Source organism: Calypte anna, chromosome W (genome assembly GCF_003957555.1).
Source record: "Calypte anna isolate BGI_N300 chromosome W, bCalAnn1_v1.p, whole genome shotgun sequence".
NCBI classification, from domain to species: Eukaryota; Metazoa; Chordata; class Aves; order Apodiformes; family Trochilidae; genus Calypte; species Calypte anna.
The window spans coordinates 17064741-17136829 of NC_044276.1; the positions used below are offsets into that span (position 1 = coordinate 17064741).

A 72089-nucleotide genomic window follows, 5' to 3' on the forward strand; every position below is an offset into this window, starting at 1 on the left:
CGGAGCAGGAAGAAGAAAAAAAAATTGATTCAAGAGAAATATTTTGTGTTTTTAAAGTGTTTACATTATTTCACCCCGTGGCTCATGAGTCAGTATTTTTTTTTATGTGTATATATATCCACACATCCCTATATACACACATTGCATTTGGTGTGGTTGTGTCGTATGGCTCTTTTTTGTAATCTGTGCTGTTTTAGCAGGCCAATTCCATCTCCGAGGTTTCCATTAAGGAGCAACCAGGAATCGTGCCCTGCCTGGCACACTTCTTCCCACTAGACGTCTTACCTGGCTGAAAAGCCAGTACATTTTTGACGTGTGTTTGTGGGGGGGGGTGTGGTAAACTGTCTCTTGTACCACACATTTGCCACATCATATATACCTCACCATATCACGTCACCTAACCCCGTGGATTTTGAGGCTAGGGGAGTGTGTTTTCAGGATAAATAAACATATATATATTTATATATATATAATTTTTTTATAAAATTATTTTATATAAATTCTACCTATGTTAGGTAAATTCACACAAACAGCTTGGCCTGGCTGCAAGGTTTCTCTGAAGTTCCTGGGAGGCTGCTTCTCAGTGTTGTTATCTTGATTAGGCGACAGGGGAAAGAATGCTGTCATTCTGGGACACCCGTTCACGCCCCACCTGGCAATAGCGTAATTGAGTCTCTCATCCCATTTACTCTCCTGAGGCCTAATGAGTTTTTTAAGTAACCCATTAGTTCTTTCAACAATGCCATTCGCCTGGGAAAGATAGGGAATATGAAATGCCCAGTTAATATTTTCACTTTTTGCCCATTGCTGGACCAGGTGGGAAGTGAAATGAGTACCATTATCACATTGAATACTGCTAGGTTTAGGCAAAATTCAGAAAACTTTTCTCAAGAAAGAGACCGTATTTTCTCCATTTGCTTTTGCATAAGCTTCCACACAAGTTAATCCAGAGATAACTTCTACAATTACAATAGCATACTGTTTATTTCCTGACCTTCGGAAGGGTCCTATATAATCTATTTGCCAAGTAGACCACAATGTTTTACCATCTCTGAGATGTAAATTGCCAGCTGTGGGAAAAAAGTCTGCGGAGGCATAAGGATTCCATGTACACATCAATATGATCATATGAAATCGTTTATTAATAATTTGCACTCACTTATATAGAGAAGCCTTGTTTACACAATCATATCATGCAGGTGGCTTTGTATTCCAATTACACATTCCATTCTCACTGAACCACTCTTCTCACATCATTATTTTTCTCTTCTGCTGCCAATTAGTTATCTCTTTCCCATTAGCTCATTTTTATAAACCTGTAACTAGGCCTCAATAACCATTAACCCACTGTAGCCTAAGCTGAAGTAAGTCAGGATTACTCACAATCTGTATATTTCTGAACTGTTTCCCCAACATATTCCCCTTTTTGTTTTTTGAGCAATTCTGACTTATTTCATTACGTAAGATAACATGCTAATGATACACTGTCAAAAAGAGCATACTAATACAAAAGCAATTACATACCAATAATGCAAAAAACAATAATAACATATATACTAATACAAAGGCAATAATAACATACTAGTAATATAAAAGCAATAATAACATATATAACTGATAAGCTTTGCCTAATTAAATCTGTAAGCTAACAAGCTAATTGGTGTATTTTATGATTTTATCAATTCTTACCAAAGGCTTTTCCTCTTGCTATGTGTGATACAAATGAAGCAGCAAGAAACCCAAATTTCAAATTTTCCCTTATATTCTAGGCCCAATTGTTGCATTGACCAGTTTGATCGAAAATGTTATTAATAACTCATTAGTGCTCTCACGAGGTCACGCTCTTTTTTCTTCTCATGAGGGTATACGCTCTTCCCTTTTTTTTCTTTTTTTTTTTAATGAATTAAATGAAAAAAGTTTTATTATCGAATCATGTATTCTAACGGTTTCAAACTAAATTTGAAGAAATTTCTTTCTATCACACCACCCCCCTGCACAGTATCCAGTATTTTGCAGTGCAGCTTTGAGCATCTTTTAAACTCTTCTCTTAAATAATAGATCAAATTATAATCAATGTGCCCATCAAAGTAGGTTGTTTTAAAAACTGGAGTTTGCATAAAGGCAGAGTAGTGACACTACCTAATTGAAGTTAAATTATTTTTTTATATGTAAATGTCTTCATCTTTTTATATGGCTTAACACATTAAAAAGATTCTATTTCATGGATAGCTAAAATCTCCTGTCAAAGAAAAGAAAATATCACTAGCTTTCATGAGTAGCAGGTAACCCTCAAGTTATTGCCTACCAAGATCCAGGCCTGGACATTTGGTGCCCAGAACTATGTAAAAATATTTCCCACTTCTGCTTCATACCTTTCAGAAAGCATTAGAGAAACTTTTTTTTTTTCTTTTTTTTTTTTTGAGGCTATGTGGTGTCCTTTCCTCCCCCTCCCAGCAGGGCTCACAGCTACAGTATCTGCGGGGGCAGAGGCAGAAACTGCAGCTGTAGCAGACTTGCTGGCAGCGATCACCGCCCATGCGACGGGGTGTTGAAAAGCAGCCGTGGGGGAAAGAGTTGGGGTGGGAAGCTTCTTTCTCTCCGCAGCAATTCTCGGACTCTGAAAAAACATTCTCATGACTTTATCGTACTCCTTACCAATATATGAGAAAAATTTAACAAAACCTACCAAAAACATTGAAAACCAAAACACTATTACTACTAAAATCTGGTGGAATCACCCTGAAATAAAATAGATCAGTACAATCTCCCAAACCAAATACTTGTATCAGAAATATTATCACTGTGAATCCGCATTTAAAAGCATTTGTTTCCGTGGTCAAACCCATCTGCTCGGTACCCAATGCACTCCAGTACCTGTAAGTAAGCACATATAACCTCGACCAGTCAGTTTCACCTCTGCCAGCCCTTCCCATTCTCCAGTGATGGAATTCTTGAATTCCACCAAAATTTTGTAGGAATGTTCCGAAGCAAAGTCTGCTAAAGCTTTTTGGTGAATCAGTATCGGAAGTTCTGTACGATCTCCTGTAAGGCTTAAACAGTTCATGACATATACAGCCTTACTTAACCGGTCCTGAGAAGGACTCCCTTCCTCCCCCCTTTTTTGTCTTTCAAGGAGTGTCTTTACTACCGAATGGGCAATGTTCCACTATTGCTTGACCCGTAGGGTTATGAGGAATACCAGTAACATGTCGAATACCCCATTGTCCACAAAACTGCCGAAAACAAGCAGAAGAATAAGCGGGGCCATTATCTGTCTTAATGGACTGAGATACTCCTAGAACAGCAAAGGATACATATAGATGTCTGATAATGTTTCGTTGCCTCACCAGTCTGAGCAGAGGCCCAAACGGCCATAGAAAAAGTATCTATAACATATTTCTATGCACATATTTCAAGTGTCCAAACTGTTGTACATGAGTGACATCCATTTGCCACAGTTCCAAAGGTTTCAAAACTTTAGGATTGACTCCAATACCAAGATCAACCTTTTGGCAATCAGGACAAGATTTCACAATTCCCTGGGCATTCCGCAGAGGTAAATGAAATTGCTTCACTAGCACTTTAGCAGATTGATGAAAAAATGCATGAGATTGTCTAGCTTGTGAAAAAACATCAACAGAAGGACCAGTCCACGCTGGTGCAACTAAATGGTCAGCTCGGTTATTACCGATAGCCAAACCTCCGTCACTAAGATGACTCCAGATATGAGTGATAAAATAAGGATGTTCTCTTTCTGCTAAGAGTCTTAATAACTTCTGCAATAAGAAATACAAATGCTTATTCGAAATTTCCTTCAAAATGGCATGATACATTCTTAAAACAATACCTACTACATAAAGTGAATCAGAGACTATATTTACAGCAGTATTATTCCACGTTTCAAAAACCGAAATAACCACAGTAAGTTCAAGGGTTTGCAAAGAGTCAAATGACTTCCCTTGAATTAAATGTTCTTGCCATTGCCCAGGCGTCTCCTCCCAGGTAACAACAGCTTTATGAGATCTTTTTTTCAGCATCCGTAAAGACCATTATGCCGTCCACTGGACTGTCAGACAAAAAACTATGACTCCCACTGCATGTTAGATAAAAGTGGTAACAAGCGATATGAGGGGTAAGAATTCGTTATTTCCCCGCCAAACTGTGCCAAGGCTATTTGCAGGTCCGTTGAAGTTCGCAGTAGCCAAACCAAATAGTCCTGCATAAGGGGCAAAATGATCTGTCCCGGGTCCACTAATCTCTAAGCTATACCCATATCCTTAAATGACTTAGCCATTCATTTAACCCAGTATATGCAACAGTTAATTTTTTCATGTTATCTTAATCAATCATGTTTGGTTGTGAATTGACTCTGAATGATCAGATAAATTTATGCAAATACACTCCATCCAAGTCTTCACAAACATAACCTAAAAGCTAACAATAAAAAGTCAGTGGCAGCACGATATTGTAAAACTGCATGTCTGACACTATCAACATCTTTTAGCATCGTTTTTAAAATACCGGAAGTTCATCTGCTTACCAGTGCAACAGAATAGCACAATCAACAATCAACATATAGACGAGTGATCCCATAATCAACATATAAACGATCACATGAATTACAACATTAACAAAAGCCTGTTATCAATACAACACAATACGAAAAGCACATTTCACACTGCAGTGGAAGGACTTAAACACCTTTGTAGTATGAGGAAGGTCAGGTGTCCACTGGCACATAGAGCCAAGAGGGTAGAGGAGGCTTATCTGACAAAAATTGGTCAGGGGTCCCCAAAAGCATCCCCAGACCCCTCCTGGGTCACAGCACAGTGGAGTCCTGGTTTCTTCCATGGTTGCCAAATTGAAGCCCAAAAAGGCCTAATAATATTGCTTAGAGACAAAATTTTAAGCCTATAAACAGCAAAAGCACACACACACACACACACACTTTTTTTTTCTCTGCTGTGGTGTCTGCAGCAGGGCTCATTTTCTGAGCAGCAGCAGTGTGTGCGGGGGGGCGAGAAGCGGCTGCGGAGGCAGGAGTGGGGGTGCTGTCTGTACCAGGAGCATCTCTCACTCTCCACAGCAACTCTTATTCTCTGAAAAGGCATACTCATTCTCATAACTGTGTTTTTTGTTTTGTTTTGTTTCTGTCTTACTCCTCACCAATATACAAGAAAAACTAACAACAACCACTAGAAGATTCAAAAATGAAATGATATTGCTACTAAAATCTGTTGAAGTCACCCTGAAACAAAATGAAGTGATACGATTTCCCAAACCAAAACTGCAAGTATAATTACCAACCAAGGTTTTTATCTCTGTATGAAACACCAGTGTACCATGCACCACAATTTACATCAATATCGAAAACTGTATTGCAATGATGATCCTTAAGCAGCTTTATCTTAAGCAGCTTCTAAGAATTGGGCTGCTGTAGCACCTTTTTGGGAGTAGTCCTAATGCACATTTAGTTTTTTCATTAGCATTGTCATATGCCAACATACAAAAAATTTTTTTTCTTTTTTTTTTTCTTTTTTTTTTCTTTTTTTTTTTTTTTTTTTTTTTTTTTTTTTGGGCCCAAAAAGGCCTAATAAAATTGTTTAGAGACAGAATTCCAACCCTTAAAACAGCAAAGTCACAACTCCCCTCCCCCCCTTTTTTTTTTCTTTTTTTTTTCATCTCTTCTGACAAATCCAGATGTGATGTTATCACTGAGTATAAGCGATCCAGAAATTTTGAACATGGCTCTGCTCCCCCCTGTTTAATATTTGTAAAAGAGGGGGTTGCTTGTGCAGGATCATGCACAGTTTGCAAAGCTTTATATGCCAATTCTTGTGAAAGCTGTAACACTTCAGTTTGAAACCATGCCTGCAAATCTACATGTACAAAAGGACCAGCACTGAGTAACATTTGTGCTTGCACTCTGTATAATGCATCGGTGTTCTGTCTGGGAATCACAGCTGCATTTTCACACAGCATTTACCATTCATGATGAAATTGCAGTTGTTGAGAAGGAGTTAACAGAGTATCAATGAGCATTTTTGTGTCATATGGGGTCAACAATTGAGCAGTAAAAAGATGTTGCAAAGGAGATTGAGTAAATGACTCAAACCGATTTCAAACCATACTGCGCAATGACAACATTCCATTCTCACTGAACCACTCTTCTCACATAATTATTTTTCTCTTCTGCTGCCAGTTAGTTATCTCTTTCCCATTAGCTCATTTTTATAAACCTGTAACTAGGCTTCAATAACCATTAACCCACTGTAGCCTAAGCTGAAGTAAGTCAGGATTGCTCACAATCTGTATATTTCTGAACTCTTTCCCCAACAGTCAGCAGTCAGAGGATGTTCTCCCAACCGAATTTTACACAAATCACATGCAGAAAATATTGTTTTACATTGTTCTCGTGATACAGACCAACCACGAGATTGTGCTTCTTTATACAAATCAAAAATACCCGAATGGCCTCTCTTGCAATGAAGCCATTCTAATTTTCCCCATTCTTAGACTTCACCTTGATTGATAGCATTTCTGATTTCAGTGAGATTAGTTCTTGCCAATTCATCAACTTGGTTATTATATTTACTTGCTTCATCTTTTATATTAGGTTGGTGAGCAGGTATCTGTTGGGGAAACAGTTCAGAAATATACAGGTTGTGAGCAATCCTGACTTACTTCAATTTAGGCCACATTGGGTTAATGGCTATTGAGGCCTAGTTAGAGGCTTTCTGAGAATGAGCTAATGGGAAAGAGATAACTTAATTGGCAACAGAAGAGGAAAATAATTATGTGAGAAGAATCTTTCTGTGAGAATGGTATGTGTAATTGGAATACAAAGCCACCTGCATGATAAGATGGTGTAAACAAGGCTTCTCTATATAAAGTGAGTGCAAGTTGTTAATAAACGATTTCATACAATCATATTGATGTGCATGTGGAATCCTTAAGCCTCCGCAGACTGTTTTCCCACAGGTATCCAGCCTACATGAAAATTGGGATTTTGTTTTGTAGTATTTCCTTCTACTTCTCTGTATGCCATACAGGCACTCTATTAATTTCCCAGTTATTATTTTCCCAAAATGTCACCCATTCTACACAGCCTTTAAAGACAGCAAAAGAATCTGTATAAATATATACAGGTTCCTTAGTGGCTTTTTCTTTTACAAATACATTCAAAACAGCATCCAGTTCGCCTGCTTGTGCACTTCCTTCATCTTGATTTATTATTTGTCACCTGTGGAAGGTTTAATTGCAGCAGATTTAAAATAACATACTTTTCCTTCCCTTTGGGAAGAAGCATCTGTGAACCAGGCTGTAGTCATATCACTTTTGTATTCTGGGGCTTCTTTAATAGGGCTAGGAGCTCTCATTATTAAGTCTTTTTCATTTGTGGATTCAATCGGTTCCTGAATTTTCAACTGTTTATCTGGGCCTTCTTCAATTTGGAAAAGTTCAGCAAAATATTCAGTCTGGGTATACCATTTCCTAATTGTTCCTTTCTGAGAAATTCCTTCGGGAGGTGGCTTTCCAGACAATACCTGGTTAATTACCTTAAAAGGCCCTTGCAGGATTACCTTTTGTTTTTTAATTGTCTTGCTTATCTCATTAAGCGCTGTGCTGACTGTGAGCAGACCCTTTTCCAGGACTGAATACCGCTTCTCTGAGTCCTTTAATGACTGAGAATAAAAAGATATGGGTCTTGTGGCTCCAGCAGGACCCTGTTGCCAAAAGTGATAAGGTAATGCACTGGAAGAAAAACCCCATTAGATTGTTATCGAGTCGTCTGGGTGGAGAGGTCCCAGGGTCTGAAACATCTGCCTCTAGGAGTAGGAGTTTTAACGCCTCATCATGAGTTTGAATCCACTCCCAGTGGCGGTGTTTCTTTTATGTCATACAATGGCTTAGCAAAGATTGACAGGTTAGGCATGTGCTTTCGCCAATATTGCAAAGTTCCCATAATTTCTTGTAATTCCTTTTTATTTGTGGGTGCCTTTATTTCTCTGTCTTGGTAAGGTGGGAGTGAACCTCATCTGGGGAGGTGAGATCAGGGGCTGTGAGTCCCTCACCATCACCCTCCTCTGTGCTAGGAACCTCAGCCAGTGCTTTCAGCCTCCTTTACCCTACAGATACATCCAGCATCACCTTCCCAGGTCCATCAGGGTCTGTGTGACAGCACAGCCTGTAATAAATGCTTGTAATATATATTAATGAATTTGTATTCCTAACCAGTGAAATTCAGAATTAAACTGAAAAAGAAGTGAATATGGGGCTAGACAAAGCAGTTGAGACATGTAATTTTCCACTGTTTCAGTGTGAACAAAACAAGGCCCTAACGAGACTAACTTCTGTCTTGAAGATAATTTGGAGTGTAAGTCTTGTTGTTAAAACAAGGCACTGCCAAGGCCAACTAGTCACCAAAAGAATGTGAATATCTGCAAAAGGAGAACATAAAGATGTCACAGTCAACAGATAAGGGGAAAGTTATGGCTAGGGTCTGTAACAATATAATGAAGTCAGCAAAATCAAGAAAGGTAAAAATTTCAAGCTTGAGGATGACTTCTTACTTCATCCAAAGACCCCCTGACGACCCCTGGATATCTCCCCAAAAGAGGACTCTGCCCAGACTCCGCCCAGATTCCGCCTATCGTGAATATTATAATGACATGATATAATCCCTATGAATATGTATGTAAACCCACCTCCTTTAGAATATTCACAGAATTGTAATCAATAAAAGGTAATTCTAGAGTTTTAGAGGTGCACGTGTGAGTGGAACGGAGACTCCCCATGCACCCAGCGCTGTTTTGCTCTTTGCGATTTCAATTTTATTAATCAATTACAATTTTATTAATAAATTAAACCATTAACAGAATATTGAGTCTCGGTCATTTTTAACATGTCATCCCCTTTTACTTGGCACTATGAATACAGATGCTGATGATATAACAAATTTCAACACTTAGTTTTCCCTGAGAGATCCAACCATAGAGCTGAAGCAAGATGTAATAGAAAAGTCTGTGTGTCTGTACCAGGAAATAAAAACTATGGAAACTGTCTTTGATGTTCCAGACATGTTTCCCCTAACTGTGTACATTTTCCTCCTTGATCAGTGCTCCATGGTGGCAAGAAACAGGTGTACAACAGCAGCTCCATCAGCCAGTTCCTCCTCCTGGCATTTGCAGACAGGCGGGAGCTGTAGCTCTTGCACTTCTGACTCTTCCTGGGCATCTACCTGGCTGCACTCCTGGGAAACGGCCTCATCATCACCACCATCGCCTGTGACGACCACCTCCACACCCCCATGTACTTCTTCCTCCTCAACCTCTCCCTCCTTGACCTGGGATCCATCTCCACCACTCTGCCCAAAGCCATGGCCAATTCCCTCTGGGACAACATGGACATCTACAAGGGATGTGCTGCACAGCTCTTGTTCATTTTATTCTTCATTTCAGCAGAGTTTTATCTCCTGACTATCATGTCCTACGACGGCTACGTGGCCATCTGCAAACCCCTACACTACAGGACCCTCCTGGGCAGCAGAGCTTGTGTCCACATGGCAGCAGCTGCCTGGGGCACTGGGTTTCTCAGTGCTCTGTTGCACACAGCCAATACATTTTCCCTGCCCCTCTGCCAGGGCAATGCCCTGGACCAGTTCTTCTGTGAAATCCCCCAGATCCTCAAGCTCTCCTGCTCACACTCCTACCTCAGGGAACTTGGGCTTCTTGTAGTCAGTGCCTCTTTATTATTTGTCTGTTTTGTTTTCATAGTGGTGTCCTATGTGGAGATCTTCAGGGCTGTGCTGAGTATCCCCTCTGAACAGGGATGGCACAAAACCTTTTCCACCTGCCTTCCTCACCTGGCCGTGGTCTCCCTTTTCATCAGCATAGCCATCTTTGCCTACCTGAAGCCCTCCTCCATTTCCTCCCCATCCCTGGACCTTGTGGTGGCAGTTCTGCACTCGGTGGTTCCTCCAGCAGTGAACCCCCTCATCTACAGCATGAGGAACAAGGAGCTCAAGAATGCCCTGAAGAAACTGATGTCTGGTAATTTTTCAAAAGGATTAAAATGATTGATTTAATCTGCAATTCTCTCTTCACACAACTCATTACAAACCCAACTAGTCTTCAGGGTTTTTTTATTTGGTATAGTTGTCGATGTGGGATATTTGGTTTAGATTTTTCCTTTCCCTTTCAAATTATTGCCCAAAAAGCAATGTGCCCTTTCTCAGTATGTGTCTGTATTTTTATTTTTTTTTTTACCTTGAGAGGTGTGTCAGTGAAGAACTGTGTCCTCTCTGTGTGTATTTAAGCAGAATAAAGAACCTTCCAGTGATTGTTTGCCTGAGGCCCTTCCTTTGAGATCCTCTCTGGAGCTGCAGGACAGTGCCTGTGTGCAGAACTAGAGGGGAAAGTGTCCTGGCACAAGGGCACTGCCTTGGAGCACCAGCGCTTGATCTTTTCCAAGCTGTCCACTTTCCACCTCCACAGTCTCCTTCTGCACCCTTGGCTAAGGCCTGAGTGCTCTGGCAGCTTGGTCACAGCCCTGCGGTGTGACAGTCCTGTACCTGCAGGCAGGGACAGGGCACGGGCACTGCTGTGACAGAGCTGGCCTCCAGAACAGCCCTTCCATCATCACAAGGGATCTCCTCAGCTCAGCTCTTCTTCCACACTTGCTCTCAAGAAGATGCCCAAGGAGTCGACTGCAGAGATTGTTGCTGTGCTTCTTTCTCTGTGGGCTCCCTGTGATGCCATCATGGTCTCGGGGGGGTTGGGGACTTAGGGCTGGTTCCTTTGTCACTTCTTTGGTGTCCAGAGCCCTCAGGGATGGTGAATGTTGTGCAATAAAGACAGCCCATGGCACTGGAATCAGGCAGGGCCCCTCTGAGCACCCTGCATGGGCACCCAAGAGCTTGTGTGGGAGGTGGTTAGTGGCAGTGAGCACCATCAGCTGGGTCTGCCTACCAGCTTGACCAGCACAGCCCATGAACAGAGTCAGCCCTTGGCATCCCAGCCCCGTGCTCTGCAGAGCAGCACCCCCAGCTCGTGGCACGGGGCAGCCTGGGGACAGGGTGCAGGGATGGGTGGCCAGGACAGCCCAGAGGTGCTCAGCAGGGAGAAGGCTCTGTGGGAGCACAAACACCACCAGCTCTTCCCAGGGGTGCCATCAAGGTCAGTGGCACAGATTGTGTCTTCAGGTCACTTCTCCTGGACAGTAACATCCCCTGGGAAGCCACCTGAATGTAGCACTAGGATCTGCTTCCTTCAACCAAGGCCCACCAGCCTGTCCCAGCTGCTGGACACCATCTCTGCCCACAGTGGCCTCTGCAATTTTATGAATTTTTGGCACCTTTGAGTGTTTTTTGCTGGTGGCCACATCTTGCATTCAGTGCTGGGCTTTCTGTCACCTTGCCTGTAAGATTCATGGACTGGAAGGTCTGTCCTGAGAAGGCAGCACCATGGTTAAGGACATTTCTGCTAGACATGAATGACCAGAAGCTCTGTGTTTTTGATTGGCTTAATGCACACTGGGTGATGAAACCCAGATTTGGGAGTAAAGTTTAGGTGACTTGAATGGGACTGCACTGCTCTGCCTTGCCTGGTTTATCTTGCTGCATGTGACAGTGTTGGGGAAACAGTTCAGAAATATACAGGTTGTGAGCAATCCTGACTTACTTCAATTTAGGCTACATTGGGTTAATGGTTATTGAGGCCTAGTTAGAGGCTTTCTGAGAATGAGCTACTGGGAAAGAGATAACTTAATTGGCAACAGAGGAGGAAAATAATTATGTGGGAAGAAGGTTCCGTGAGAATGGTATGTGTGGTTGGAGTACAAGGCCACCTGCTTGATAAGATGGTGTAAACAAGGCTTCTCTATATAAAGTGAGTGCAAGTTGCTAATAAAGGATTTCATACAATCATATTGATGTGCACGTGGAATCCTTAAGCCTCCGCAGACTTTTTTCCCACAAATGGCGCCCGAACAGGGACCCAGGGTGGCCCGGAAAAGGGACCCAGGGTGTCCCCGAACAGGGACCCAGCGTGGCCCGGACCAGAGACTAAGGATGGCTTGGACCTGGGACTCTCATGCTGTTGCTTCCAGGAGCGATGAAGACAGCTCAAATGAGAGAGGAGCGGAGAAGCCAGTCGAAAGAAGATTGCTGCCCCAGCAATCTATGTAGCTGGTGCCCGGCTACAGAATAAAAGAGGTACCTCGGAATTGAAGAATCTTGCCCTGATCAGGTGAGCGGCTGGGGAGGAGATGGGGTCTACACTCTCTGAAGATGAAGAGGCAGTAGTTAAGCTCCTCCAATATATTCTCTCTAAGAGAGGTTTATCATATGATGGCAAATCCTTACGAGAATTGCTGAAATGGGCATGGGATAGAGACTTGATACCCTCGATGGGTACCGTTTTTGAGTTACCTACCTGGGAAGCCATAGGTACTGCCCTGTGGAAAAAAATTAGCGAAGGAGATAAGGAGGCGGGACGCTTAGCGTTACTTTGGAAATTGATTAAAGTAACTTTAGAAGAGATGGAAAGTGAAAGAGCGGCAGCAGCCTCTGTTTTCGCTGCACCGATTCCTGAGGAGACCAGTGGAAGCATTAGGACTGGTTGCTCAGCAGCCGCGGCTCCTGCTAGCGAAATGCCGCAGGCGCTTCCACTGAATCCTTTTGCCAGTAGCCCGCCGCCGCCCTTACAGGGATTTTTCGGCACCACAACATCGCGCGGACAGCTGGAATGTGCGGGTGCAGGAGAAAGTACATCTAACAAACCCGATTTGCCGCCTCCTCCGAGTGAGGATGAGTTAAGACAATTTTTTTAAAATAATGAGTCTGGTACTTTATCTGATGCCCAGCGTGCTAACCGATCGGAAGCCTTACAGAGCACAGAGTGTCCACCATTGTCAGATAATCCTCTTATCAGCTCAGAACGAGAAGGATCTGTTGAAAAGTTGCTAAACAGCCTTATCCAAAAACTGGGAGATCTTACAGCTAAACCGGCAGGAGAGCGCTTGGGTTTAGAGTCTTCGGCCCTGGTACCGCTTAACTCTTCGCAGACTCCTCCGTGTGCAGGAGCACTTATTGCACCTAATTTGCGGAATCCGGTTCCTGAGCTTCCAGGAGAATCCAGATCTGGACAAAGGTGGAGAGGGGTCGTACGCGATCCAATAATGGAGGGACAATTTGTACCTAACTTGGTGGCGTTCCCCATGACGATACAAGCGGATGGGACACGAAGATGGGAGCCTTTTGATTGGAAAATACTAGAAAAGGCTAGAGCAGCAATAAGTCAAAATGGCATTAAGTCTTCTATGGTCCAACAAATGTTGAAATATATTTTTACGAGTGATTTGTTGACACCGCAAGATATATCTCAGTTAACTGACATTTTGCTTTCTCCCTCACAATTACTATTGTTTTCTAGGGAATGGCATAAATTATGCAGTGCTGAAGCATCTCAGCCATGACAACAAAACGACCCATTGTATGGTGTTCAGGTGCAAATGCTAATGGGTCAAGGTCCTTTCGCCGATAACAATGTGCAAATTCAATTTGCGCCACAGGTGTTGCAGTTAACTCAAAAGCTTGCTTTACAGGCGCTGACATCGATCCAGGAACCTGGCCGACCGCATGCTTTCGCTCTTATCAGACAGGGTTTAAATGAGTCTTTTTCTGATTTTGTTGATAAACTGTTCAGGGCGATCCAAAACCACCCTGATTTGGATGAGGACTCCAGACAGCGTATGTTTAGGGTTTTAGCTTTTGATAATGCGAATGATAAAACAAGGCAAATTTTAGGACCATTGCCTCGAACAGCTGAGGTTGCAGACATGATTGAGCTCGTAGAATGCACTCAGCAATCAGAAAAGGCCGCCTTTACGGCTGCGGCGCTAAAAGATGTGGTTTCAATAGCGCCGAAAGGCAGGTTGCTGAATGATAAAAAATGTTTTAATTGTGGTAAAGCAGGTCATTTTAAATCACAATGCAGAGGTGCAGGACCCAGACGGAAATGGTGGTCGAATTGCAATAGAGATAATCACAATACATCTGAGTGCCGACAATCGGGAAACCGTCCGCGGAGCGCGAATTACCCGTGCGCCAAGACACAAATTCGGGGAGCTTGGTCCGCTGGTCAGGGACCTCAGGGACTTCAGGGACCTCAGGGGCCCTGGACACCATCAGCTCCGCCACGCACGGGAGTGCCGGAGTTGACGTGGAAACCGCAGTAGATGTACCATTGTTAAACACTAACATGCATTTAGTGGACTCGAATATTCAGGGACCCTTAGGGCTTAATTTGTGTGCTTTACTCTTAGGACGGTCATCTACTTCTAGGCAAGGTATTTTTGTAGTTCCTGGTGTGATTGATGCTGATTCTACTGGGCTAGTAAAAATTATGGTTTATACTATTACTCCACCGGTATCCATTCCAAAAGGCAGTAGGATAGCACAATTAGTACCGTTTGTGTCACAGGTGCCGTGTAAAGGTGACAGGGATAGAGGAAGTGGAGGTTTTGGCTCCACTGGAGTGCCAGAGGTTTATTTTGCAATGGATATAATGAAAGGGAAACCTGAGGTAGAAGTATTGCTCAAATCTAAATGGAATGAGACTATTACATTGACAATGATGATTGATACAGGAGCAGATGTCACAATAATTTCTCGGCAGCATTGGCCCTCAACATGGCCCACAGTACCGTCCCCCGCAAGTATTATTGGAGTGGGAGGAATGCAGGAGACTAGCATTAGTAAAGATCCAGTTGCTTTGCAATTTCCTGACGGATCTCAAGTGTCAGTTAGACCGTATGTTATGCGTGCACCTATTATGTTAATAGGGAGAGATGTACTCAGTCAGCTGAATGCTAGGCTCGTAACACAGCCTTTTTAGTAGCGGTCACTGAGGAGCAGCCTATCCTAAAAATCAAGTGGTCTACGGACAATCCTGTCTGGATAGATCAGTGGCCGCTAACTAATGAACGGCTGCAGCATGTGAAGGAATTGGTACAAGAACAACTCCTGGCTGGACATATTGTACCATCTACCTCACCATGGAATACGCCTATATTTACAATTCCTAAAAAATCTGGAAAGTGGCGTTTACTGCATGACTTGCGTGCTATCAATGCAGTCATGGAGGATATGGGAGCGTTACAGCCTGGACTACCGTCCCCAGTAATGTTACCAGAAAATTGGGATCTGCTGGTAATAGATTTAAAAGATTGTTTCTTTACAATTTCTTTACATCCAGATGATGCTGAACGTTTTGCTTTTTCGGTTCCTTCTGTTAATAAGGCTGAGCCGGCACAAAGATATCACTGGGTTATATTACCGCAGGGAATGAAGAACTCCCCAACAATGTGTCAGAATTATGTTGCCTGGGCCCTACAGCCTTTACGATTGCAATTTCCTGAGTTGATTATCTATCATTATATGGATGACATTTTAATTGCAGGGAGAACACTCAACCACGATGATGTTTTAGCTCATGTAACACTGATTGTAGAACAACATGATTTAAAAATTGCCCCAGAAAAGGTACAGAAGCATGAGCCTTGGAAATATCTGGGGTGGACAATCACAGGGAGTGCAGTACGGCCACAGAAGGTTGCTTTTAAAACAGAAATTAATACTTTAAGTGATGTACAGAAACTTGTGGGTGATATCCAATGGGTAAGATCACTTTGTGGGATTACTAATGATGATTTACAGCCCTTGCTTGATCTTTTGGGTACCACGTCTAATGTGACTGATAAAAGAGAGTTACAGCCCATACATCAAAAGTCCTTGACAGTTATTCAGGAGAAAATTTTAACGTGTCATGCATCTCACTTTGTAGCCGAGTTGCCGATAACGTTAATGGTAATAAATTCAGGTCAAGATCAAGTTCATCCTTTTGGGTTATTAGCTCAATGGGATGCTAAGAAAACACAAGCTTTAAGAATTTTAGAGTGGATCTTTTTGTCAATCCGTTTACGCAAAACAATTACAACAAGAGTTGCAGTTTTATCTCAAATTGTTATAAAGGGCAGAGCGCGATGTCAAGACATTGCTGGAGTGGACCCAGAACAGATCATTTTGCCCCTTATGCAAGACTATTTGGTTTGGTTGCTGCGAACTTCTACAGACCTGCAAATAGCCTTAGCACAGTTTGGTGGGGAAATCACGAATTCTTACCCCTCATATTGCTTATTACCGCTTTTATCTAACATGCAGTGGGAGTCATGTAGTTTTTTGTCTGACAGTCCAGTGGACGGCTTAACAGTCTTTACGGATGCTGGCAGAAAATCCCATAAAGCTGTTGTTACCTGGGAGGAGACACCTGGGCAATGGAAAGAGCATTTAATTCAAGGAAGTCATTTGACTCTTTGCAAACCCTTGAATTTACCGCGGTTATTTGGGTTTTTGAAACGTGGAATAATACTGCTGTAAATATAGTCTCTGATTCACTTTATGTAGTAGGTATTGTTTTAAGAATGTATCATGCCATTTTGAAGGAAATTTCGAATAAGCATTTGTATTTCTTATTGCAGAAGTTATTAAGACTCTTAGCAGAAAGAGAACATCCTTATTTTATCACTCATATCCAGAGTCATTTTAGTGACCGAGGTTTGGCTATCGGTAATAACCGAGCTGACTATTTAGTTGCACCAGCGTGGACTGGTTCTTCTGTTGATGTTTTTTCACAAGCTCGACAATCTCATGCATTTTTTCATCAATCTGCTAAAGTGCTAGCGAAGCAATTTCATTTACCTCTGGGGGATGCCCAGGGAATTGTGAAATCTTGTCCTGATTGCCAAAAGGTTGATGTTGGTATTGGGATGGGAGTCAATCCTAAAGGTTTAAAATCCTTGGAACTGTGGCAAATGGATGTCACTCATGTACAACAGTTTGGACGCTTAAAATATGTGCATGTTGTTATAGATACTTTTTCTATGGCCGTTTGGGCCTCTGCTCAGACTGGTGAGGCAACGAAACATGTTATCAGACATCTATATGTATCCTTTGCGGTTCTTGGAGTACCTCAGTCTATTAAGACGGACAATGGCCCCTCTTATTCTTCTGCTCGTTTTCGACAGTTTTGTGGACAATGGGGTATTCGACATGTTACTGGTATTCCTCATAACCCTACAGGACAAGCAATAGTGGAACGTTGCCATTTGGTACTAAAGACACTCCTTGAAAGACAAAAACGGGGGGAGGAAGGGAGTCCTCCTCAGGACCGGTTAAGTAAGGCTGTGTATGTCATGAACTATTTACGCCTTACAGGAGATCGTACAGAACCTCCGATACTGATTCACCAAAAAGCTTTAGCAGACTTTGCTTCGGAACCTTCCCACAAAATTTTGGTGGAATTCAAGAATTCCATCACTGGACAATGGGAAGGGCCGGCAGAGGTGAAACTGACTGGTCGAGGTTATATGTGCTTACTTACAGGTACTGGAGTGCGTTGGGTACCGAGCAGATGGGTTCGACCATGGAAACAAACGCCTTTAAATGTGGATTCACAGTGATAATATTTCTGATACAAGTATTTGGTTTGGGAGATTGTACTGATTTATTTTATTTTAGGCTGATTCCACTAGATTTTAGAAGTAATAGTGTTTTGGTTTTTAGAGTTTTTGGTAGGTGTTGTTAAATTTTTCTCATATATTGGTAAAGAGTATGATAGATTAACGAGAATGTTTTTCAGAGGCCGAGAAATGCTGCGGAGAGAAAGAAATCCCCCCCCCTGTCCCCCCGTCCCCCCCCTGCCTCTTTCCCCCGCGGATGCTTTTCAACCCCCCTTCGTGTGCCTGGCGGTGCTGCCAGCAAGGCTGCTACAGCTGCAGGTGCTGCCTCTGTCCCCGCAGATACTGTAGCTGTGAGCCCTGCTGGGAGGGGGAGGAAAGGACACCACGTAACCTCGTTAAAAAAAAAAAAAAAAAAAAGAAAGAAAAGTTTTTCTAATGCCTTCTCAAAGGTATGAAGCAGAAGTGGGAAATATTTTTACATTGTTCTGGGCATCAAATGTCCAGGCCTGAATTTTGGTAAGCAGTAACTCGAGGGTTACCTGCTACTCATGAAGGATAGTGATATTTTCTTTTCTTTGAAAGGAGATTTTTGCTATCCTTGAAATAGAAATAATTTGGCTTCAATTAAGTTGCATCACTACTCTGCTTTTATGCAAACTCCAGATATTTTAAAACAACTTACTTTGGGCACATTGATTATAATTTGATCTATTATTTAAAAGACTTTAAAAGATGCTCAAAGCTGCAAAGCTGCACTGCAAAATACTGTGCAAGGGTGTGGTGTAATAGAAAGAAATTTCTTCAAGTTTAGTTTGAAACTATTAGAACACATGATTTGATAATAAAACTATTTTCATTACAAAAAAAAAAAAAAAAAAAAAGAGAGAGAGAGAGAAAAAAGGGAAGAGCATATACCCTCATGAGAAGAAAAAAGAGCGTGACCTCATGAGAGCACTAATGATTTATCAATAACATTTGTGATCAAACTGGTCAATGCAACAATTAGGCCTAGAATATAAGTGAAAATTTGAAATTTGAGTTTCTTGCTGTTTCATTTGTATCATACATAGCAAGAGGAAAAGCCTTTGGTAAGAATTGATAAAAATCATAAAATATACCAGTTAGCTTGTTGGCTTACAGATTTAATTAGGCAAGGCTTATCAGTTATATATGTTATTATTGCTTTCATATTACTAGTATGCTTTTGCATCAGTATATATGTTATTATTGCTTTTGCGTTATTGGTATGTTATTGCTTTTGCATTATTAGTATGCTGCATATGACTATATATCATTAGTGTGTTATCTTACGTAATGAAATAAGTCAGAATTGCTCAAAAAACAAAAAGGGGAATATGTTGGGGAAACAGTTCAGAAATATACAGGTTGTGAGCAATCCTGACTTACTTCAATTTAGGCTACATTGGGTTAATGGTTATTGAGGCCTAGTTAGAGGCTTTCTGAGAATGAGCTACTGGGAAAGAGATAACTTAATTGGCAACAGAGGAGGAAAATAATTATGTGGGAAGAAGGTTCCGTGAGAATGGTATGTGTGGTTGGAGTACAAGGCCACCTGCATGATAAGATGATGTAAACAAGGCTTCTCTATATAAAGTGAGTGCAAGTTGCTAATAAAGGATTTCATACAATCATATTGATGTGCACGTGGAATCCTTAAGCCTCCGCAGACTGTTTTCCCACATGACAGGGAGGAGGGAACTGGAGTGGACTCCAGAGTGCATCCACCTGTTTGATCAGGGACTCCCTCAGCTCCTCTCCCTTGACAGGCAGTAAGAGACAGCAGGTGCAATGCTTGGATTGAGATATTGTGGAAATTCAGGGAAGAGAAATGGTATAGCTCTTGTACACTTTATGATGCATCCTAAGACATTGGGAATAATTTAGGTGGGGATCCCCCACCCAGAATGAAATATAATAATTAAACATATTTTAATTCATGGTGGCCACCATTTTAGTTAGAAGATACAGAAAAATAATCTCAAAATGGGGAACTTCTGCATTTATAATTGTGCTACTATTGTGTAAGTTTTCCATTTTTATTCAGTTTTGTTATACTCTACTGTTGTGAAGTATATAACCAGTGCCTGAACTGAAGAAGCTGGAGTGAAGATGCTAAGCTTGTAGCCACCATATTCCTTATATTCAGGGGTCTCCTACAGCCTGAGATAATTTGTGACTCATGGAATCTTTCACTCCAAGAGCTCTTTGAAGACTGAAAAAGGGAGGGGAAGAAGAGAAGAGAGATAGGCAGAAGTAGAGCCCCAAAAATACCTCAGCTCCTCTGAGCAATGTTTCTGCATTTGAACAACTGCTAGGAACTTTCCTTTGGTGAGTGGTGGTACAATATTATTTATACCCAAAATGAGTGTCAGCAGCTTGCTAGAACATTCAGAAGGGATTTTTAATTTAAAAAGTATGAATAAAACAATGAAAATTCCAGGGGAAAAAATGCTGAGCATGTCTGGAAAGACAGAAAGGTAGCAAGCATCTATTCTAACTAACACTCCATAAACATACTGAAAATCCACTACAATATTAATGTCACTGAAAATAATCAAAAGGCTTCTGTCACTGCACACAATTCTATGACCTGTGCTGATCCTTCCTGTAGCATGACATGTGATGGCCATTGGTCCGAAGCAGAATCATGCCAAGCTACCACTGCTTTGTGTGAGCGAGCAGATCTATCCAGGAATAGTGTAGGAGCTCTCTCTGGTGGTACTGTCGATAAAATAGAAGAACGCTGTATTTTTAACTCTTGCAGGGACTGTAACAATTTGTGACTCAGCAAGATGAACTGTATCTCTCCAAGGTAACCTGCTAAGGCAATTTGAAAAGACAGTGACATTTGAATAGCTGTATCAAAACCCTGTTTCGTATAAGGGATATGTATTATATGTATATGTATGTATATGTATTATAGCAAGATCTAATGCAAAAATACCTCTAGCACATACTCACAGTTTTGCAATCACCTCAGACAATATTTCAAATCTAGACCATATTGTTGTGGTGGAATGATGTGAAAAAAATTACCACTCTAGCACCCAGAATTTTTTTCCCTCCTGTTGCCATAATATACCCAACGTCTGGAAAGTGTTGTTTATCACAAAACCTCTGAGAACTAATTTTGGATGATAACAATATGCATAAGACTGTTTAGTTTTAGTCATAACAGTTTCTAGAGCTCTGTGGGGATGGGTACATCAATGGGAGGAGAGCAACTGGCAGATCTGAGCTGCTTCATCCTGGCAAGGTGCTCTGTCCCATCCACATAAACTATTTGTAAAAGTCTGTCATGTACCTGAGAGGTGGGACACAGAAGAATATCCAAAGAACAAGCAGGTGGGTCATGCTGCTGGCTCAGGTGGGCCTTGAATGGCAACATAAAGGTGAATTATTTTATAGCTTGTTGCATCCACCAAATCCATCAAGGAATAGATGAAACACACAGATGGGGTCACGAGGGAGGGGTAGACTGAGCATGGATGTTATTGCACAGCTGATCCATGAATGTGAAACATCTGCTGCAATCAAGCAAGCTAATTTGATCTCTAGGTACTACACATTATAAATTGTTTAATCCTAAAAAGACCTCAACCACACCCAGGGCCATGTTGGTTCCTACTAGTGGGACTGCACATTTTGGCATTCCAAAGATAGAAGAAATTTTCAAAACTTCAACTGTTGTAATTAGCGACAGGGAGAATGAGAAAATGATGAATGATGTCCCTTCCATAAAGGAGAAAAAAGAAAAAATGTAATTTTAAATAATGTCCAAGAGAATGAACAGGAAGTATGTGGATGTCTCCTGCACTGGTTTCTCATACTAGAAATGGTGAGAACTGTAATTATTAACAGTCTGCAGGAGGTGGCACATGAAGTACGGAGGAGATGGTCATGCTGGCTGATGGTCCCAGGTGTCACAAAGCACAGCCCAGTGATGCCCTTAAGCAGGCTCCAGAGCTGAAAGACAGCACAAGTGTTGGGGAAACAGTTCAGAAATATACAGGTTGTGAGCAATCCTGACTTACTTCAATTTAGGCTACATTGGGTTAATGGTTATTGAGGCCTAGTTAGAGGCTTTCTGAGAATGAGCTAATGGGAAAGAGATAACTTAATCGGCAACAGAGGAGGAAAATAGTTATGTGGGAAGAAGGTCCCGTGAGAATGGTATGTGTGGTTGGAGTATAAGGCCACCTGCATGATAAGATGATGTAAACAAGGCTCCTCTATATAAAGTGAGTGCAAGTTGCTAATAAACGATTTTCCTGCAATCATATTGATGCGTACATGGAATCCTTAAGCCTCCGCAGATTGCTTTCCCACACACAAGGAGCAAGGAAGGGGTGATATCCCACAGCTCTAGGAAGAGCTCTGAGACCAGTGATCAGTGACTGTTAAACCCATACAGAGAATAATTAGAACTAATTTGTTTTAACACGCTCATATCAGATCTCTCATTATCTCAGCCCTTTGTGCCCCATGTTGGGCCCAAATAAAGACTGTTGTGGTTGAACCCCAGCCAGACACTGAGCACCACACAGCCACTTACTCAGCTTTCCCCCAGCAGTGGGGTGGAGGAATGTATTGAGACAAGAAAAGTTTAATGACTGATGTAAAATAGAATTACATATTGATATAAATAAAAAATACTAAATGTTAAATACCTCCCTTTTCTTATTCCCAGTCCTCTCACATATGCTGCTGCTCTCAGCCTCTGGCAGTCAAAGCTCACAAGCATTTCAGCACTCTGATTGCCTCCTTAGCCAACTCTGTCCTTGTGTTTGTGTCCATAGTTTCGGCCCTGGGAAGGCAGATCCTGAGAGACTCAATATAAAGTTTCCTCCTGCCAGCCTTGGTTGCCAAGGACTCTGATATGGTCAAGGACTCCTTGACAGAAGCCATGACTGCAGGAGGCAGAGGCCCTGTGCTGGTGGCTGTAATGCTGAGAAAACCCTTTGGTTTCTTGGATGCAGCAGAAAGGCCAAGCCTTGACCCCAGGCCCTGGGGACAAAGATTGTGTCCTTCACACAGGGCTCAGGGCTCTTCCTGTGGCAGTGGGGTGTGAGGGGGACCAAGGACAAGTGTAGGAAAGTTCTCTGAACCCTCCTGGCTTAATATTGCAGGGGCAAGGCACAAAGTCAAAATAAAATGGTTCCGGGTAGACGTTGGTGGTAAAGGCAACTCCCATGGCCAAGGTGACAAAGCCCTCAATCCTTTTGGGCCTTTAAGACCTGACAGAGCCCTTGGCCACCTCTTCTGCAGGCTGTCCTACACTGTTCATGCCTGCAGCTCCTTCTCTTCAGGCTGTTGTCACCCTTCCTTCTTTCCTACCTAGCTCTCACCCCAGCATTTCCAGACCTTCTCTGGTGTCTCTCTGCTCTCACTAGCTTTGCCTTAAAAACAAAAGCCTGGGCTGATCCAGAACACTTCTGGGTAAATCTCTAACACAAGGATACCCTTGAGGTACGACATCTTGTTCTTTCCCTCCAGTATGAACCTTCCAAGGTGACCTTTGTGAAGGTTTTGGACTACTAAGAGAAGTTCCATCATAAAGTCATGGAACCGTTTCGGAGTAAATGGATGTGACAGACCAAACTTGTACTTCTCATGATCACTCCAAAAGGACTGCCCATACCACCTTTGTGGAAACTTCCCTATGGTACAGTCTGGAGTTTTGCTAGGATGGGAAAAAACTCATAGACAGATTTTAGTGTGGGATCAGAAGCATCCATCCCAGACTCTGAGGCACCTCCCTGGAGGTGCTCCTGCAATTTCTGTGTGAGGCTATCATCAAACACCCTTGTACAGGCCTTGTGCAGGGTGTGTTATAAGGCATCCCTCCCTCCGTTCTGTTTGCAGAGAGGTGCCACTGTAAATCTCCAGTACAGTTTAATTCCCAGATCCCTGTGTTTCAACCCAGGAGTCTTCCTACATCTGTCCTGTGATGGGGGTCACCCTGGTCTTTCTGTTATTGTTCATATATTTATGAAAGCTTTTCTTGGTATCCTTAACCATGCAGATCAGATTAATTTCTAGCTTCTCTTTGGACTTCCTAATTCCCTCCCTTCATAGCCTTACAGCATTTTTGTAGTTTTCATGAGTGCCCTGCCCCTTCCTGCAGCCCTCGTACATTCTATTTTTTTCCTTGAGAGACAGCCAATGTTCCTTGTTCAGCCAGGCAGGTCTTCTGCGCGTGACTCACCTTACTGCTCTCGGGGATGGCCTGTTCCTGCACCTTCAAGACTTCCTTCTTAAAGAGCATCCATCTTTCCTGGATTCCTTTATCCTTCAGAACAGATTCCCAAGGAATTGTGGCCATCAGGCTGCTGAAGAGGATAAAGTTTTCCCTTCATAAGTCCAGCGTAGTAGTTTTACCTCCCAACTTCCTGGTAGGAATGTAGAACTCTATCAATCCATCGTCGTTCTGCCCGAGATGGCCTCCAACCTTCACATCTCCTACTGACTTGCAGAAAATGACTCTACAATTTGGAAAGTTATAGAAAGGGGTGTGTTTATTCAGCACTTGGTGCACAAGGGGATAATTCCTCCAAAATCTGTGGTCACCAATCTTGCAATGAAGCTTTTGTTATATACCCTATGTTTCACATATTCACTATATTTCTCAATACACCTATACATATGCATCACCTAAGCCTGCTTCGTATTACAATGACTCCCAAAAGGTCATTTTCATAATCTCCTCCCTCCTGCATTTTTGTAGTGTTGCCTGGCGGTGGTTGCGAGGGTCATGGGGATAAAGTAGAAATGAAGCAAAGGTCTTTCTCTGGGTAAAATTTTCACCTCGTCTTCTCTGGTCATGACAATTTCTTCAGTCATCAGCCAAGCCGACAACACTTTCTGTTTCTTATCTCAAGGTTTCTATAGTTATCACTTTAGCACATGTATTTCCCTTATAAGGTGATGACTACATAAGCAATTTCTTTGCTTCTGTTAAACAAGCATTCTGTGTTAGCTTCTCTCTGGTCAATATGACCCCTAGACAGTTACTAGGAGGCATTTTATATCAACTCTTATATCACATATAACCCATAATCAAGCAGCCAAGCTCTGCAATAAACATCCCTGCTTTAGAACCTTTCCTGGGCTGTAAAGTTTGTTTGCACACCTCACACCCTTCGATGAATTTCCAACCAATCCCCAAGCAGTGGTCAAACCCCGCAGCACACTCACTCCACTTTATGTCCTGTGTGTGACATCTTGTGGTATGGAATGACCCTGACTGGAATAACTGTCTTTAAACAGTCTTTATATAATGCTGTAATAATGTTTATATCTTCCTCCACATGGCTACCAAAAATATTTATCAGATTATCCTATTGTCAAGGTTTAACACTGGCCTGGCAATTATACGGAGTAACAGATGCTCTCTATTAATCTCTCTCTCCTCCCTGATAAAGAAAGAAGAGAGAATAAGGGAGAGAGACTGATGGGTTGGAAACTAAACTACACAACTTTAATGAAACAGTAATAATAAATAGGAAAAATTACTAAATATATACAAATATACAGGAAAATTGATATCACGTTCCTTCCCCCCTTTTCCCCCAATAACTCTCATGTCACCACCGAGGCTGCAGGGCAGCCCTGGGAAAGTCCAGGCTGGACTCCTGGAGTCAGCAGCAGTCGGGAACTGGAGGCTCTGAGTCTCAAACCCATGGCCTCAGCATTGCTCTGGGTTGTCTGTATAACTGCGTGCTAACCGGCTGCGCCACTCAAGCCTCACCCTAACTGTGATGAGCTCTAGTGGCGCAACAAAGGTAGTGCGGTGCTGAGAGAAGAAGCTAATCTCTCTGTAGGCATGCTCAGGAGTGAGCCAAGCCTGTGTATCAGGCCTTAACTTTAACTGGCCCCCTAATCCTGCTCATGCGCAGTTAGGGCCTGCCTTAATCAGGCACAGGTGGGCTTAACACAAGCTCATGCCCACTCCCTGGCAATTAGTGGCACCTGGTTGCCTCATTTCACTACAGGTTGGGAACTAAACTACACAACTTCAATGAAAAAGTAATGATAAATAGGAAACAATTATTAAAAATATACAAATATACAGGAAAACGGATACCAAGTTCCTCCCCCAAATAACTCTCACGTCACCACCTAACAACACCCACCAGAAGATTGAGAAATGAAATGCTGTTGCTAGTAAAATCTGGTGGAGTCAGCCCAAAATATGATGGAATTGTGTAATTTCCCAAATTAAAACTGGGAGTGTAATTATCAACCAAGATTTTTATCTCTGTATGAAACACTACTGCACCATGCACCGTGATATAAATCAATATTGAGGACGATATTGCAACAATGGTTCTTAAGCAGCTCTTACGTAAGAAAACCCACATAGTAACACTCATTCCAGCTGCAAAGACAGATCGCATACCCTAAGTACCAAAGGTACGGCATGATTGGTTTAATCTCCAGCCCTGTGAAATTTCCAAAGAACAAGGTCTGATTCCAGTTCAGCAAAGCCATTCTTCCACTGGAGTTGGAATTCAAACTATTCAGGCAAATTAGTCAAAATTTAAACTGCACTCAAGCCAATTATCTTAGGCCCCACGTTGGGCGACAATAAATCTGTCATGGTTTGACACTGGCCCGGCAATTTAACTGAGTGACAGATGCTCTCTATTAATCTCTCTCTCCTCCCTGATAAAGAAAGGAGAGAGAATAAGGGAGAGAGACTTATGGGTTGGAAACTAAACTACACAACTTTAATGAAACAGTAATGATACATAGGAAAAATTACCAAATATATACAATTATACAAATATGCAGGAAAATTAATACCATGTTCTTTCCCCCCTTTTCCCCCAATAACTCTCACATCACCACCGAGGCTGCAGGGCAGCCCTGGGAAAGTCCAGGCTGGACTCCTGGAGTCAGCAGCAGTTGGGAACTGGAGGCAGGAACACACAGATATGGGCTGGCATGGATAAGGACCACAGGCAGGCGAACGGACGGAATCCTTCCAGGACGTTGGGGGAAGGAAGGGAAGCAGGAAAGGCAGGAAGGGCAGGCAGCCAGAAGCTGGAAGCACGGCTTTGCCCTCGTGATGCCTCAAATTTATACCGAGTATGACGTATATGGCATGGAATACTCTGTTTGGTCAATTCTGGCATCTATCTTGTCCATTCCTCCCCAAAGGAGGGCTGCAGGTGGGACCTCTTTATTCCTTCTTGAGGATAAAATGTTCCTCAGAGCTGAGCAGTGTCCTTGGCTCTGCATACCAGTCTCTAGCAGTAACTATAAACATTGAGTGTTATCAGTCCTAGAAGCAGACACTGTCACAGAAGCTTGCTGTTAATTTCAGCAAGTGCAACTACTTAAAAGAGACTTAGCTAAAAGCAAAAGACAGAAAATCACCTTTATCCTGGCCCAAACAAGGACACACCTTTGTCCTGGCCCAAACCATGACAACAAAGTAATGCAAAAGTAATAGATAAAGCTAAAATTGGTCAGGTTGGAAAGGGAAAATATGCAGGACAACAATGGCAAATTGATTTCACGGAATTCCCAAGAAAAGGGGGTTTTTGATACTTACTGATCCTAACGGATACTTTTTCAGGATGACCAGAATCATTTCCATGCTGAACTAACAAAGCTTGAGAGGTAACCAAGGTGCTGTTACAAGGAATAATACCAAGATTTGGCGTCTCTGCAGTAATATCATCAGACAGGGGACCACATTTTACTGAAAAAATTGTTCAACAAATCAGCAAAGTCCTGGGAACTGATTTGCAACTCCATACTCCATATAATCCCCAATAAAGCAGCCAAGTGGAGAAGATCAGTCTTCTAATCAAATTGCAAATTGTAAAATTAGGCCAGGAAGCCAACCTGTCCTGGTCCCAATCGTTATCCGTGGCACTCTTGAGAATAAGAACCAAACCCAGGTCTTAGAAAGGGCTAAGTCCATTTGAAATAATGGACACACCTCACACCCTTCGATGAATTTCCAACCAATCCCCAAGCAGTGGTCAAACCCCGCAGCACACTCGCTCCACTTTATGTCCTGAGTGTGACATCTTATGTTATGGAATGACCCTGACTGGAATAACTGTCTTTCAGCAGTCCTTAGGGAATTCTTTAATAATGTTTGTGTTTTCCTGCATGCAGCTACCAAAAATATTTCTCATAAGATTTTCACATGTAGAAACATAACCACATTGGAGGCAACTTGTGCCCAGCAGATGCTTGCAGAGTGTATTTTATTGTGTAGGAAACGTTCTCTATTTGACATTTCTCTACTTGCAAAGAGTGCTGGACCTCAAAGGTTTTTCCTTGCTTTTTAGGCGTCTTGAAGAGTCACTCTGCACCAATAATAGTAGAATTTATATTTCTTAACTGAAAACCAGTAAAATAGAACTTTTCAATAATTTTTATTTGATGCTCTTTGTAGTCTTCCTTCACACTGGAACCTCTCCAATTAGCTGTACAAATATTGAACACCAAAAACACCACAGGGTAACACATAGCTGCTCAGTACTGTAATGGGCCCCCTGGTGCCAGAGGGGCTGAGTCCATGATCCTCAGGTACTGACAGGAGACTGAAAAAAAACCAAACATCTTTATAAGTTAAAGCCAAAACAAAAATCCAAATTATCTTGAAGTATTGATTGGCCCCATGGGGTCCCATTACTGACAAAGCCTCCGGAGAGACTTGTTAGAGAAGGTCACTGGAGGCCATGATTGCAGGGAGACAAAGGTTCTGTAAAGGTGGCTCTGAAGCCACTGATATATACTTATCTAATTATTTATCTATTTATTTATTTATATTATGGATCAGTCAGGCCAAACTCTGAAACCCAGGCAATGGGAAATCAGAGGCCATCCCTCACTTGTGGGTAAGGAGTCTTCCTAGGGGCAGAGGGGTGTGAAGAAGAGCAATAAAAACTTTAGGAAAAATGCACAACACCTCCCAACTACCCCAGGAAGGGGCGAGGAGCAAACCAAGTGCAGACCCTCAACATAAACTTCTGCCTGGTGGTGGTGATACAGTGACCATTTCTGAAGTCACTTTTCCAGACACAGACTGTCCAGACAAAGACCATTCCCATTCCTCTCCAATTGTCCCCTTCTCCTACTCTTTGTTCATCCAGATGCCTCTCCCCTGGGTGCTGCTTTGAGCAGCAGGTTGTTCAAAGCTCACCTGTCTTTCAGCAGCCTGGTTGTCTCTTTAGCCACCTCTGTCATGATGATCACATCTCTCTTTTCCCATCTGTCTCTCTAAACCATTTCTCCTCAGATTCTTCTTCACTTTCTCCGTTTGACTTTTCTTGGCTGGCACAAAGGAAAACTCCTGCTGTGCCCGTGTGCAGTCAGTTCTCTAAGGAGAGCAGGTGGGAGGTGGTGCAGTAGAGCTGTAACCTCCAGCTACAGAGAGGAGAGAAGTCTGATGCAAGGACCAAGGATGGAAGTCCCAGGTGGGACATGAAAGGTGGGGCTGGGAAGGTGAGTAGTAGTGACCCACATAGTGTCAGACCTCAGGGAACTTCTATCAGAAAAAAGCAGTTTTCATTAATCACAGTATGAAATGTTCCTCCTTAACTACGGTGGGAAAACCTCTCCAATTAGCTGTACAAGTCTTGAAAATGTGAACAATATCCCATGGAGAGCCATGGCCCTTTAGTGCTCTCTTATTTTCAATGAGCCTCAGGGTGTGTTTGGTGCTGAGTCCATGTTCCTCAGATGCTGAGAGATGAATGAACAAAGTGCTCCAGAAGTCAGAATGGAACCTAAAAATACCTTGAAGAATTGATTGGCCCCACTGAGGGCCATTGCTTCCAGAGCCTCCCCAGGGCCTTTTTAAAGCAGATCACTGGAGGCCATGATTGCAGGGAGGAAAAGGCTCTGTAAAGGTGACTTTAATTTACTATTTTTTTATAGTAGTGAGGCCACTCTCAACACCAGGCCATGAGAAGGCAGAGCTCATTACTGACGTGTGGGTCAGGACTCTTCCTGGGGACAGTGGGGTGTGAAGAACAATAATGTCAGAAAATGTACACCACCTCCCGGCTACCCCAAGATGGGATGAGGAGTAAACCAAGGTCAAAGCCTCAAGAAAGAGTTTTTCCTGGTGGTGGTGATACAGAGACCATTTCTAAAGTCACCTTTCCAGACACAGACTGTCCAGACAAAGGAACAAGATGGAGAGGTGGGCCCCTGCAAACTTCATGAGGTTCAACAAGGACAAGTACAAGGTCCTGCACCTTGACTGAGGCAAGCCCCAGGACAAATAGAGGTTGGGCAGAGCATGGATTGAGAGCAGCCCTGAGGAGGAGGAGGACTTGGGTGTGCTGGTTGATGAGAAGCTCAGCATCAGCTGGCAAGGTGTGCTGGCAGCCCAGGAGGCCAATCATGTCCTAAGCTACACAAAAAGCAGCGTGGCCAGTAGGTCAGGGGTGGAGATTCTGCTCCTCTGCTCCACTCTGGTGAGACCCCACTGCAGCGCTGGGTCCATTTCTGGAGCCCCAAGCACAAAAAGGACCTGGAGCTGTTAGAACAAGTCCAGAGGAGGTCACAAAGAAAATCAGAGGGCTGACAATCAGGAGGTCTTTAGGACAACCTCCTGGTCCCACCAGGGTTGGTTTGGGGTAAGGGAAGGTTTATCAGGATTTATTAATTTGGGGTTTGAAAAGCTGCAGAGAGTTGGAGATGACAATATGCTCTTTGAGTGTCTTGATGATGAGTAAGTTTTTAAGATTTTCCTCCATTGATTCAGCTGATGCTCATTGGTCCTCACCCTCCCATCATGCACACCCAGGAAGGACCTGCCTCCATTTCTTGCTGATACCCAATGAGTTATGATAGAATCAGAATATGCCGAGATGGAAGGGACTCATCAGGATGATCAAGTCATACTCTGCCCTGTGTAGGGTACCCCCGGGATCACACCATGAGCCTGAGAGCATCATTCTAACACTTCTTGGACTTAGGAAGAATTGGTGCTGTGACCACTTCCCCATCAAAGTGGTCATTGTTATGAAGAAATGAAGTTGTTCTATTGCTCAACTGCCCTCTGGGTGAAAAACCTTTCCCTTCTGTGTAACCTAAAGCTCCACTGATTAAACTTCCTATCATTTCCCCAAGTCCTCGCATTGGTCACAGGAGTGAAGAAATCAGAACCAGCCCCATCTCTTCCCCTTGTGAGCATCCATAGACTGCAATAGGGTCTCCCCTCAGCCTTCTTTTCTCCCAAATGAACAATCCAGGTGACCTCAGCTGCTCCTCATAAGTCATCCTTTCCAGACCCTTCACCATCCTTGTTGCTCTCCTTTGGACACTCTCCAACACCTTGATGCCTTTTCTTTCAAAACTGCACACGGTACTCACAGTGAGGCCGTACCAGTGCAGAGTAGAGCAGGACAGTCACCTCCCTGGACTGGCTGGTGACACTGTGCTTAACGAACCCCAGGACACAGTTGGCCCTCCTGGCTGCCAGGACACACTGCTGGCACAATTCCAGTTTGCCATCAACCAGGAGCCCAAGGTCCCTCTCTGCTCTCCAGCCACTCGTTCCCCAGTCTGTACTTGCCACCAGGGTTGCCCCATCCCAGGTGCAGAATTCAGCACTTGCCCTTGTGGTTGATGATTCAGCACTTGCTGAACTTGTGGTTCAGCACTTGTCCTTCCTGTGGCTGCTGGTTGCCCATCTCTCTAACCTGCCGAGGTTTCTCATCCACAAACTTGCTTCAGATTCCTTCCAGTCTCGCACCCAAGTCATTGATGAAGATGTTGAAGAGGACTGGGCCAAGGATGGAGCCCTGCAGGACCCCACTAGTGACCGGTCACCAGCCTGATTTGACCCCATTCACTGTCACTCTTTGTGCTCCACCTGTGAGCCAGTTGCTCACCCATCACATAGCACGGTTGTCCAGCTGTATGATGGACATTTTATCCAGGAGGTTGCTATGAGAGACAGTACCAAAAGCCTTCCTGAAGTCCAGAAATATTACATCCACTGACTTCCCTTGATCAGCTAGGTGGGTTACCCTGTCATAAAAGATTTGACTCAGTTTGATTCCCAAGTAGTTCTCTGCAGGGCTGCTCTCAATCATTCATCTCCCAATCTTTACTGACAGTGGGGATTTCCTCCTCCCAGGTGCAGGACCTTGGACTTGGCCTTGTTGAACTTCATGAGGTTTGCACAGGCCTCAAACCTCAAGCTCAAACCTGTCCAGGTCCCTCTGGTTATCATCCCTACCCTCAAGCGAATCAACTGTTCCCCTTAGCTTGGTGTCATCTGCAAACTTTGCTGAGGGATCACTTGATCCCACCGTCCCTGTCACTGATGAAGGTATTAATTAGTACTGAGGACATCCACTACTATTTAGAAGGTACCTTTAAGTCCAGATGGGACACCCTTCATTATTGGTTTCCCTTGGACACTGATCCATTGATCATAACTGTCTGCATGAGGTCATACAGCCATTTCCTTGTCCATCCAGCTGTCCATCCATCAAACACATCCCCCTCTAATTCAGCAATGAGAATGATTTAGAGGATCATATCAAGCCTTGGTAGATGATGTCTGCAGCTTATGCTTTGTTCACTGCTGCAATTACTCCAAGGTAGAAGGTCAGGAGGTTTGTGAGGCCAAGCTGGCCCTTTGTGAAGCTGTGTTCCTTTCCTCAGATCACCACTCTCTTTCCTAAATCACCAGGAAAAGGTGATTTTAATATGGAGGGTGTAACTTAATAGGATCTAATGTCAAGGATTTGTCGGCTAATATGTGAAAGGGACGTGTAGGGGTTAAAACTGGAGTAGCTGAGATGGAGATCTGAGGCAATGATTTGTAGAGGGACAGTGGAAATGGAGCCAGGATCAGGTTCGAGTGATTTGTTCAGGAATCAGGGAACACAATGAGGAGGTCCCTCCCATTGAGTCACGAAAACCAGTGTGCAACCCCTTCCTTTCTAAATTCCTCAGAGTGTGACTGGACCCAAATGTAACACCAGAGGAAGTCTCAGAAGGAGGAAATGAGGTAAAGAAATCACTTCTGAGTCCTTTATTTTTTTAAAAAAAGGACATAGATATTATTTCAAAAACCTTTCAAGAAGGTTCTGGTAAAACGTGGAAATGAAGGTACAGAATTGGAAATTTAGCAATGGGATTCCTTGTGCACAAGGAAGCATAAAGAGAACAGAATTAGTAATCAACATCAAAAACTTCCAGAAGGCTGTCTGGGACTGTAATGAGACACATTATGACTTATATAAGTGATATAAATAAGAAATTGGGAATTTTATTACTTATGAATCAATCCTGTCATCAGTTTACACAAAGCACACTTGAGCTCCTGGTTCCTCAAGCTGTAGATGAGGGGGTTCACTGATGCGAGAGGTGGCAACCTTAGGGGTTCGGCGCGGAAGTCAAAGATGAGTCCTCACAGAGGTATAGTCGATGCTTCCAGAAAAAAAAGGGCTTTTATTACGTACGAAAAACGCTTATATACTGTTACAGTGGTCACGCCCCCCTCCATCGCACTCCAAAACTTCCTGCTACAGGTCACCCAGTGCTGTTCACACAAAGCAAAAGCAAATCCTACTGGTGCAGGGGTAGAAGCCATTTGTTTTTCACTTTGTGCCTTCTCCTAATCTAACGTCCAGGACAGGGTGTCCTTGTAATTCTGAACAGTCAAAACACGGGGTTGTGCATACAGCAGCGCCGCACGCCCCCGCCTTTCAGACCATCCCCATACAGTTCACTGCTGGAGGAACCATCCAGTACAGAAATGACACCACCAGGTCTAAGGATGGGGAGGAGATGGAGGGGGTCTAAAGGTAGGCAAAGATGCCAGTGCTGAGGAACAGGGAGACCACGGTCAGGTGAGGGAGGCACGTGGAAAAGGCATTGTGCCTTCCCTGCTTAGAGAGGATCCTCAGCACAGCCCTGAAGATCTCCACAGAGGACACCACTATTAAGACAAAACACCCAGATGATAAAGAGGCGCTGACCACAAGAAGCCCAAGTTCCCTGAGGTAGGAGTGTGAGCAGAAGAGCTTGAGCATCTGGGGGATTTCACAGAAGAACTGGTCCAAGGCATTGCCATGGCAGAGGGGCAGGGAAAATGTATTGGCTGTGTGCAGAAGAGCAGTGAGAAACCCAGTGCCCCAGGCAGCTGCTGCCATGCGGACACAAGCTCTGCTGCCCAGGAGGGTCCCGTAGTGCAGGGGTTTGCAGATGGCCACGTAGCGGTCGTAGGACATGATAGTCAGGAGATAAAACTCTGCTGAAAGAAGGAAGACAAAGAAAAACAGCTATGCAGCACATCCTATGTACAAGATATCCCTGTTGTCCCAGAGGGAATTGGCCATGGCTTTGGGCAGAGTGGTGGAGATGGATCCCAGGTCAAGGAGGGAGAGGTTGAGGAGGAAGAAGTACATGGGGGCGTGGAGGTGGTGGTCACAGGCGATGGTGGTGATGATGAGGCCGTTGCCCAGGAGGGCAGCCAGGTAGATGCCCAGGAAGAGCCAGAAGTGCAAGAGCTGCAGCTCCCGCCTGTCTGCAAATGCCAGGAGGAGGAACTGGCTGATGGAGCTGCTGTTGGGCATCTGCTGCTTTTAAAAGTCATGGAGAGCTCTTTGAGGAGGAAATACAATAATTCAGGACACAATTCTCCAAAAAACGAGACCCATTTCCCATACACCGCCTGCATCCTTCACACATGCAGTTTTCTAGTAGTTCTTCCTTGAAGCCCATGGCTGCAATCCTGGTTGTTGCAGTTTGTGTCAGAAGGAGCAGGGACTCTGTTCACTGGCTGCCAAGGAGTTGTCTCAGCTGTGCAAAAGGGGCTTCATGTTTGGAAGAAAACAGACATGTGAGCAATCCTGACTATTTAGCTTTAGCCAGAGTGAGCTAAGGGCCTTGAGGCCCAGCTGCAAGGTTACTGAGAGATGAGCTATGGGAAAAAGATAGGGGAGCTGGCAGCAAAAAAGAAGAATAACAGGATAATGATTTAGCCAGCAGAAGTTCTGTGAGAACAGGATTTGTGGCCAAGATATAGCCACCTGCAAGATATCGTTATATAAACAAGGGCTCTATATAAAGCGAGTGTGAATTGTTAATAGACAACTTCACTTTAACCATATTGGTGACTATGTGTTGTCCTTAAGCCTCTGCGGATTTTCTACAGACATTTTTCATATGAGATTGTTGGTGATGGCAAAGGCACTGAAGCTTCTGTCCTCCCTGTGTAAAGGAACCCTCACAACAGAAGAAAGTTTAAGAGGTTTCTTTTTGTGTTTTGTTTTGGTTTTTTTTTTAGAGCTCCCCCCATCTCCTCTGAGGAGTGTTCTTGGGTTTCAGAAACCCTCAGCATTTCTGCAGCACTCAGGAAGAACAGAGTGAGCAAAGAGAATTGCCTGCAGATGCATGCAGAGAAGGGGCAGCTGGGCTGTGTCTCTGTCTCTCCCTGCTGAGAGCAGAGGGACCCAGCTAAGAGCACTCAGTGTCTCAAGGACACAGCACCCCATTTCCAGCCCAGGACACACGAGGGTCATTCTGCCCCCTGGAAGGCAGCTCACAGCTTGGATAGACACCCCAAGGAGACAGCCCATGGATGGAATGAAGGCATCTGATGAAGGGAGGTCAGCTCCCTGCCCAGTCGCACTCAGACTGCACTGCCCAGAGCTTCCCAGGGCAGAGCACAGCTGGACACCTCCTTGCCTGAAACCATCTGCATGGGAGGAGCCACAAGAGCTGTGCCTGCAGCTGAAACTCCCACTCCCAGCCTGACATCAAAAGCAAGAGCAGCTGAGGGGGGCATGGAGAGAGGCAGAGGGGTTCTCAGGAAAGCCTTTCCCTCACCCAGCCCTGCACAACCCCTCCCAGATGTTGATAGTGCCTGGCAGGCACCTCCAGCCCCTGGGCAGGGGGAGGTGGGCACAGCGCAGCACAGATGCACTTCACCTCTTGTGTGAGCAGATGGAGGAGGAGGTGCCCAACACCCGAGACCCCACGGGCTGGCTGAGGGCTGCGCTGTCACACAGACCTGAATAAACCTGGGAAGGTGATGCTGGATGTATCTGTAGGGTAAAGGAAACTGAAAGCACTGGACTGGGTTCCTAGCACACAGCGGGGTGATGTTGTAGGGACTCACAGCCCCTGATCTCATCTCCCCAGATGAGGTTCTGTCCCACCCTGCCAAGACAGAGAAAAGTTTGGACTGATGAAAGCAAAGCTTCCCAAAAGGAATGTATGCCCTAACTGTGATTACAAAAATCCTCTCACAAAAATTCTGGTATGACCTGTATCCAAAAGCCGTGTTGTCCAACAGAACCCTCTCAAAACCAGAATTCATCCCTCTCTCAAGAGCACCAGGACCCTGCCCTGTGCTCCCTGTCTCCTGCCAGCCACAGCTTCTGCCAGCACCAGGGAGCTCCCTGGGCAGGCTGAGAGCTGCCCCTGGCAGGCAGGCAGGCAGGCAGGCAGCAGAGTCCCTGCCCCAGCACACAGCCCCTGGGCTGCAGGACCCTGCTCTGAAGGACAGCCCTGGGCACCCATGCCTGCACACACACCCTCACTCCTCTTCACAATTCCCCTTACACCTCCAGCCCTTTCCCCCCTTACAGTTCCCATCAGCTGTGGCTCTGCAGCTTTAGGAGATGCCTCCAGGAACTGCACCAGCTTCACTGCCCTGCACCAGACACTCACCATGTCAGCAGCTGGGAAGGTTCTCCTCCACTGAGCTCATCCCCTCCATCTTCCCCCCCTTGAAGCTCTCTCTGCCTCTCTCTACCCTGGCAGTGCCCTCAGCCCTGCTGCACTCTGCAGAGGAGCTGCTCCTGCCCAGAGCTGTCTCTGCAGCACTGCCCACTTGCCAGCAGCTCCCTCCACCCCAGGAGCCCAGCTCACAGCTGTCAGGAGCCCTCTGGGGGTTGATGCTGAGCCCATGACAATTGCTCAAGAGGCAAGGAGAGGAAGCTGCAGAAGCTTCTTTCTCAACAAGAAAGTCCAAGGCAGAGTCCAAGTCCAAAGTTTCTTGCCATGTTCCTGGGTCCCCCTGAGGGACAGCCCTGAGAAAGCGTCCCCCCCAGGGCGTGGGGGGAGCAGGAACCAGGAGGCAGTGATGGCAGGTGGGGAAAAGGAAGGTGCAGGTGGCTCTGGTGCTGAGGAAGCCTGGCTGTGTGTCAGGACTGCAAAGGGCCCTGAGCCCTGAGCCCATTCCCCAAACGTGCCAGCCCTGAGCTCCAGACCCTTGCAAGGGAGATCCTGTCCCTCCCTCAGCCCTCAGGGCTCTCCTGGCACCACTGGGATGTGGAGATGGGCAATGCCAAGGGCAGGACTATGGCACAGCACCTCCCAGCCTCCTGCACATGGACTACGAGGCCCTGATCCCCTTGTCATCACTGATGTCCCCTCCCTCCTTTCCAGCACAGACAGTTCCCCTCTAGAGACACAACCTCTGCTTCTCCCACTTTCACACTGGACACCCAGGTAGTGCCAGGGGGAATCTCCTTTCCCTCCTCTTCCCATGCAAGCCACGGGTGACACTGGAGGTGCCAGGGGTAGTCCCAGACATGTGTGGGTCCCCAGCTCCAGCCCCTCAATGTCCTTCTTCTTTTGAGGGGCCCAGGACTGACCCCAGATTCGAGGTGCAGCCTCACCAGCGATGAGTACAAGGGAACAATCACCTCCCTGCTCCTGCTGCCCACACTATTTCTGATGTAGCCCAGGTGTCATCTGCAAAGTGCCTGAGGGTCGCTCACTCCCTTGTCCAGATCATTGATAAAGAGATTGAAGCAGAGCAGTCCCAGCACCCTGGGGAACACCACTGGTGAGCAGCTACCAGCTGGACTGATCTCCAGTCACCACAACTCTTTGGGCCCAGACATCAGCCAGGGTTTGACCCACTGAAGAGGCCATTGCTCTAGGCCAGATGTAGCCAGTTTCTCCAGAAGGATTTTGTGGGCAATGCTGCTGAAATCTTTACTAAAGTCAAGGTCATCAACATCCTCCGCCTTTCCCTCATTCAATCAATGGTCACCTTGTCATAGAAGGAGATCAGGTTGGTCAAGCAGTCCCTGCCTTTCATAAACCCATGCTGTCTTTCCCCCATCTCCTGGCTGTCCTGCACATGCTGTGTAATGGCACTCACACTATCTGCTCCATCCCCTTCCCTGGCACTGGTAAAGCGGACAGGACTGTGTCTCCCTGGATCCTTTTTTTGGCCCTTCTTGTAGGTGGGGATGACAGCTGTCAATCTCCAGTCTACTAACACCTCCCCAGTCAGCCAGGACTGCTGATAAATGATGACAAGAGGCTTGGTGAGCACTTCTGCCAGCTCCCTCAGTACCTTTGTGTGGGTCTCATCTGGCCCCATAGACTTGTGTGTCTCTGGGTGGTGCAGGAGGTCACTGACCATCTCCCCTAGGATCATGGGGGCTCCATTCTGCTCCCTGTCTCTGTCTGCCAGCTCAGGGGACTGGGTACCCAGGAACAACTGGTCCTACTGCTGAAGGCTACAACCAAGAAGGCATTGAGTAGCCCAGCCTTCTCCTAACCCTTGGTCACTGTCCTCCTGGCATACAAAAAAGGATGAAGATTCTCCTTCACCCTTCTTTTTGTTGCTAATGTGTTCAGAGAAACATTGATTATGTTCTTCAATGGCAGCAGACAGATTAATTTCACACTGTGTTTGGCCATTGTAATTTTTTCCCTCTGTAGCCTCCTGACATCTTTGTAGTCTTCCAGAGTGCCCTGCTCCTTTTTCCAAAGGCTAAAAACTCACCTTTTTTTTGATGAGTTTTAACCAGATCTCTATTCAGCCAGGCTGGGCATCTTTCCCCATGAGCTCATCTTACAGCACATGGGGCCATCTGATCCTTCACCTTTAAGAGTTTCTTCTTGAGCACTGTCCAGACTTCCTGAAATCCTTTGCCCTTCAGGACTGCCTCCCAAGGGATTCTCTCAACCAGAAAGAGGCCAATATTTGCCTGTCGCTCCTCCAAGGTGACAGTTCTGCTGACCCTCCTGCTTACTTCTCCAGGGATCAGTTTTTTGACCAAGGCTGGATTTACAGGAGACCAGGCTTCCTAACAGGGGATGGGAAGACCTTATCCCACGGAGGTAAAAGGGTTTTAGGACAGGAGATAGCAGGGGTAATTAGCAGAGCTTTAACCTAGGTATGTAGGGGACCAGGGGTGAATGTGGGGTCACTGGAGAGGAGCCTGAATGTGACATACCAGCACTTGTGGGAGAACAGTGTTCAAGCAAGGGCTCACAGTCCAGTGTCTTGGTGAAGGAGGAGAATGGCAGTGCATATTGCTGGGGGAACACAAGAGTTGGTGTGAGGTTGGGGGCTGTGGAAATATTGGAGTATAATCAGGAGGTGATTAGGGCTTCTTCCAGACAAAAGGAGGCCCAGCTGAGGTGCATCTACACCAATGCACACAGCATGGGCAACAAAGAGGACGAGCTGGAAGCCATTGCACAGCAGGACAGCTGTGATGTAGTTGTCATCACAGAAACGTGGAGGGATGACTGTCACAGCTGGAACACTGCAATGAATGCATATAAGCTCTTCAGAAGGAATAGGCATGGAAGGAGAGGTGGGGGTGTGGCTCTGTATGTTAGGGAATGTTTTGATTTCATAGAGCTTGATTCCAGGGATGACAAAGTTGAGTGTTTATTGGTAAGGAAGAAGGGGAAGTCAAGTAAGGGAGATCTTGTATTTGGAGTCTGTTACACACCCCCCAACCAGGACAAAGAGGCAGATGACCCCCCCATCACCTGATAGATGTAGGAGGGAACATGATACCAAAAGATGAGGAAATGACTGAAGGTCTTAATAACTTCTTTGCCTCAGTCTTTAGTAGCAGGGACAGTTATATTCAGGAAATTCAACTCCCTAGGCTAGGGGACAGGGACCAGGAACAGAGAGATCTCCCCATAATCCAGCAGGAGATGGTCAGTGTCCTGCTGCACCATGAGGATGTGCATAAATCTGTGTGACTGGACGGGATGCACCCAAGAGTGCTGAAAGAGCTGGTGGCAGTGCTTGCCAAGCCCCTTTCCATCACTGATCAGCAGTCCTGGATCACTGGAGAGACATCAGAAGACTGGAAATCTGATGATGCAATCCCCATATATAAGAAGGGACAGAAGGATGATCGGGGAAGCTACAGACCTGTCAGTTTGACCTCAGTCCCAGGGAGGTTGATGGAGCAGATCATCCTGGTTGGATGGCCATGCCAAAAGAGTTGTGGTCAATGGAGTTAAATCCAGATGGTGGGGGGTCATGAGTGGTGTCCCTCAGGGCTCAGTGCTGGGGCTGCTCCTGTTGAACATCTTTATCAAGGACCTAGATGAGGGGATAGAGTGCACCCTTAGTAAATCTGCAGGTGACGCTAAGCTGGGTGGAAGTGTTGATCTGCCTGAGAGTAGGGAGACTCTGCAGAGGGATTTGTATAGGCTTGATGGGTGGGCCAAGGCCAAATGCATAAGTTTCACTTAGGCCAAATGTCAGGTCCTGCACTTGGGCCACACCAACCCCCAGCAGCACTACAGGCTTGGGGAGGAGTGGCTGGAGAGCTGCCCAGCAGAGAGGGACCTGAGAGTGCTGATTGACAGACAGCTGAACATGAGCCAGCAGTGTGCCCAGGTAGCCAAGAAGACCACCACCATCCTGGCCTGATTCAGGAAAAGTGTCACCAGCAGGGCCAGGGAGGTGATCTTACCCTTGTCCTAAACCTTGGTGAGACTCTACCTCGAGGACTGTGTGAAGTTTTTGGCACCAAAGGATAGGAAGGACATGGAGGTGCTGGAGGGGGTGCAGAGAAGGGCAACCAAGCTGATTAGGGGTCTGGAGAACAAGACTTATGAGGAGAGGCTGAGGGAACTGGGGTTGATCAGCTTAGAGGAGAGAAGGCTGAGGGGAGACCTCATTGCTCTCTACAACTACCTCAAAGGAGGTGCTAGGTAGACAGACGCTGGGCTCTTCTCTCTTATTAGCAGTGACAGGACAGGAATAAATGGGTTAAAGCTCAACCAGGGGAGGTTCAGGTTAGATAATAGGAAAAACTTTGTCACAGAAAGAGTGGTTCAACATTGGAACAGGCTGCCCAGGGAGGTGGTGGGGGCACCATCCCTAGAGGTGTTCAAAAGACAGGTAGAGGAAGAGCTACAGTGGGTGGTTTAGTGGGTAGGGGTTGTAGGGTGGACAGCTGGACTCGATGATCTTATAGCTCTTTCCAACCTTGGTGATTCTGTGATTCTAGGGAAGGAGATCTCTATTACTTCATCATCACTCTGCCCACAATGGCCTCCAACCATCACATCAATTACAAGTCCTCTGTTTAGAAACAGCAGGTTCATTGCAGTGTCTTCTCTGGTTGGTGGTGTCAGGATGTTTCAGGAAGGTCTCTTCCACACACTCCAGGAACCTCCATGACTGTTCCCTCTCTGCTGTGCTGTATTTCCAGCAGACGTGTGGGAAGGTGAAGTGAGAACAAGGTCTCAGCTATTGCAGTTATACTTCATCTGCCTCTTCATCCTTGATGGGTCCTCTAGAGCCATGTTGGTTCCTCCTAATAGGACTGTACACGTTTTGACATCCCAAAGATAGAAGAAATTTTTGAAAAATCAACTATTGTAATTAGCAATAGGGAGAATGAAAAGATCAAGAATTATGTCCCCTCCATAAAAGAGAAACAGGGAAAAGTGTAATTATAAATAATGTCCAGGCGATGACATTCAAAGAACGGAGATGTCTCCTGCACTGGTTTTTCATAAGAGAAATGGAGAGAACTGTAAATATTAACAGTCTGCAGGAGGTGGCACATGAAGTTGGAAGGAGATGTTCATGCTGGCTGCAGGTCCCAGGTCAGTGTCACCATCAATGCCACAAAGCACAGCCCAATGATGCCCTTGAGCAGGCTCCGGAGAAAACAGCCAGGACATCAAGGAGAGATGGAAGTTGTGACATCCCACAGGTAGAAGAACATCTCTGATATCAAACCAACCAACATTGTCGAAAGAGACTCTTAAACCCATAGAGGGAATAATTATAACTAATTTGTTTTAACACGCTCTGATGAGATCTGTTGTTATCTCAGCCCTTTGTGCCCCACGTTGGGCCCAAATAAAGACTGTTGTGGTTGAACACCAGCAAGGCACTGAGAACCACGCAGCTGTTCACTCACACACCACCCAACAGTGGGATGGAGGAAAATATTATAATATATTTGAATTGAGCTAAAAGTATTTTAATTATTGAAGTAAGATACAGTTAAATATATATATTTTCAATAATTCTAATAATAGTTCTAATAATTATATGATTAAAATGGAATAATATGGAAACTTTATTGCTTTACTATTCTCTGCTTTCAAAGAGGGAAACTGCAGGGGAGAAGTCTGAGGGGAGGAAAAGATACAAAACTCCCAGAAAGGAAAGGGACATTTTGCCACCACCACCTCGTAGCACCACCTTGTCACCTCTGGCTGGCAGCTGGCACTAGTTCAGAACCTCCATGTGTGCACTGTGCTGCCACTTCCATACCCCCGTGTGGCCTGAGAGCACTGCCTAGTGGGACAGCCTGACCTTTTATTGGCCTCACCTGGAGACTCTTTTCATTTGGATTCCCTTGCCCCCACCTCCCCGTTTCCCCTCTTCACTTGCAGAGCGCCCAAGGAAAACCCAGCGCTGTGGGGTCAGAGCCGGTGGGAGGCACAGAGGGCACGGCTGGCACCTGTGAGGCAGTGGGAGTGGGTGTCCCCCCTTTTTGTGTTTTCTTCCAAAGGGAGGAAATTCTGTCCGTGCTGGGTGATGCCAAGAATGATCATTCCCTTTCTTAGGGGGAAATGTAAAGTGCAGCCTGCAGGGCGTTATTGATGGCAGTGCAGAAAGCAGCTGTCATAGGAAAGAGACGCTGCTGCGGGCTTTTGGAAAGGGACAACTGTCATGCATTGCTCCTCCTGCCCCTAAGGGAAGGTGTCCTGCAGGCAGGGCAGGAACGAGCTCGCTGCGGGTGCCCCCATCCCCTCATTGTGTGACAGGACAATCTCTGCCATCGCTCAGGGCACCCGCAGAGACCCCAATGATGCTGGTGCCATGGGGGGTGGGTGGGTGGGGATGAAGTGGCAGTGTGGGGACAGGACTGAGCTGAATGAGCAGCATCTGCTGGATGGAGGGTAGAAGTGGTGGAAGCAAGAAGGTGATGGTGACAAAGGGGTGGAGACAAGCTATCACAGAGCCTTCCCAGGGAGCCAATGAGAGCAATGTTGTGTTTGGGGAGGTGAGGAGCAATGTTCTCCATGGAGTGATGGATCTCAAAGGTTTTTCCTCACTGTCCAGGCCTCTTGCAGAGTCACTCTGCAGCAATACCAATTGAATATAAATTTCAGAACTGAAAACCAGTAAAAAAGAACTTTTCAAAGAATTTTATTTGATGGTCTTTTTAATCTTCTTGCACAATGGAACCTCTCTAATTATCTGTGTGACTCTTGAACACTAAAAACACCACAGGGTGACACATGGCTGCCCAGTAATGTAATTGGCTTCATGGTGCTAAAGGGATTGAGTCCATGATCCTCAGGTACTGTCAGGAGATTGAAAAAAAAACCTTCTTAAGAAGTTAAAGCCAAAAAAACCCCCTCAAATTATGTTGAAGTATTTATTAGTCCCATTGTATCCCATTACTGACAAAGCGTCCCCAGAGACTTGTTAGAGAAGGTCACTGGAAGCCATGATTGCAGGGAGGAAAGACTTTGTAAAGGTGGCTTTGAAGCCTCACAGTCAAGAAGTTTCTCCTCATGTTGAGGTGGAATTTTCTATGTTTTAGCTTAAACCAGTTATTCCACTGAAAAGAGTTTGGCCCCTTTCTTTTGACACCCACCCCTCTGATATTTATAGACATTCAAAAGATTCCCTCCTCAGCCTTCTTTTTACAAAGTTAAACAGCTCCAACTCTCTCAGTCATTCTTCATATGAGAGATGTTCAAGTCCTTTAATAATCTGAGCTCTCCCTGGGACTCTCTCCAATAGATCCCTGTCTCTCTTGAACAACTGCATCCAATATTCCAGCTGTGATCTCACCAGGTATGAGTAGAGGGGTAGGAAAACCTCCCTAGATTTGCTAGACACACTTTTCCTTGTACACCTGACTCTTTTCATGGTCTGTGCTGGTCAAGCTGGGAGGCAGACCCAGCTGATGGTGCTCACCGCCACTGACCACGTCCCACGTAAGCTCTTGGGTGCCCATGGAGGGTGCTCAGAGGTGCCCTGCCTGATTCCAGTGCCATGGGCTGTTGGGAAACTGTCTGGAAGAAAACAGACATGTGAGCAATCCTGACTATTTAGCTTTAGCTAGAGTAAGCTAAGGGCCTTGAGGCCCAGTTTCAAGGTTACTGAAAGATGAGCTACGGGAAAAAGATAAGGGAGCTGGCAGCAGAAAAGAAGAATAACAGGATAATGATGTAGCCAGCAGAAGTTCTGTGAGAACAGGACTTGTGGCCAAGATATAGCCACCTGCAAGATATCGTTATATAAACAAGGGCTCTATATAAAGCGAGTGTGAATTGTTAATAGATGACTTCACTTTAACCATATTGGTGACTACGTGTAGTCCTTAAGCCTCTGCAGATTTTCTACAATGGACTGTCTTTATTGCAGAACATTCACCATCCCTGAGGGCTCAGGACACCAAAGAAGTGACAAAGGAACCAGACCAAAGTCCCCAAACCTCCCCCCTGGGGCCATGATGGCATCACAGGGAGCCCACAGAGAAAGAAGCACAGCAACAATCTCTGAAGAGTCGATTCCTTGGGCAGCTTCTTGAGAGCAAGTGTGGAAGAAGAGCTGAGCTGAGGAGATCCCCTGTGATGATGGAAGGGCTGTTCTGGAGGCCAGCTCTGTCACAGCAGTGCCCGTGCCCTGTCCCTGCCTGCGGGCACAGGACTGTCACACCGCAGGGCTGTGACCAAGCTGCCAGAGCACTCAGGCCTTACCCAAGGGGTCAGAAGGAGACTGTGGAGGTGGAAAGTGGACAGCTTGGAAAAGATCAAGCGCTGGTGCTCCAAGGCAGTGCCCTTGTGCCAGGACACTTTCCCCTCTAGTTCTGCACACAGGCACTGTCCTGCAGCTCCAGAGAGGGTCTCAAAGGAAGGGCCTCAGGCAAACAATCACTGGAAGGTTCTTTATTCTGCTTAAATACACACAGAGAGGACACAGTTCTTCACTGACACACCTCTCAAGGTAAAAAAAAAATAAAAATACAGACACATACTGAGAAAGGGCACATTGCTTTTTGGGCAATAATTTGAAAGGGAAAGGAAAAATCTAAAATAAATATCCCGCATCGACAACTATACCAAATAAAAAAACCCTGAAGACTAGTTGGGTTTGTAATGAGCTATGTGAAGAGAGAATTGCAGATTAAATCAATCATTTTAATCCTTTTGAAAAATTACCAGACATCAGTTTCTTCAGGGCATTCTTGAGCTCCTGGTTCCTCATGCTGTAGATGAGGGGGTTCACTGCTGGAGGAACCACCGAGTACAGAACTGCCACCACAAGGTCCAGGGATGGGGAGGAAATGGAGGAGGGCTTCAGGTAGGCAAAGATGGCTGTGCTGATGAATAGGGAGACCACGGCAAGGTGAGGAAGGCAGGTGGAAAAGGTTTTGTGCCATCCCTGTTCAGAGGGGATCCTCAGCACAGCCCTGAAGATCTCCACATAGGACACCACTATGAAAACAAAACAGACAAATAATAAAGAGGCACTGACTACAAGAAGCCCAAGTTCCCTGAGGTAGGAGTGTGAGCAGGAGAGCTTGAGGATCTGGGGGATTTCACAGAAGAACTGGTCCAGGGCATTGCCCTGGCAGAGGGGCAGGGAAAATGTATTGGCCTAGTGCAGCAGAGCACTGAGAAACCCAGTGCACCAGGCAGCTGCTGCCATGTGGGCACAAGCTCTGCTGCCCAGGAGGGTCCCGTAGTGCAGGGGTTTGCAGATGGCCACGTAGTGTTCGTAGGACATGATAGTCAGGAGATAAAACTCTGATGAAATGAAGAATAAAATGAACAAGAGCTGTGCAGCACATCCCTTGTAGGAGATGCCCCTTTTGTCTCAGAGGGAATTGGCCATGGCTTTGGGCAGAGTGGTGATGTGTCGCAGTGGGTGTTTGATGCAAACAGATGCGAGACGGAGACTTGTTTGATGCAAACAAATGTCTAACTTTATTGAAACAGAAGGCAATATTTATACATTAATCTAAAAGCTAATGCCACGTATACCTATTGCTGATTGGTAGTACCTACATTTTGTTACACAAGTGTAAACTTGATTGGCTACAAATCTTAAACAATAGTTAATGAGCTAATGAATAGTTAATGAATAGTTAATGAATTTCTAGTACATTCGGGATTTTTCATGGATGTTGCAATCGTTGCCAAGCTCCCTAATCTAACTGTCTTGTTTACTTTTTAACCTTGAAGAAGCCCCAGCGTTTTGTCTCCTGCGGCTACAAGATATGCTTTACGCAGAGCTGTCCTTGCGCTTAGCCCAGGGCTTATGGTCGAATTGTTCCATCAACAATTGTTCGGTACTAACAGTTCGAGATTGTACTGCCTCAGAGATGGATCCCAGGTCAAGGAGGGAGAGGTTGAGGAGGAAGAAGTACATGGGGGTGTGGAGGTGGTGGTCACAGGCGATGGTGGTGATGATAAGGCCGTTGCCCAGGAGGGCAGCCAGGTAGATGCCCAGGAAGAGCCAGAAGTGCAAGAGCTGCAGCTCCCGCCTGTCTGCAAATGCCAGGAGGAGGAACTGGCTGATGGAGCTGCTCTTGGACATCTCTCTCTGTGGATGCAGCTCTCTGATAGGAAAAAAAAACAGGGAGAACCCAAGGAAGATTTTCTTAAATACATCACTTAATTCCAGGAAACTTTTCTGGAAAATCAAAGACAATATCCATAACTTCTTTTACTAGCACAGACAAAAAAAATTTTCCAGCAGATCTTCACCTCTATGGTTGGATCTCTAACTGCTGCTGGCTGACAGTGTAGTGAGGAGCAGAAACTCTGTATGATGGCTGCTACAGAGTCATATCTGCTCTGCATCTTTGAGCCCACGTGATCAGGGGATCAAGGGCAACACCAGTGTTCAACTTTGACTTATCAAAGCAAAGGGGTCATCAGCATCTGCATTCTCAGCGCTGAGGAACCAGGGTGGCAGAAGGCAGTTTCAGAAAGGTTTGGGTTTTATTTCAGTTCCCATGATCTCTCCTGGGGGATGTTCTTGGATGTCTCAAACCCTCACCATTTCTGCTGTACTCAGGGAGAACAGCAAGGCAAGAGAATTGCCTGTGGCTGCATGCAGAGAAGGGGGAGCTGGTCTGATCAAGGGAGGGTCAGCTCCTCCCCAGCATCACAGAGAGCATTGCCCAGAGCTCCAGAGGAAGGATGGAAGATGGACACCTCCTTGCCATGGACACATCTGCTGCCTGGAGCTGCCCCAGCCAGGAGCTGATTCCTTGGCCCCATCTCCCTTTCTATCCCTGCTCACAGAGCCCAGCCGAGCCCCTGGGTGCCCAGCTTTGCCCTGCAGCCACTCGAGGGGAGCAGGGGCCTAAGAACAAGGCACACAGCCCCTGCGGACAATGGAAAGGGGAGGCTGAGCTGAGCTGCTGGGGGGTGGTGGGTGGAGGTTCCCAGTCCCCCTCCAGGTGATGCTTGAGGAGTCCCAGACCCTGCTCTCCACTGCACAGCTGAGTTTCAATCCTGTTGGGGAAACAGTTCAGAAATATACAGGTTGTGAGCAATCCTGACTTACTTCAACTTAGGCTACATTGGGTTAATACTTATTGAGGCCTAGTTAGAGGCTTTCTAAGAATGAGCTACTGGGAAAGAGATAACTTAATTGGCAACAGAAGAGGAAAATAATTATGTGAGAAGAATCTTTCCGTGAGAATGGAATGTGTAATTGGAATACAAAGCCACCTGCATGATAAGATGGTGTAAACAAGGCTTCTCTATATAAAGTGAGTGCAAGTTGCTAATAAACGATTTTCATACAATCATATTGATGTGCACATGGAATCCTTAAGCCTCCGCAGACTGTTTTCCCACACAATCCCACCAGGCTAAGCCAGAGACAAGTGGAAGCAGAGCATGAGGAGAGCCCAGACTGGAGCAGAAAAGCCCTGCCCTGAAGGGACTCCTGAAAAGTCCCCTCAGAAATATTGGTGACTACGTGTTGTCCTTAAGCCTCCACGGATTTTCTACAGCTCCTGAGTGTAGTGGAACAGAGCGACCAGGTGCCTCTGATCATCAGGAAGTGGGTGTGAGCCGCTATCAACTCCACCTGTGCCCAGTCAGGGCAGGGCCCCTATGGAGCATGTGCAAGACCATGGGGCCAATAAATAGTGAGGCTCACACCCACCGAGGTAGCTCATTCTAGAGCTAGCTGAGAGAGTGGCTGGTTGCTTCCATAGCAGCAGATCATCTTTGCTAGTTCCACACTGTGGGCAATAGACTCAGATCACATCCTACGAGTCTATATCATCGTATCAACGCTTCGATCCCGGACTAGAGACTCCTTTCCGGCTACATCTGGTGGAGAATGCGGGCATAGACCCCGGTCTAGCCCAAATTTCCGTCGGATCAAGAAAGAACAGGACCTGACCCAGGGCAAACGACAACCGGCATTCGGGTAGGAAGATCCATTATCCTTCAATTATTACTAAAAGTGGGACTCTCCTCCAGCACCCCCTCTGCACAGGGACCTTCCTACTCCCCATCCGCTATCACTGCACGGGCACTTTGGAGGGAGGTCGGAGACTTGCTAAATGAGCTCCACGATTAGGAGGTCCAAAAGAGTATAGCGGGGGTAGAGGCCACCTGGAAAGTGATGGCTAACGCCCTAGAAGGGGTAAAGAATGAGGCAAGGGCTGCCGTCACCGCAATAGCTGCAATGCCACCAAACGGCAGCTTTATTAAAACACTGCCTCCTGAGGTAGATACCAGCGTGGCTCCCTCGGCACCCCCACTGCCGCCCGAGGATGAAGGAGCCCGGAAGGCATTCCCTATTCTAAGCAACAACAGCTTCGCCATCAAGGGCATGAGAGGGAAGGTATACCACACTATAGCCGAGTTCCTCTCCGACCTCGGATTAAAGGAAGAGAAGGCTCCAGACAATGTAAAGCCATCAACAAGTGACTCTAGTGGTGATGTAAAACCTTCCCTACCGTTACCTCCCAGCCCAGAAAATAAGAGTGACAAAACAGCAGTCACTCCATCAGCCATACCCGTTGGGCCAGAATCAACGATAAAAGCATTATTAGAACAATCCACCCAAGCAATGAAATCCTTGGAGAAGAGAATATTGAACCTAGAACAACGGTCATCATTCCACACCTACCGAGACCCACCCTCCCTCCCCGATGATGATGAAGAAAGCATACCAGCACCACTGTTATCAAAGCAGACCAACCAGGGCATCGGCAAATCCCGACCCGGAAGATGGTCTGGCATCATTCGTGATGCCATCATCGAAGGAGATTGGGAGCCTAACACCGTAGCCTACCCTATCCTGTATGCTAACAACAGGCCGCCCATCTACGAGCAACACAGCTGGAAGATGCTCCAACAGGCGAAAAAGACCCTGAGGGAGGGGGGACTAAGATCGGAAAGCGGCCAAGCCATCTTAGACTGGTTATTCACCACGGACACTAACTGTCCTCATGACTGCCGGAATCTAGCCAGGTACCTGCTCACTCCGTCCCAACAGATTGTATGGGTAAAGGAGTGGGAACGCCTGGCCCACGTAGAGGCGAACCGCCCGCGAGCAGCCGGTGACCCGTTAGTAGGGGTAACCGGTGAAATGCTCACGGGCGCAGGACAGTACGCGGACACACAGGTCCAGCTCCAATTCCCGGCCGTACTACATCATATTACGGCGCGCTTGGCCCGCCAGGCGTTTAACGTAGTCCCTGAGCCTACCCCGCTCCCTTCATTTACCGCCGTGAAACAAGGGATAAACGAGCCGTACCAACACTTCGTTGACAGACTCTGGCAGTCTGTCACGGCTCAATCTGAACTAGGGGCCGAGCAAAGGGACTCAATGTTCAAACTTTTGGCATTTGAAAACGCCAACCCGAAAATGAAATCACTATTTTCTACATTACCAAAAACAGCAGGGGTCTCGGACATGCTGGAGGTTGCTGCCAGAGCCACCCAGACGCAGCAGCACCAAGGGATGGCCAATGCTTTTGCTGCCGCCTTAGAGCCCACTCAAAAGCTTCTTGCGGCAGTAGCGCAGAAACTAGGTGGAAGAAAAAACCATTTTAAGAAGAGAAATCGACCGAGAAATCTCATCCCCGTCTGTTATCGCTGCGGGACATCGGGCCACTCAGCGAGGCAGTGTTCAGCCACCGTCTGGTGTGACCACTGCCAGATGGATAATCACAACGACCGGGCATGCTGGTACAAAAAAAACGGACGGCGCAGCGCGCAAGGCCCCCACGCCATGACACAAGTGGCAGGGCCAGCGCTTTACAACAACTCCCCGCCCCAGCCACAAGAGGGAGCTTGGGCTTCGATGTGCCCTGTGCAATAGATATTACATTGACAACAAACCAGGTCTACCGGCTACCGTCAGGGATTCACGGACCAATCCATCAAGAAAATGGCACGGTTGGGGCATTGCTAATAGGGCGTTCATCAACTGGAATGGCAGGACTTGTTGTGCTTCCTGGAGTCATAGACGCAGATTCAACAGGGGAGATAATGATTACATGTTTCACGTTAACACCTCCCCTAGTAATCAAGGCAGGAACCCGAGTACCGCAACTAGTCCTCCTTCCAAAAATGAACATAGGGAAGAACGCCCACACGGCGCGAGGCGACCGAGGTTTTGGGTCTTCGGGAGGCACGCTAGTAAGCTTAGTACAACAGATGAAGACTAGACCCATTATTGTTATAAAAATGGTCGCCGAAAACGAGGCAAAGACACTTTCAGTGATGTTGGATACAGGAGCCGATGTCACAATTATCAATCTCAACGTATGGCCACGTCACTGGAAGCTCGTCACAGCCCGCGACGCCGTTCAGGGAGTGGGTGGTGGTTCCACCCCCCAGCAAGCCCTAGAACCGATTCAACTCCACTTTCCTGAAGGTCAAAAGATATCCGTGTGTCCCTATGTACTAGCCTTGCCTGGACAACTCGGAGGTTTGATCGGGAGAGAAGTGATGAGTCAACTCGGAGCTGTCCTTTCCATTCCCGAGCCCACCCGATCCCTCCAGAATTTTCAGTAGGGGCCACTGCAAGAGTGCCGCCAACACCCAGACTAAAATGGAAATCAGACACCCCTGTCTGGGTGGAGCAGTGGCCTTTACAGAGAGAGCGGCTACAAATTGCTAAAAACTTAGTAAAGGAGCAACTGAATGCGGGGCACATCCAACCATCAGTAAGCCCATGGAACACACCAATATTCGTGGTTCCTAAAAAGTCAGGTAAATGGAGACTAATACAAGATCTACGAAAGGTCAATAACCAGATGTGGCCAATGGGCGCCCTCCAACCCGGGCTGCCCCTACTCACGATGTTACCAAAAGACTGGCACCTTCTGGTTATCGATCTCAAAGATTGTTTCTTTAATATTCCCCTGGATCCTAAAGACACAGCGCGCTTCGCGTTCACGATTCCGTCCATCAACAAAAGTGAACCCGCGGAAAGATACGAATGGGTTGTCCTGCCACAGGGGATGAAAAATTCCCCGACGATATGCCAGATGTACGTGGCCTGGGCATTATCGCCGATCCGCAATGAGATGCCAGATACATTAATATATCACTATATGGACGACATACTGTTTTGCCAAAAAGCCCCATTCCCCGAAGATTTCAGTCAAACAGTGACCAACCGACTAAAGACCAAAGGATTAATAGTGGCTCCAGAAAAAGTGCAAACGAAATCGCCTTGGAGCTACTTGGGGTGGAAAGTCACCCACGCGATGGTAAGACCTCAAAAATTGGAAGTGATAAGTTCAATCAAAACTTTGAACGATGCTCAAAAATTAGTGGGTGAACTCTAATGGGTCCGACCCATAATAGGTCTTACCAATACAGATATCCACCCCTTCTTGTCACTGTTACGGGGCACGCATCCAGGTACGTTAGTACACTGGACAGATGACCACACCAAGGCATTAAAGCAGGTCGTCCATAAACTGGCAACCAGCTACGCGGATCGGCGGGATGCCGCACAACCCATTGGGATCTGGGTATGCAACCATCCATCATACCCATTCGCGCTACTACTCCAGAACTTCTGCTGGAATAAGGAAAATGGGGAATATTCTCACGCCACCGAAAAACGTCAACATAAGCAGAGGTCCCCAACTTCGGACTCTATAGCCATCTTGGAGTGGCTATTCACACCACACACTCCACAGAAGGGTGTTTGGCAGCAGACCGAAATAATAGCACTTCTGATACGGAAAGGACGGCAGCGTTGTTTAGAAGTAGACGGTCAGGAGCCGGGATGGATTAGCATCCCCATAAAAACAGCTGATTTCGACTGGCTATTACAACGCTCCGAGCCTCTACAACTGGCACTATTCGGTTATTCTGGGGAAGTCCGCCACGGAGGCCCAAGACATAAACGTCTGCAAGCGATCAGCCAGTTCCAGTGGATCGAACGTCCATCGGTTTCAGAGCGCCCAGTGTCTGGCATTACAGTATTCACCGATGCCGGAAAAAGATCAAAAACGGCCGCCTGCGTATGGCAAGACAAAGGTCGGTGGAAACATCATCTGATTCCAGGCACTGCGGAAGACAATCTACAAACGCTGGAACTACTGGCCATCATTTGGGCTCTCACACAGTGGCAACGGGCTCCCCTCAACATAGTCTCCGACTCACAATATGCAGTCGGAGTGGCAAACCGTATTGAAGATGCTATTATTAAACCAGTACGGAACAAGCGTCTGCTAGAACTCTTTTACATGTTACAACGAGCACTAAAAGTCCGAACAGAGCCCTGCTGTATCCTTCATATTCGAAGTCATAAAACATCCCTGGGACTGGGTGAGGGAAACGCAAAGGCTGACTCCCTGGTCAGCCTAGGGATTCAGAGCCCGGTGAGCCAGTTTGCAAAGGCTCGGGACAGCCACTCCCTATTTCATCAAAACGCCAGGGCATTAAAGCGCATGTTCTCTATACCATGGGAGGATGCTAAAGGAATTGTTAGAGCCTGCCCCCAATGCGCGCAATTTGGCCCGGCCCTGGGTATGGGAGTAAACCCGCGTGGATTGCAAGCTGGCGAGACGTGGCAAATGGACGTCACCCATGTCCCAGAATTTGGACGATTAAAGTATGTCCATGTAACAGTGGACACTTTCTCTGGAATGATTTGGGCAACAGCTCAAACGGGGGAGAAAGCTCTACATGTGGTCCGTCATTTAACAAACTGTTTTGCTGTCATGGGGGTCCCCCAAGTAGTAAAAACCGACAACGCACCTGCCTATACAGGCGGGAAAGTCCAACAATTCTTTGCTACTTGGGGGGTAAAGCACATCACGCGAATCCCCCATTCGTCTTCAGGCCAAGCGATCGTAGAAAGAGCTCATCGCACCCTGAAGACATACCTACAGAAACAGAAGGACAGCAAGGAGACGGACCCACAGATGCGGCTGGGCAAGGTACTTTTCACACTAAATTTTCTTAGCCCAAGCCGCGACTCAGAGCAACCCCCCGTGCTGTTGCACTATTCTTCACAGAAGATCAATCGCATGCCGGACGTACAGATCTATTATAAAGATCCTTCAACAGGCCAGTGGCTAGGGCCAAAACCGCTGCTGTTCACCGGGAGGGGTTATAGTTGCGTATCCACAGACCACGGACCCCTCTGGGTGCCCAGTAAGTGGACGCGCCCTGCCACAAATAGACCTCCAAGGAACGACCAACGTACCTGATTCATGACTTTTGATTATGCCCCCCACCCTTTTTAACAAAACCAAAAAAAACCAAAAAAACAAACAAAAAAAACAAAAAAAAAAACCCCACAAAAAAAAAATATTTCCTCTTAAAATTGTCATTGTAAATCAAAAAAAAAAAAAAAAAAAAAAAGGGGGGGGGGGGGGGGGGAAATGTAGTGGAACAGAGCGACCAGGTGCCTCTGATCATCAGGAAGTGGGTGTGAGCCGCTATCAACTCCACCTGTGCCCAGTCAGGGCAGGGCCCCTATGGAGCATGTGCAAGACCATGGGGCCAATAAATAGTGAGGCTCACACCCACCGAGGTAGCTCATTCTAGAGCTAGCTGAGAGAGCAGCTGGTTGCTTCCATAGCAGCAGACCATCTTTGCTAGTTCCACACTGTGGGCAATAGACTCAGATCACATCCTACGAGTCTATATCATCGTATCAACGCTTCGATCCCGGACTAGAGACTCCTTTCCGGCTACACCTGAGCCCTGGGGTTATTAAGTCCCCCAGAAGGATTCCGGACTTGCCATTATTAGCCCCTGGCTCAAGGGTGATTTGAGGGTCCCCAGTTGCAGCCCCAAAAATCCTCGGGATGACTTGGGGATCCCCTATCACAGCCCTGCAAACCAGAAAGAGTTGGGAATCTGTGGATGAGGTCGGGGAGACCCATTCACGGCTTTTCCACCCTCCTTAAAAAGTTGGGGGGTCACCAATCCCACCACCCAGGGATAAGTTTAACTCCACCCTCTCGCCCATCCCCCTCCCTCCTCCATCTTGTGCTGCTCGCCCCCAGTTTGAGCAGTACTGGGATAACCACCTCCCTGCCATGACCTCCCATCACCTCCTGGTACCTGCAAGGGGGGCACAGCCCAGGCCAGTAGGGAGGGGGGGGCAGTGCTCTGCCAGTCACCAGTTGGGGGGGCCCAGCTGCCGGGCAGGGGCTGTGGGTGCAGCCCTGGGGCGGTGGAGCAAAACCTCCCGGGAGCTGCAGTGCAATCGTGGGAAGAAAAGGTGGGGAGGGGCCTCGGGGTGGAGGAACCTGACCTGGGGGGGTGAGGTCAGAAGTTTTCGGGGGGGGGGGGGGGGGGGGGGTGACCTGTTTGTTCTGGGCACATCAGGCTTGTGTCCTGAGGGGGTTGGGGACATCAGGCTTGTGGCATGGGCGGGGGGAGGGGACACATCACAGCTGGGTGGTGCTTACCCAACCTCAACACAAAGCCTGTGGGCCCTGGAGATAAGACACTGTTAAGTCACTGCTTTCAGGTGTAAACTCAGGGGGACAATGACCAAGCCAGTGGGTACTGCCCTGAAGCTTCTTCCTCCATTTCCATTTCACATTCAGCTTGTTCCTCTTCGTAGAAGACAATTCATTCTAAACAATTTTTCTCTTCAAAGAACCTCAACTTTTGTGAGGCTGCAGACTTCAACACTGCAAGAGCAAGGGAGACCAGAAGTGCTGTGTTTGGTTCTCCACAGCTCTAGAATGAGGGATCCATGTGACTGTGATATAAAGTCCAGGGCAGGCAGGAGGGGGAGGACGGTCTGCATTCCAAAATTCCGCACCCGTGTTCTCCGGTTTCTCTCCCTCTGGGTCCTCCAACGATTCTGGTGGTGTTTTCGGTCGCTTTTGGTCTTGCTTCTCGGTCCCATTTTTACTTTTTGTCGGAATCACAGGGCCAAATGGCACAGTTGGCTGAGCTTGAATCAGTATAGCCCCCGCATGTGCTGGTGGGGGTATTTTAGGTGTCTCAAATAACTGTTTAGATGTCAAGTCCATCATGCCATCAATTAATCCTCTGCTTCACCTGTCAACACCATCAGTGCCTGCTATAGAACAACAACCAGAGGAAGAACTGGGACTTGGAGACAAGCAACTAAGGGAACTGCTGAAAAAACTGAAAGAACTGGAGACCAAGGATGAGTATACCCCAGAAAAAAACCCTAGTTTTTGCTCCAGGGAACATCCCGAACAACCCACCAGCACTAATCCATTTTTTCCTCCTGATCCATTCCCTATTCCTGCTCCTATTTCCCTTAACCCTTTAACACCCACTGCTCCACCTCTTCCTGATCCAACATGAGAAGGGGAGGGCGGTGAGGGGGGGTGGGAGGGGGGGATGGGAGTGTGGATCCGGTTACTAGATGGAAGGGAATTATTCAAAATGCTATAGTTGAAGGAGAAATGGTTCCCAATATGGGTCTGATGGTTTTTCCAGTGACTGCGGGACCAGGAGGAGGAGGTCAATGGGTTTCATTAGATTGGAAAATGATAAAAGAAGCCAAAGCTGCCATTACGCAGTATGGTTTGAAATCGTCAATTACTCAATCTCCTTTGCAACATCCTTTTACTGCTCAGTTGTTGACGCCATATGACACAAAAATGCTCATTGATACTCTGTTAACTCCTTCTCAACAATTGCAATTTCATCATAAATGGCAAATGCTGTGTGAAAATGCAGCTGTGATTTCTAGACAGAACACCGATATATGTGCAAGCACAAATGTTACTCGGTGCTGGTTGTTTTGTATGAGCAGATTTGGATGCACGGTTTCAAACTGAAGTGTTACAACTTTCACAAGAATTGGCGTATAAAGCTTTGCAAACTATGCATGATCCCGCACAAGCAACCCCCTCTTTTACAAATATTAAACTGGGGGGAGCAGAGCCATATTCAAAATTTGTGGATCGCTTATATTCAGCTATAACATCACATCCAGATTTGTCAGAAGAGATGAAAAAAAAAAATTTTATATGTTAGAATATGACAATGCTAATGAAAAAATTAAACATGCGTTAGGACCACTCCCAAAAGGTGCTACAGCAGCTCGATTGTTAGCAGCTTCTGAGCGAATGCTAGAAGCAGATAAAGCTGTTAAGGACCATCATTGCAATATGGTCCTCAATATTGATGTATACTGTGGTGCATGGTGCACTGATCTTTCATACAGAGATAAAAAACTTGGTTGGCAATTACACTTGCAATTTTGGTTTGGGAGATTGTACCACTTCATCTTATTTCAGGCTGACTCCACCAGATTTTACTAGCAATACCATTTCATTTTTGAATCTTCTGCTGGGTGTTGTGAATTTTTCTCATATATTGGTGAGGAGTAAGACAAAAACCACAGTTATGAGAATGAGTATGCCTTTTCGGAGGCTGAGAGTTGCTGTTCGGAGAGTGAGAGCTGCCCCTGGTACAGAGAGCATCCCCACTCCTGCCTCCGCAGCCGCTTCTCGCCCCTTCTGCACAACTCAGATACAAACGGTGTGTAGCAAGATGAACCTCTCTTAGGGAACGGCGCTTCAAGGCCCAACCAGGTGTTCCAGCAGAGACTCACGAGCAATGCTCTAAGCCTATGGCTCTCAGAGTTGACTAGCCCAGAGAGGTGCTAGGTGCTCCAAGAGCAACTGGCCTATCTGCTGGCTAGCTCAGGACTGAGCTCTGCCTGTGTCTTAGGCCTCACCTTTTATTGGCCCCCTGGTTCTGCTCATGCGCAGTGGGGGCCCGCCCTAACCAGGCACAGGTGGGCTTGACACAAGCTCACACCCACTACCTGGCAATTAGTGGCACCTGGTTGCCTCGTTACACTACACCGGTGAGCATTGCCAACGTCTCTGCTACAGCTGCAGCTGCTGTCTCTACCCCAACAGACACTGCTGCTTCTCAGAAAGTGAGCCCTTCACCCTTCTGCAGACACCACAGCAGAGAGGAAAAAAAAAAAAAAAAAAAAAAAAAGGGGGAAAAGAGCATATACCCTCCTGACCTCATGAGAGCACTACTAAGTAAACAACAACACTTCCGATCAAACTGCTTGATACAACAACTGGTCCCAGAATGTAATGACAAATTTGAAATTTGGGGTACAGCAGAAAAGGTTCTTGCTGCTTCATTTGTACCACACATAGCAACAGGAAAAGCCCTTGGCAATAATTGATAAAAAATAATGAAATACACAAACTGCAGTGCGAAGCAGATGAACTTAACTTCTGATATTTTAACACAGATGCTAAAAGATGTTGATAGTGTCAGACATGCAGTTTTACCAAATCATGCTGCCACTGACTGTTGGGAAACGGCGAGGAAAACTCGTGCAACCAATATGGTTGATAAACAAGCTTCTCCTTTATTTTGCAGTAACTTTTTTCTTCTATAGTGTTTCTGTGACCACACCCCCGTCACCAAACATCAACATAACGTTTTATTGGACACCTGGTGTGTTTATCTGTAGCACAGCGAATCCCTGGTGCAGGTAGCACAGGATTGTGGGCCGATCTCATTGGCCCCTCAAACATGGGGTTGGGCACGGCAAAGGGTTCACACCCCCTACCTTTCAGGAACATTCAAGAGCATTGTACGACATATCCCCCCTTTTCTTTTTGCACAAGCCCATGTTTGGTTAAAAACTTTTGCAGTGCTAATTCTCAAACAAACATAATACAAACAACAAAACGTGCAGAACCTAAGAATACACTCAATATCATAATGCCCTCTTGAAACAGTCTAAAACTACTCGGTTAACAAATCAAAACAAACTGGTTAACAGGTTATCAACCGGATTTTGTTTCCCATAATCAAGTGTAAACTGATTTCGCATTCATGGCATGTCTCTGTTTCACACAAAAACTCATACACGCACACTCTCAAACAGAGCTCTGTTCAATATTAGGAAGGTCTGGCATCCACTAGTGCAGAGGGCCAAAGGAGGGATAGGAGAGGCTTATCCGACGGAATCTTGTCGGGGGGCCTCTTTAAGCGTCTCCAAGTCCCACCGGCTCACAGCACGATGGAGTCCTAGTTCCTTCATGGTTGCCAAATTAAAATGCAATAACAACCTAGGATTGCAACATTCAAACACTACATTCATAACAGACATTTTTTTGTTTTGAGTTTGTTGGGTTTTTTTGATATATCTCGGAGTCTCTGAGGGTCTCATGACTTCTTAATATACTTCTTGTGTAACTATCCACGATCTTTGGTGCTTAGTATAGGTCCATGTCCTTGTTCCTCAAGCCATTTTCCAACCAAACCTTCATCTTTTTGTACAATCATGATATTGGCAGCTTTGGCAAATCGCTTCTTGAGTACCGCTAACATGCAATTAAAACACACCAAAGTTATCAGTATAATACAAAGTGCAAGCAAAACAGTTTTAAATAAACTTTGAAGCCATCCAGTGAGGCCAAACCAATAGACTAATTCGTCTATACGAAAGAATCCTGCATTTTGCTTAATATTTTGACTATGTTCTACTAACTGTTGTATCTCCTTATGTATTGACCTAGACTGATCACTCAAGTTCATGCAGCACATACCATCGAAATCTTCGCAACCATGGCCATGAGCTAAAAGCAAAAAATCAATGGCAGCTCTATTTTCTAACACTGCATGTTGTACAGAAGATAGATCATCAGTTAATTCAGATAACACCCTGCTGGTATCACTAGCATGCTTTACTACCCAACAACTCAGTTTCTCCAGGTTTCGATATGCACAAGCGGCAACTGCTCCTGGCAAGAAGATAGAAGTAACAATCACTTACTATTTGGACCAGAGGTTAACATCATCATCACATTCTTGCGTTAATGTTTGAGCCAGGCTTCGCTTCCACCATACACGATGGGAACTGTTCGGGTGTGCGTGAGGCATGGCTAAACTCAATTGAGCAATGGTGCAAGGCCCTCCAATGGGATGGGAAGGTATACCTCACCATGCCCGATCTCCAAAAATTAAAAAATACCCTGCTGGTAATTTCCTGGGGAGCTGCGTCCCAGGCAATGGGTTAGTAGCACCGCGGAGGGTATAATTGCACCATTGGCTGAAATTGCCAATTGGGAAAACGTTGGTAGTAGCACATTGTCTTCCCATACCTTCTGTGCAATCAACGGACGAGCTACTCATCCAGAAACAATAAGTGGCATTTAAAGAGTCTATAAGGCTTAATTCTTGGGGATCAGGCCCATCAGGCAAACGATCATCCCAAGTGTCATAATCACTTAAACATGCAACTAAACTGGTCTTGGTAGGACATAAACTCTCAGTGTGAAATTGCATTTGTGTGTGATTCATAGCTGCTTGAAACATTGGCCAAGTTTCTTCAGAGGTTGGTACACCAACTAAACACGTAATAAAAGGCGATTGGGGGGTGGCTAGACTGGCACAAAAAGGAAGTAGTATTAAGCTGATGCGCAAGGGTAACCCAGACATTCTGTCAAGGGTCAAAGTTCGGGAAAGCAAAGCAATCAAAACTTAAAATGACAGTTAAACCTATGATGAAGCCAACACGGCAGGTTTTGTTTTCGATCATTTTGAGCACTTAATACGGCCGTCTCTGCTCTTGAGCTTATGCTTTTTAATTCGGCGGGGTGGGTGCCAGCCGAGTCCACTTGCTGGGAACCCACAAGGTACCTGTAGGGGTGGAAACACACATGTGACCTCTGCCTAAATATTTAATGTCCGCTGGTCCTTGCCATATACCCGTGGCGGGATCCCTGTAGGTCACATACAGTGGGGCTTCGGAGGGGTCGGCTTGTTGGGCTATTGTCCCATGAACAAATGCTGGCGCTAACTTTTGATCCCCAAATATACACAGATAATTCAAAACAAATTGAGTCTTTGCTAATCGCTCCTGCGGGTCTTGCAAATCTGTAAATTTCATCAGATAGTCCTTTAATGTTTGATTTGCCCTCTCTACTATAGCTTGACCTGTTGGCGAATGGGGAATACCTGTGATATGCTTAATTCCCCACTGTTGAAAAAACCAAGCTAGCTTGCCACTAATATATGCCGGTTAAATGTCTGTCTTTATCTGCTCCGGCACGCCCATGGCAGCGAAACAAAGGGTGAGATGCTGTATCACTTCTAACGCTTTCTCACCAGACTGAGCCGTAGCCCAGACAAAATGGCTATAAGTATCAATAGTAACATGAACATATTTTATTTCTTCCAAATTCTGGCACGTGAGTGACATCCATCTGCCATTTTTCATTTGGATCAAGACCTCGGGGGTTAACTCCGAGGCTGAGACCAAGTCCCCTTTGATTACACTGTGGGCAAGCTTTCACAATGCCTCTGGCCTCGTCCATGGAAATCTGGAAGTGACGGTGCAGTCCTCTGGCGTTCTGATGGAAGGTAGCATGCACATTTCTTGCCTTAGTAAATTCGTCCATGGGTACGGATAATGAGACCAGTCTCTCTGCTCGGCCATTGCCTTCTCCCAGGCCGTCAGACCACTAGTGACTTCGAATATGAATGATAGCATAGGGTTGATCCCTCTGTTGGATGGCAGCTCGCGACTGGCAAAATAAGTCATTTAGTCGCCGGTTTGCAACGTCTTTGGGATGAGTGTCTTCAATTCGCTGTACAACTCCTACAGCATATAAGGAATCTGAGACAACATTGAGACGTACATTCATTCAGCATGAGAAGGCGTAAACAGTTGCTGCCAACCCTAGAGTCTGTAGGGTATCACCCTCTTATGCGGACAGGAGTTCACGGCACCATTGCTCTTTGTCTTGCCACGTTACTGCGGCTCGTCGTGAGCGTTTTCCTGCATCGGTAAAGACCGTTAATGCATCTCGAAGGGGTTCCTCAGATCGTTTTGAAACAGGAATCCATTCATGCAAGGACATCCACTTTAACGCAGTAGACCGCAACGGGGAGAGATCAATGGTTTGCGCGGTTTCTAGGAGGCTTGACTGTAGGGCTGGAGAGTGCTGCAAATACCAGTCCAACTCTCCTTGTTTCATTGGGAGATAGGTTGTGCTAGGTTCATCTCCAGTAATTTGTATAATACGGGTTCGGCCTTTACAAATTAGAAGGGCCAATACCTCAATCTTTGTCTGGATTGTAGTTTTTGGCTGTAGTGGTCCGAAGATCCATTCTAACACATGAATATCAGCAGGCCCAGTCTCCCTCTTTTTCTTTTTGGACTGCGTGAGAGCTTCAAGTAAATGTTGCTTACCCGTAAGAATGGTTAAGTCTATGGATAAGTTCACATCACAGCGATCCACGGAGCGCTGAAAAATTGCCAGGCCAATTTCAGTTACTATAATGTCAGGATTGCTCACATGTCCGTTCTCTTCCAAAAACCCTTTTTGTTTTTGAGCAATCCAGACTTGCTTCATCACGCAAGATAATATGCTAATGATACATTGCCATAAACAGCATACTAATAATACAAAAGCAATAATAACATATTAATAATCAAAACCAATAATAACAAATATAATTGATAAACCTTGTCTGATTAAATCTCTAAGTTATCCCCATATCCTTAAGCGATTTAACCATTCATTTAACCCAGAATATGCAACAGTTAATTTTTTCATGGTATCTTAATCAATTGCTTTTGGTTGTGAATTGGCTCTAAGTGATCAGATAAATTAATGCAATACACGTCATCAAAATCTTCACAAACATATCGAATAAATTAATGCAATACACGTCATCAAAGTCTTCAGAAACATATCCTAAAAGCTAACAATGAAGTCAGTGGCAACACGATATTGTCAAACTGCATGTCTGATACTATCAACATCTTTTTAGTATCTTTTTTAAACTATCAGGAATTAAGTTCATCTGCTTAGCAATACAACAAAATAGCACAATTAACAATCGACATATAGACGAGGGATCCCATAATCAACATATAAACGATCACATGAATTACAACATTAACAAAAGCCTGTTATCAATACAATACAATACGAAAGGAAAGGCCTAGTAAAATTGTTTAGAGGCAGAATTCCAAGCCTATAAACGGCAAAGGCACCGGACACAATTGAGGTAGCAGGCTAGTGACGAGGCCACAGTTGCTCGTTCATAATAGCAATGTCCGCTGCTGTGTCCAGTAATGCTGTAAGGCGACACTGGTCCTGTTGATGCTCTAACAAAATTGGTGCTTTGGGGCGTTGGTCCATTGGGAGGCATATGTGGTATACACGTGGAATTGAAAATATAAAAAATATGTCTCTTGAATCAGTTTTTTTTCTCTTTCCTTCATCCTGCTTGCAATTAACATATGTTTACCTCAATGTATGCCTGACAGACACCTAAAAGATAAGATTACTTATCAGGTCGCCTCCTGGTGCAGGGTGGAGACCCAAAACAATGAACTAGCAGGACACCAGAAGACAAAAAGATAACGATGACTCATCTCCGGGAACTCTGGAAATTTGTATGTTTCAGGGACTTATGTAATGAAGGGACCCCTCTTTCTTTTGGGGTATAAAAAACCCTTGGAAAAAAGGGAAATGCAGCTTCATCGTCCAGACGCCCCCTCCTCTCGGCACCTTGGTTTCCAGCTACAGAGAGACACAGCAGAGGCTCAAACAGCAGAGAACCAGAAGCAACTCCAGCCCGAGGCCAGGTCCTGGAGATTGTGATAAATCCTCTTTTGTTCTTTCCTTTTTTACTTTAATGACCCTCACGTTAAGGTGATTAATTTATGCAAAGGCCTTTTGCCCGTAAACTGGCTTTCCCTGTTTTTTAAAATAAACCCTTGTAACTCATTTTTAAATCCAATAGTCTTGTTACTTTTGTAAATTCAAGCTTCTTCTATAAGTAGTGGCTGATTTATCCTCATAATCAATATATAAAATAATAAGCGGATCACGACAGCATAGTAAAGCCATTTCTCCGATAGAGCCAAATGCTGTTGTTCAGCGGGGAACTGTCGAAGAGGCGGCTGCTGCATCAGTTAATTGTTGTTTTGGAACTAATTGGGCAATTCGAGTTCCTTTTGGCATTACCATAGGTGGTGTCCAAGTCATAGTACAATACAAATTTCTCCAGTATAGTCAGTGTCTATTACTCCTGGCAACACAAACAAACACTTAAGTCCAGCAGACGATCTTCCTAGTAAGAGGGCTCCGCATAGCTTTCCCTCATATTTCACTGGACCGGTGATGCCCGTAGGGATCTTGTGGGGCTTGGTGTCAATAAAAGTCACGTCTACTGTGGTTGCCAGGTCCAGCCCAAGGCTCCCACTGGTTGCTGGTTGGAGGGAAGTGGCTGGTTGGAGTTATTTGGAAGGGACCATACTGGAGCCACAGTTGGGGTCTTTGCTCCACGGCTTCTCGCGTTCCTCGATCCGTTTCCCTGGTGTCTGCAGGCTTCAGTAGCATGACCATCCATATTGCAATGCTGACACCAGACTCTGGATTTACGACACTGGCTTCGAAAGTGTCCATTGCGTCCACAGCGAAAACATTTGCTGGTTGATCGTTGCAGCTATTTGGTGTCGGTAGGACGTAGCGGGACTAGGGCCGCCAAGGCTTGCTGCTGAATTGCAAAAACTTGCTGTTGGGCTGCAAGAACTTGCTGGTGGGCTATAAAAGCTTGCTGTTGGGCTTGCACCATACCTTTCCCTACATCCTGTATTGCCTCAATTAACAATTGCCTGAGTCCCTACTGGCATTTTAGCTAAATGTTCCAGCATGTCCTCAATTGATGCTTCTGATGACAGACAGGAAATTACATTTTTTGTAGGAGTGTTGCTGTTCTCTAAGACACACTGATGGAGCAATGTAGCTTTCATCTGCTCTGGTACACAAACCTGGTTAATAGCATCAGTGAGTTTATCTACAAAATGTGAGAACGGCTCATCTCTGTCTTGTTTAATTGACATGTAAGATGGAACAGCTGGTGTAGTTCTAACTTTATTCATAGCTTCCCTCGCAAGTTTCATGGACTCAATATATGTGGGCCTAATCTTGCTTGTGCCTCAAAATTAGCATACTGTCCACAACCCATAAGCTGATTCACTGTTACCCCATACAGGGGGTCATTATGTTCTCTAGGAACGTCTACAAATCTGTGACATAATGTTTGCCAATGGGCTTGCCATAACAGTAAGGCTGATTGAGTCATGATCATTCTCATAATTCCCTTTATATCTTCTGGGAGCAACAATCTTGATCCCCAGATATAATTTATCATTTGCTTAACTGGTTCACCATGCAACCTGCATTCATTTACAATAGCTCTTAATTGTGTTAGCAATTTCCAATTTAAAGAGTGATATTCCGCCTCCACATTTCCCCAATTATCTGTTGTATATATGATCGGGAAAGCTTGTGGGAGGCTATCTATGATTGAGGATAAATCATAATCTTTATTATTAAGGGCCTCCTCATGCATTTGCGACCAATTAATCGTTAAAATGCGGCAAAGCCATGCAGCAGGCTTTTGTTTCTGAGAAGCGGCTGCTTGCGGCAGTGGGGGGGAAGCCGCCTGCGGTGCCGTTGGATCGCCTAGCTCGGAGGAGGGCGAGGAGGGGAGGAGGAGGGGGGGAGGAGTGGGGGAGGAGGGAGGGGAGGACGGGGAGGAGGCGGGGTGCTGCGGGCCGGGAACGTCCCCGTCGGATGACGCAGGGCGTAGGGGTGGGGCCGAAGGCGGGGTCTGCTGGGGGTTGGGACCGGCTCCGGAGCCACCCTCGCCGGATGATGCGAGACGTAGGGGCGGAGCCGAAGCCGGCACCCGCTGGGGGCTGGGGCCGCCCCTGGAACCGTCCCCTCCGGAAAACGGGTGACGTAGCGTTTCCGGATTCTGGTTCAGTATACTTCCGGTGCTCGAAGCGGTAACTTCCGTCCCGTTCCTATCTCCCGAGCCGCGTGGCTCAAGATGGCCCGCACAGGCCACATCAGAGGGAGGTGGGGGAGGGGCAGCGGGTTGCATCGGAACTTCACTGGAATTTTGAGCAAGCTGTACAATTATCTTTTCCCCCGTTGGGGGACAGGGATCGTGATTAACCCCTAACTGATGCAAATCTGGTATCGGCTGCCCTTCTAAGGTTGTCGAGGCTACAGCGGCGATTTTCTTCTCTGTCTGATGACACTGCAAGCAAATAATCACCGTATGCCACGGTTTCATTAACTTACGAGCGATCTTATCCTCTTCTATTACCTTATACAACAAAATATCTCCCAAGCTTTTCCATTCTGTCTCATCAAATAACTTAGAAGGCTCGGTAAACAACTGGTGCGTGCGGCCATATTCTAACAGTGCTGCTGGATCTTTCTTAAGATCTAAAACTTTTACTAAACGTTTCTGTAAGAAACTTATGAGCAATTCTAGGGTTACTTCGCTCTCTATCGCGCACACGCTTAATCTGTCCCTTAAATGCAACTTTTTAATACAACTTATAACCTTCAGTGCAGCCTTTTTTACAAGCGTTTTAATGCAGGTTTCATCCTTTAATGCAGCCTTTTTTACAACTAAAAGCCCATAGCCCCTTTTTCCGAACGTTGAGCGAGATTTGTTTGATGTTTGCTTAGGCATAATTCGCCTTCCTACGCCAGCGTCGAGACGAATTTATTGCCCTCCGTTCCCGGCCAAATTATTTGGTCTCAGTGGTTTTACCTGCCAAACTGGATTGCTGCTTATCAGCGGTTCAGTCCTCCACAAGGCTTCCCTGACGAAAATCGGTCTTCCGCAGCGTGTGCCTGTTGATTTCAGAATTTTTCAAACTTTTTTCAAGACTCTTCAGACTTTTTGATTATTCAGGGCCTTATCACCTTTTCGGGCGCCACTTGTTGGAAACGGCGAGGAAAACTCGTGCAACCAATATGGTTAATAAACAAGCTTCTTCTTTATTGCGCAGTAACTTTTTCTTATATAGTGTTTCTGTGACCACACCCCCATCACCAAACATCAACATAACATTTTATTGGACACCCGGTGTGTTTACCTGTAGCACAGCGTATCCCTGGTGCAGGTAGCACAGGATTGTGGGCCGATCTCATTGGCCCCTCAAACATGGGGTTGGGCACGACAAAGGGTTCACACCCCCTACCTTTCGGTAACATTCGAGAGCATTCTACGACAGCTGCAAATGGATCTCATCAGGTCCCATGGACTTCCGCACTTTTATGCTCCTCAGATGGTCTCAAATCTTATCTGCCCCTGCATCTTCATTCTTCCAGTCCCTGCCTTTGCCTTCTGTGACTTTGGTAGTGTGGCTTGAGCACTTACCATTGAAGGATGAGGCAAAAAATGTAAAAATCCCAGGTAACCAGATGTCCTGTTTCCTTCCAGAGAGGACCCACATTTTCCCTAGTCCCTTTTATTACCAACGTGCCTATAGAAGCTTTTCTTGTTTCCCTTGATATCCTTGGACATATTTGATTCTATGAAGGCTTTAGCTTTCTTAACCTTTAGCTTTCTTAACCTGATCCCTTGCTGCTTGGATAATTTCTTGGTATTTCTCCCAGGCTACCTGTCCTTGCTTCCACGCTGTGTAGGCTTCCCTTTTATGTCTGAGTTGCTCCAGGAGCTCATTGTTCATCTATGCAGGTCCTCCTGGCACTTTTGTCTGATTTACCCTTTGTTGGGGTGCATCATTCCTGAGCTTGGAGGAGGTGATCCATGAATATTTACTAGCTTTCTTGTGCCCCTCTTCCCTCCAGTGCTTTATCCCTGGGTTGGTGTGTGTGAAACTCCCAAAGCCCACCAATGCAGCCCTTCATTTTATAGGCCTGTTTCACTTAGTAAGCATGGTTGAGACATATCAGATTGAACAACCAAGCCCACTTAATTCCCTAATCCTTATCTCTATCATAGACAGGCCGTAGGCCATATGCAGACCCTGTTCTGTCTCTTTCCTCTCCAGCAATCCCTTTGGAAATGCTAATGAGGATTTGTTGGGGGAGTGGTTGTTTGCAAGGGTGACTTGGCACCCACTCCCTGCAGGTCCGAGGGTCCGGTGGAGGGGGTTACTCCATCCAGTCCCTTACACTGCTGCCTGTGAGGAGTCCCATTGGAGCAGCTGTGGGCCTGCAGCCTGGGGAAGATCACGTTTGAGCAGATGTTGTGGACCTGCAGCCATGGAGGGGACTGTTCCCAAAGTAGTCCATTGCTCTGTGGGTCGCCCACACTGGAGCAGTTTGCTCCTGGGGGATTGTGCCTTGTGGGAGGGACTCGCATTGAAGGGGTTCATGAAGGACTTTGTCCCATGGGAGGGACCCCACAATGGAGTAGGGGAAGACTGTGAAGAATCCTTCTCTTTGAGGAGGAAGGAGCAGCAGAAAACAACCTGTGATATCTGGACTGTAAACCCCACTTCCTGTTGACCTGTGCTGCTGCGGGGGTGGAGGTAGTGATATCGAGAACAAAGTAATTTGGGCTCGGGAAGAAGGGAGGGGTGGGGTAAAGTATTTAAGGTCTAGTTTTTGTTTTCTCTTTGCCCTGTTTTGATTTGATTAATGATAAATTAAATTGATTTTTTCACAGAATCACAGAATAGTTGTGGTTGGAAAGGACCTCTGAGATCACTGAGCCCAACCATACACACAAAAGCAAAAAAAACCAAAAACAAAACCAAAACAGGTTTCCCAAATTGAGTCTGTTTTGCCAGTGACTGTATTTGGTGAGCAAAAACCTCATAGTCCTTGTCTTGACCCACAAGGTTCTAGGTGGATTTCCTCCTTGCCATCCCATAATGGGGGAGGAGGAGTGAGTGGCTGTGTGGTCCTTTTTTATCAGCCAGACTCAAACCACAACACCACTTGATACCATGTTCTTTGGCCCAGTTACTTATAAGAATGTTTTTGAAATAAGTCAGTGGTCTGACTCAGTTCTTTCTGGTGTGCCATGTCACCACAAGACTTGCTTCTCTATGCCCAGGATGTTGTTCCGGTCTGTGGCATGAGGCACAAGGTATGTTTCCAAACATCTGTTACTTGCTCCCACCATTGAAAACCCATAGTGCTTACTATAGCGGGGTTTGAGGGAGTGTGATATAGTCAATTTGCTAGGCTTCCCCATACCTATATTTTAACCATCTCCCCCCCATACCACAAAGGTTTCAACCATTTAGCTTGCTTGATTGTGGTGCACATTTCACAGTCATGGATAACCTGTGCAATAGCATCCAGGGTTATGTCTACCCCTTGGTCGCGAGACCATCAGTATGTTCCATCCCTTCCTTTATAACCTCAAGTGGCATGAGCCCACCTAACTAAAAATAGTTCACCTTTGTGTTCCCAGTGAAAATCTATTTGGAACACTTGAGCAGCCTCATCTACTCATTGGTTGTTTTGATGTTCCTCAGATGCTTGACTTAAAGGTACGTGGGCATCCACATGATGTACTTTTGCATCAAGTTTCTCTAACCAAGCAGCAATGTTCTCTCAATTCAGTCTTGTATGAGGGTATCTCCTAATGGCTGCAATGTGGCCCCCTTCCCCTGTTGGGGAAGAACAGGGTTTACACAGCCTCTCAGTCAGTTTATCTATGGTTGAGATTCAGGCCTGATGGGAAGTAATGACAGCATGTGCATACTCTTGTACTTTTCTAAGCACATCATTTACCATTTGTTTGAGGTCTCCAGGAACCCATAACATTACTAAGAGTAGGTAAATGGTGGTGGTGCAGCATGCACAAACTTTTTCACCATAGGCTTAGGACATGGCATTTTATCAGCATCTACAATCTGATCATCATTATAAATCTCATCTTGTACAGTAAATTCTTTCAGATACCTGATGACTTTATCAAGCATGGGTGCTTTGGTTTGGGAGCAGTCTATTTTGTCTTTTGAAGCTGAAAAAGGCCAGCAAAACTGTTTGGAGACAAAATATTGAGCCTTTAAACAGCAAAGGTGTTTATTTTCAGATCCGGGGAACTCCCAGCTCGCGCTGAACAAAGAGTTCCAAGGGTTAAGGGAAAGGGTTAGGATATTTATACATTAAAAGGGGAGGTTACATCATCCTTACATACATATTCATAAGATAGTAACATGTAATCATAATATTCATAACAGGCAGAGTCTGGGCGGAGTCATCTTGCTTTCGATGACTTCATCCTCTTGTTATAGAGGATAATTGGACCCTTGCAATTATCTTCCCCTTATCTGCTGGTTATGGCAGCCTCATCCTGTCTTCCGTGCAGGTGTTTGCACTCCCCCAGTGTCTAGCTAGCCTTGGTGGTGCCAAGACTTACACTCCTAATTATCTCCAAGACAGAAGTTAATCCCGTTAGGGTCTTGACATGTCTCAGCTGCTTTGTTCACTTTTTTACAGTAAATTCACACAAACAGCTTGGCCTGATCCACTCTTCTTGCAGGAGTTAATCCTGTCAGGATCTTTTCTCTTTTTCATTCCCCCCTTTCCTTAGAACTTAAGAATTTTTTCGTCAAGTTCCAAGGGAAGGTTCTCATGCCTTTGAATCATTGTCCACATTACTCGGATCCTTTTGACTATATTATTCAGTTTGTAGTATAGCCACACATTTAAGAAGGATAACATGAGAATCATCACTACCATGACTAATCTAGAAAAATTACACACACATAAATTTGTACTATTCGCTATCTCAGGACAATAATCAATGAAAATATGAAGGCATAATGTTCTAATATGTGCACAGCCATTTCCTACATAGTAAATCTGTGATCGATTGTCATTATGGGGAAACATTTCAAAAGTACACACACTATCTTCAGTCCATAATGTCGAGCTCCTTCAGGAACATTCTTGGCAATGTTCAGGGGCCCTCTTGACTCTGGAGTAGTGGACCCAGGTGGGTTGCTCCTTAATTCGGACTGCAGTGAAGGTGGTGAGCAACACTCGAAAGGGTCCTTCCCATTTCTCTTGCAGAGGTTTCCCTAAAAGATTCTGAACATATACCAAATCACCAGGATTAAAAGGATGCAGTTTACAATCAGGTTGCTTAGGTTGGTGATCCATCACCACTGTGGCATTTTTATCAAAGTGTTTCCCCACAGCTATAACATAATCATACACATATTGATTACCTATTTGATCTACAGCCTCACTATTTACAGTCTGCATTGCATAAGGTCTCCCATATAAAATTTCAAACAGGCTCAGTTTTTCTTTTGACTGGGGCTTCACCCTTAGTCTGATTAGAGCAATAGGTAAGGCTTGGTACCACTGCAAGTTAGTTTCCTGGCATATTTTTGCAAGTTGTTGTTTAATAAGATGATTCATTTTTTCTACTTGCCCACTAGCTTGAGGTCTATAAGGCGTGTGCAATTGCCATTTGATTTGCAGTGCCTTACTTATTGCTCGTACAATCTTAGCACAAAAGTGCGAGCCTCTGTCCGAGGAGATGCTCCTAGGCACCCCAAACCTCGGAATGATTTAATTAAACAAGGCTTTAGTTACTTCTCTTTCTTTGTTTGTTCTGCATGGGAACACTTCAGGCCAGCCAGAAAATGTATCAGTCAAAACCAAGAGGTACTTATACCCCCCTTTCCTTGGAAGTTCAGAGAAATCAATCTGCCACACTTCCCCTGGGAATTTTCCTCTATCAATTACTCCCTGGTGTACCTTTGTTCCCATGTTTGGATTATTTTTCAAACAGCATTCACATTGGGATGTGACCTGTTTCACTGCTGTGAATAGCTTTGGCCCTGCTATTCTAACTTTTAAATGCTGATAAAGAGGATCTACTCCCCAGTGGGCCTTGTCATGTTCTGTTTTTACAAATTGCCATACTAACTTCTCTGGCAGCACTAGTTGTCCTGTTTCTAGCTGACCCCATCCACTATCTAGCATTTTACCTTTGTTTCTTTGTATCCACTCATGGTCTGATTCCTGGTACTCTGGTTGAAAATTAGTGTCCAGTTCTTCTGGTACCAGGGCCAATACTAAATCGTTGGCTCTTGCAGCAGCTAATTTAGCTTCTGCATCTGCTGCTCTATTACCTATTTCTGGAACGGTGTTACCTTTCAGGCGCCCCTTGCAATGCATTATGTCCGCTTGGGTTGGGAGCTGAACAGCCTCCAGCAACTGTAGGATTTCTGCTGCATATTTTATGGGTCTTCCCTGGGCAGTCAGCAGTCCTCGCTCCTTCCAGATTGCCCCATGGGCATGCACAACGGAGAAAGCATACTTAGAGTCCGTCCATATGTTAATTCTTTTCCCTTTTGCCAGCTCGAGGGCTCAGGTAAGAGCTATTAGTTCAGCCTTCTGTGCTGAAGTTCCCACAGGCAAGGGATTTGATTCAATTACCTGCTCTGTTGTAGTTACTGCGTAGCCAGCCATCCTTACTCCCTGCTTTACGAAGCTACTGCCATCCGAGAACCAGTCATCTGCCCCTTCGAGTGGCTCTTGCTTGAGATCCGGATGACTGGAATACACAGCCTCGATGGTTTCTAGACAGTCATGCTCAATTGGCTCTGCTGACACTCTTCCTTCTAGGAATGATGCTGGGTTGACAACATTAGTCACTTGAATGGTTATGTCATCTGATTCAACTAAAATTGCCTGGTACTTCAGGAACCGAGAAGGTGACAGCCAGTGGCCACCTTTCTGTTCCAGTACTGCTGATACAGTGTGGGACACTAATACAGTCATTTTCTGGCCATAGTGAATTTTCTGGCCTCTTCTATGTTTATGATTACTGCAGCCACTGCCTTCAGGCATGTGGGCCATCCTTTACTTACTTCATCTAGTTGCTTAGAGAAGTAAGCCACAGCCCTTTTGTATGGTCCCAATTGTTGAGCTAGGAATCCTAGGGCCATTCCGTGGCGTTCATGTGAGAACAGCCAAAATGGTTTTGTTACATCGGGTAGGCCTAATGCCGGGGCTTTCATTAGTTCTTGTTTCAGTCTTTTAAAGGCTGTTTCTGCCTCAGGA

The 72089-nt window shown here is 45.7% G+C and overlaps 1 protein-coding gene and 2 pseudogenes across 1 annotated transcript; 1 reads left to right on the forward strand and 2 right to left on the reverse strand.

The window, feature by feature from the left end:
* The first annotated feature begins 9142 nt into the window (after window positions 1–9142).
* Window positions 9143–10078, forward strand: LOC115600110 (olfactory receptor 14J1-like). The gene has a single exon (XM_030468339.1). It carries the CDS (start codon window positions 9311–9313, stop codon window positions 10076–10078), a length of 768 nt encoding a protein of 255 aa, XP_030324199.1. The 5' UTR covers window positions 9143–9310.
* Window positions 10079–33245: 23167 nt separating this feature from the next.
* LOC115600111 lies at window positions 33246–34115 on the reverse strand (annotated as a pseudogene).
* Window positions 34116–44947: 10832 nt separating this feature from the next.
* Window positions 44948–46354, reverse strand: LOC115600112 (annotated as a pseudogene).
* Window positions 46355–72089: the final 25735 nt, after the last annotated feature.

What these genes read in the sequence shown, in the direction of transcription:
- LOC115600110 (XM_030468339.1), top strand. Translation starts at nt 9,311, where the DNA reads ATGTACTTCTTCCTCCTCAACCTCTCCCTCCTTGACCTGGGATCCATC.